Genomic DNA, 72089 nt, shown 5'->3' with positions numbered 1-72089 from the left:
GGCGTCGTCTACTGTTTGCACATTTCGGACCGTAGCTAGGAGGGGTACTTTCCACAAGTGATCGTTAAGTTCTTGCCAATCAGTATGGGGGAAGTCAAGCCGAGTGGATAGACAGGGAGACGAGGACTGCGGGTTTTGCGTTGCTGAGAGCTTAGGGACAGCGAAATCGAAAACAACAGGACAGTGGTCCATGGTGGTCAGACACGGGTGGGAGAGTGGTGAGATGCGAGAGTTTAAACGGAACATTGGTTACAACTAAGTCAAGTAGAGAAGACGTATTGCCGCCAGGAGAATAGCGGATTGCCAGCTGATCTACAACTTGGGATATGCCAAGATTATCAAGGGTGTCAGACATATATAAACCAGCAGGTGTGTCGGGATCGGACGTCAGCCATCTGGATAGACGAGCATTGAAATCACCCACAATTAATATGGAACCCCCGGAATATAAAAGCGTGGTAATTCTCTACTTTAGGCCTATTTTTATATTTGTGTCAACTGTTGCTATGATAATGAACTTTAGGATTGAAGGTAGTTGAAGACTGATGAAGAATGGCGGTCTTCCATGGTGCCCTCACCAAAAAAACACTGACGAGTCGATTGTCTCTACAACGTGACTAGGATGCAAGCAAGGGTCATCCAATGGGGCTCGTGTGCAGAAAACAACTACATGTACATGTACAGCTGGAAGAGACTTCTGGGGTTGCTCTTTGCCACGATGATAGTTCTGATAAAATGTCCCGCATAGCTCCGGTGTGCATGTGGTTTTTTCAGCGCTTCATTTCAAGAACACAATGGTATCAAAGCTGACGCTCCGATACGCAATTGTCCATTTCGATACATGGCACTTTATTTATTTATTTCTGCACCTCGTGGCATGTCAAGACAGCCAATTGAATTGAGGAGAGGGTGAGACCAACCACGGAAGAAGATAAAAAAGAAAATGAAGAGCACGTACACAAAGTGAGAAGGGATTAGCAACTTACAAAGCAATGGGATGCTCAGCGAGCTATGCAGCGGAAGTGGGGACTGTGACTTTGTTTACTGGGAGATACTGAAGTGCTGTCTGACGAGGGTACGGAATTTGGGCATATCTGGAACTTGTCTAACACTGGGAGGCAGTTGGAGCCAGGTGGAGTAGGAGGAAAATAAAGGGGAATTTACGAATAGGGTAGGCCTAGCTAGGGGGAGACGAACGCAGCTTCGGGTGGTGCCACCTGAATTGAACCAACTAAGGGACTGTAAATGAGCAGGGTGCTGGTCAATAAAAATTGAATGTGCCAGGGTGCGCTTGGAAGCATCAAGGTAATGTTGCAGAGTGGTAGTGGATGCAGCGGCATACAAGTCTAGGTTTGAGATCAGCACGAAATATGATGCGCAGTATACGGCGATGGAGAACTTCTAATTTACCTATGTGGGTTTTGTTAATGGTGGACCAGGCAGGGAAGCCGTACGTGAAGAGGGGAAGAATGTATGATTTATAAAAATTAATCCGGCAATTTTGGGACAAATGGGACAAGTGACTTGACATTATGCCGACAGATCGGCATACTTTGGACGACACATGATCAGCATGGTGAGACCAGGAGAGGGCGGAATCTATGACAATGCCAAGGTGTTTATGGTGGGGCGCTACAGAGATAGGGTGACCGGGATCATCGGGAAAGTGGAAGATGGGCACTGGATCTGTGGGAGGGAGAAAAAGGAGGAGATGGGTTTTGGTCACATTTGGCTTAAGGTACCAAGTGCTCATCCAGTGAACAATGTCGTTGATACAGGTCTGAACTTTGGGGTACAGGGTGGCGTGAGATGGGGAGGAAACAAGGACAGTGGTATCATCTGCAAACAAAGAAATATTGGGAATTGAATAGGGGAGGTCATTAACGTATGTGAGGAAGAGCAGGGGACCTAAAATGGAGCCCTGGGGCACTCCGGATGTCACAGACTCGGGGTCAGATAAGGTTCCATTTACTGTGACGCACTGATTTCGGTCCAAGAGGTAGCTAGTTATCCAGGCGAGTAGGGAGCCGGAGACACCATGGGCACGAAGTTTGGCGATCAGGCCCTTGTGCCACACGGTGTCGAAGGCCTTGGAGAGGTCGAAGAAACAGATGCAGGAGACCTGCCGCTGGTCTTTTAGGGAGCAGAGGTCTTGGATTATGCGGGACAATTGCAGGGATGTGTTGTCCTTACGACGGAAGCCAGATTGTTCGGGGTGAAGAAGAGGGGAGATATGGTCGTACAAGCGGTCGTACACTATTCTCTCTAGCAGTTTGGAGACGCAGGACAGGAGGGAGATTGGTCGGTAATTAGACGGGTTGTTCTTGTCGCCTTTATTTTTGTACACTGGAATGACAGTGGCTGACTTCTATCGTGACGGGAATGTGCCGGAGGAGAGGGAAAGGTTAAAAAGAATGGAGAGTGGGCAGGCAATTGAGTAGCTCAGTTTCCTGAGGATCTCATTGGTGATCCTATCAGCTCCGGGGGATTTGTTCAGAGACAGTCTTGCAATATACTTGCGAACAGTCGATGAGGTGATGATCAGGGAGTGCAATGTAGTTGCTGGTGGAGGTAGGGAGGAAATAGTGGGAATAGGAGCGTCGGGGTCAACCTGTGAGCCAGCACTGACGAAGTGGTGGTTCAATAAGTTACCACTGGATTCCGGAGAGGTGCTTGTTCGACCATTGGGGCCCATCATCTTCGAAGGTATGACCCGGGCGCTGGTAGGATTTCGCAGTTGACGAACCCTCGCCTCCCTAGGCGAGGGTTTGTGGGAGATATCGTGGCACGGAGGTTGCGGATGTAGCAGCGATGGCAGGATCTAGAAAGGCATTTTACATAGTTACGTTGGTGTTTGTATTTGTTGAAATTTGTAGGGGATGGATATTTCCGGTAGATGCTGTAGAGATCGCTCTTGACTTTAATAGCTGCTTTCAGTGATGGAGTCATCCAGGGGCAGGGTTTGTGGCGTGATTTCCGACGAGGAGGTGAGGATCTTCCTATATATAGGTCCAAGGCACCTTCAAGGATGTCGGAGACAGCCGTGTCGATGCAGTGGGAGGCAAGGACCTGAGACCAGCGTACATCTGCGAGAAAAACATTCATGTCATTCCACATGTTATCCGTGGCACTCAGGACATTGTATTTTGTGTAGATGGTGGGCTACGACAGGTGCTGGCTGCTGTGGGAGAAGACTTTGAGGAGGAGAACTCAGCCAGCAGGACGGCATGGTCTGATGCGCTAAGAGGAGCCAGGTGTTGAGTGTGGTTGAGTTGGTTAGGGATGTTGCTCGCGATAAGGTCTAGACAGCCGCCAAGTCCATTCGAGCGGAGGTGGGTGGGAAAGGTTACCGATTGGGTCAAATTATAGCATGAGAAGAGGTTGTCAAGACTCAGACCCTGTGCATCCGTTTGGTCAGTTGAGCACCAGCCGGAATACCTACAGTTGAAGTCGCCTGATATCACAAGGGCTTCGGGCTTCCTTTGAGTTGATTGCAGGGCTATTTGGAGGCGGTCGAGAAAAATCGAGAAGTCATCCGTCGACGGGGAAGGAGCACGGTAGATACAGGCTACCGTTACTCAAGCTTATATTCAGCGAGTGTAAGCCGAAGTGCTAGCGCTTCCAAGCCCGGTTGCTGAAAATCCGGTAGCTGATCAATGGAAGTACACAGACCTTCACGAACTAAGATTAGAACTCCTCCGTACCCCCTCCCCTGTGTGGGTCACGGTTCTGTCTATTTTCTAAAACAGGTCGGTCTCAACGGAAGCATTCATAGTGTGGCTTACTTTGCGATGGGAGGAAGGAGTTGAACGAGGAGCGAAGGCGAGATACAACAGTGTCCCACCCGACCTATCCCCATTTTTCTCGCCATCTCTTATGGTAGGTGTTTCAGTGCTGCCCACACTGCAGCTCGCTCTTTACGCCGACTTGACTTGACACTTGACGGACGCACCACTGCCATCCAGAGGACACGATGCTGAGTCCATCGCCATCGAACCTTCGACTCGGCAAACCTGCAGGAAAGCACCACGCCTTGCTCAACATACATAATTATGTCATTGATTTGTGGAATTCACCCCTCATCAGTTGAGCTTGAGTAGGCTAAGGAAGATTGTGTCTGAAGCGCACCACTTACCTGTACATGTACATAGTGCTCTCCAGGCAAAACCACCACCAGGGATACAAGCTTACAGAGATGCTCCGTTTCCAGTCACGCGATAAACACGTCATCAGGAACACCAGATGCAATGTAGCTTCACTCAGTATAGTCGGAGTCGAGTGAGCTGCAACTCCCGGTGCCCAAAGGCGGGCTCACGCCCCTACATGGCTACTTCCCCTTGCCTAACCCCCAAGACGAACTATAGTGAGTCAGTCAGGTTTCAAGTCAAGTCGGAAAAGCGCGACCTCCAGCATGGAGAGCAAACACCTTTCCTAGTGATCATCGTTCGGAAAGTTGTTATTGTACATAACTAGTCCATCATAATAATTACATGATACTGATAGCGGAGCTCAGTAGGATGTTGACGTTTCGGTTTGTCACAATTCGTCTTTGCTTAGCTTCCCCTTTCTATGTTTATTATTACAAGTTTGGTGATCTGTTGCTTTGCGTCGTTGAGTTGTAGTAATGCCAAACATGTATCGCAAGGTATTCTTGGAGATTGTGAGAGTGAGTGCGGGCGTGTGTTTCGACTCGTAAGTCTTCTGTGTATAATCATTTGGTACCTCGTCCTAAATGTTGCCAAGTGTATTCTGATTCATGTTTCTCCGTTTCGTGTCATGGATGTCATGGTTATCAGTTACAGGTGAACGTTTTGGAGGCTGTTTTCCAACGCATTCATAAGCCTGACCTTTGTGTTCAAAAGGAGAGTATTATCTTTTTGAAATTGTTCCACCAGTAGAATGTGTTAGTCTGGCCTTGTCGGGCCAGAATTTTGTCACTAGTGTTGGTTCATACTTGAATGTTGTCCCCTTGGAGTGTTTGATTGTTATCTTTCACGCACATGGTATCTGGCAAGAATATCTTGTGATAATACTGATGCCTTTTGGCATTGTTTAGATGTTATGTATCACTATGGATCCTTTATAATAGTCTGCGTTGCAATTTGTTTTAGTACAACGATGCTTCCTGATGAGCATTGTGCGAAAGCTAGTTCGATGCATTTTACATATTTTTTATCGTTCCTATTATTGTTCTTCACATCACATTGCCATCATAGTTATTTCTTTGTCCATCACCACTTTCTCTAGAATTTGCTCGTGACATCCCAAATCAATCGCTGATCTCGCTCACCAGCCCTCTGAGTCCTCAGATACACACACACACACACACGCACACACACACACACACACACACACACACGCACGCACGCACACACACACACACACCATGTACCATCTCCCGTCGCAAGAGAAGCAAGCAAATCTGCAAATGCACTGGATGTGCATCCACCGATTTTTTTGTTCACTACACACACACGTATACACACACTCAAGTACACGCCGATACTAGATCATGTTTGCGGCCGGGCTGCGCGAGTGCACATTTGCCATAGGTGACGCCCGGCTAATTGAACAAGCCGGTGTCATCAAGAACTACTTCAAACGAGATGGCAATAGCTTGATATTTAGAGTGCCATTGCTGCCGTTTGTTATTTTGGCGATACTCCGTACTCACTCGGAAGCAATGACATAATAATAGTCTTGTTGTTGAATTATATCCCTTGAATGATGAATTATCTGTGTTGTTTTCAGCAGGGAGCCTACACATAAGAGCTCACATGAGAGAGCAAGAGTCCCAAGCTGGATCTTGAGCTTATTATTTACTACTAGTACTTCGATTGAAGTACATCATCTTCACGGTATGTGTGTAGATCTCCCTGGTTTGTAGTGTAGACCCTCTTTAAAACTTGACTTTGACCGTTCGCGTGCCAACAATCAATACACCGTCGACGTCTGCGTGATGCTAGTCATGTGCATGTGCTCAGTACCTTTTCAAAGTACTTCTTGTCAGGTCTTGAAGTTTTGAAGGCCTTCTCTAACTTTCTAAGTACAATACGAGTGCTCTACAAGACTACTTCATGATTGTATTTTGCTACATAATACCACTGGCTTAGTACCTATTATAATAGCAGCCGGGCAGTGATCCAGTCATAGGAAACACTCGAGATATAGAGCGTTGTGGGACTGCAAAAGCTAGAGTCCGTACGTGCTCGCAGGAGTTCTAATCCGTACTGAAAACATGTACTGTGGTGAAGATGAAGTGATTTGGAGAATCCACCATTATTATCAGGGAGTACAATCATGTACAATTGTACTACTCCCTGATCAGTATGACACCATAGTCACTAGTTTGAGGGAAAGATGCAAACGGGAACAGTCCGAAGAAAACATTGACTGTCACCACCAGGACTCGGACCAGGGACCTTCGCTTGAGGCCAGCGATGCTCTAACCAATGAGCTATGGCGTGGCTGTCATCTCAGCAGACACTGTTCAACATTTTCTTCAGACTTCGTAACTCACACTTCCTGTGAATCCACACAGCACAGGCGGGTTACAATGCCATACATGTAGTTATAAATCAAAGCTAGAGGTCTTATCTGTGGAGATCGGATATAGTGACCTTGCATATAACCACAGATTGAGTTTAGCGACACAATTCTGTTACCCAAGTCGTTTAGTACGTCCTTTGTGAAGATTGGGCTTAGTGACAGATCGAATCTACATGTAGTGACATTTTGTTCTCTCCCGAAGGAGTGTCGTTATATCCAATCTCCACTGTATCTGTGTTCTTCCTAGACCATGTTGACAGACTAGTACTGTATAGGCTGTGCTCCTACACAGGCTACCGGTCAAAGCCGCGACAACCTTGCTTTTTGTGATTTTGCACCGCCACACCCGGGCCCCAGTTCCGCTGCTGATTGCTCGCGTTTTGGGAAGTGAAGCTGCAGCGCGGTATAATAATAATTATGTGTGTGTGTGTGTGTGTGTGTGTGTGTGTGTGTGTGTGTGTGTGTGTGTGTGTGTGGTGTGTGTGTGTGTGTGTGTGTGTGCGTGCGTGTGCGTGCGTGCGTGTGTGTCATCTAGATCTACACCGCGCTGCGGAGCAGCCAATAAGACTTGAGAGGCGCGGCCAGTTCATCTGGCGCACCCAACGCGTCAACGACGAAGTATGGCGGAACTGCAGCGGTCATTTCGCAGCTTGAGCCTATCGGCTGAGTTGATCTGTTACGGGCTCAGCTCTACTACCTGGCCAGCAAATACATGAGAACAGTAGCCGAAGTAGAACACAATCAGGGCCAGTCGTCTACTGCATGGCTCGAACACTGTAGGAAGTAGATACAGGGGTAGTTCAAGTCCAGTACGAGCCGTAGTGTTTGCTGCAAAGCTAGCTAACCACTAGACCAATCCGTCTAACGCCATTTGTCCATAAACCCTGGTTGCTCCTGCTGTTCCTTCACACGATGGCTCTGCAGTATCCGCGAGAACGTACTGGAAAGGTTGAGGCGTTGGTTGCTGCTGTCCCGGTTAAACCACCTGGGCCGAGCGACTGGCGCAGACAGTCCGGCTACGCAATCCACATGAGAGCTCCGTCTAGTACAAATTGTAGACAGCACTATGCGCGACCTTCCAGCAAATTATTATGTTTAGAAAACGAAAGGAATCCGTGCGCACTGTAGCCCGGATCAGAGACATGGCCTGCAGTAGACATGATCTATAGTGCAACGGCATAGGACAATGTTATTATTATTATTATTCTTTATTTCCACGATGGCCCATGGCCAATAAGGAAGATATGTTGTGCGTGTGCATGTGTGTGTGAGTGAGTGTGTGTGCGTGAGTGTGTGCGTGAGTGTGTGTGTGTGCGTAAGTGTGTGTGTGGTGTTGGAGGTAATCGAACATGTATGTTACCGGCTGGCATGGTATAATAACCTTTTCTTCATATTTACAATGTCAATGGCTATTTAGTATTTAGTAAGTGATGCAAAGGAATATTCTAGAATACCGACACCAGAAAGAATATTCGAACACAACCAGTAGCATTCGAGTACTCTATTACTCGAATATTTGGCTGCGTTGCTGTATTGTGCAGCTCCGACCATGATCTCCTCTGCAGTGTAGCGGTTGAGAGGGAGGACATTATGTTCTGAGAACTGTGAAGTTTATTCTTAGGTCAAATTTGCTCTTTCACCAGTGGATGGGCACGTTCTCTGTTGACGATATGACTGTTAGCTTTGATTGATTGAAGTGACTGAACCACTTCAGAAGAATATTATAGAATATTCGTTCGTTCGCCAAAGCAATATTCGAGGGAATATTCGTTCGAAGAAAACACCAGTATGTTAATTGTGTTGCATCACTACTATTTACCTCAACTGGTTCTTCACTTTCTGTACCACATTTTGTGGATTGAACAATAAAGATTAAGTACTACACGTATATTGTTACGGTCATTCATAATAATAATAATAAAATAATAATAATTAGTAGCAGTACAGTCACTATCGCCTATAAGGTTGGCGGCTATAGTGATATACCGGATATAGTGATATACCGGATATAGTGATCAACTTCTCAAATTCATTTTCACTTGCCATAACTAAGTATACACAGTTACCGCGTATAGTAATAATCGTCTATAGTAATTATATCGCCTAGGCTATAGTGATCAAATTCTTATTTCAAAAGACCTTTGTTACATTATTTTTTGCATCGGTTATAGTGATTGATGTAAAATCAAGCGATGTTAGAGGAGAACAGGGTGTTACTTCTTCGTGAAGAACTTGTCCAGTGAGTGTTGTTTGGTGAGTTTTGCTCGTACAAGTTTCCAAAATATGCCTCCATCGTGAGGAAATGCTGATTTTGTGTGTCAGGAGCTACAGCCAGCTACATGTACATGACATTGTCCATGTATGTAGTGCGTATGTGCACGGCGCGCTGAGTCGTTTGACACCCCACTCGCATACATTGCATGCAGTATCGGTCATAGTAATAATTATATCGCTTATAGTGATAAAATGCTCAAAATCAAACACCAACGCTATAGGCGATACTGACTGTACTGGTATTGGTAGACCGCAGTCATTGCAGCTGGTCGCCAACACCAGATTGTGCTATGCGACCATGGCGGAGGAGACTTCTCAGTCGTGTCAGAGGCCATGGTCATGGTGAGGTAAATCCAAGCGGTAGCACTGCAGTGCCTTGGTATCCGTCAGTGTTACTGGCAGCATTGATCTACTACTACTAGTACTAGTAGTAGTGCATGATTGACTGTACTAGTATCTTAAAAAATGATGTATCTAAGACTAAGGATTAGCCAAGAGTGCAGCGTGCTGTTGAGGGGTTCTCTTGTGCTTATACAATGTACATGTAGTTTGTACATTGTACTTTTTGTAGGCTATATAGCACATGCGTGTGTGGCAGGGTCTACGCAAACACCGCATTTGAGGAATCCTCAGACAGCGGCATAATAATTATACAGTAGGTGCGTGCATGCACAGACACAGACCACGTACATGTCATTGTATTCACTTATGATCCTGAGTCGAACGCCGGGAAAGGGTTTAAAAATTTTTTTTGAATGGGTTGACTTTGAGTTTGAGTTGTGAGTGACGAGCGCCAGTTCGTGTCCTCTTCATGGTCACACACGTAATGCCGACCATTTCAGTGATCATAATGGCGTTATGACGCAAAGGTGGTACCATGCACAATACAACTAATGTACTCTGCAGCAGCTATCCTAGCAAAAATGAAAGTAAATAACACGTTAGAAGTCTCCAACATAATCATGGTGTGCCCCACTTGAACGGTCGCTGTTCGCGCCGCATAAACTCCGTGGGGGTCGGCGGTAAGGCACAGGGAGAAGATTGCCTTTCGAAACACAACGTGCACTTGTCACTCATAGAGATCTTTTAGAACCCTTTGAGAGCCGATTGGAAGTTTCAAAGATTCATACGTGTGTGAGCTCCAGTACGGTGTACTGAGCCTGCACTGTGCACATTTTCACTGAAGACCATAATAATACCTATGGCGCTGTTATGTGTCTCTGGCTGCTGGCACTACCGACTACTGAGTACTACACCCTCATCAGTCTACCTGCATGATCGTACAGTCCAAGTCATTGCTGCTGCCTGCTGGTGAGACTGAGAGTGAGAGACTGAGACGAGCTTGACAGGCACGAGAAGACGTCTAGCCTCTAGTACTAGTCTAGGGCTACATAGTTAGTACTAACGTAGACTGGGCATGGGCTGGGATCATGGGGATGGGCCACATCCACCCCCTTGACCTTGTGCACCGCTTCAGCATGATGTGTGCGTGTGTGCGTTCGTGTGTGTGTGTGTGTGTGTGTGTGTGTGTGTGTGTGTGTGTGTGTGTGTACACGGTGTGTGTTCGCGTTTGTGCCAGGAGTTGTAGTACTAGTAGTAGATCTACGTGTAGAAGCTTGGGCGCTAGCTACATAGACCTACAGTACAAGCCTACAGGCTACAAAAAGTACAACTACAAGGACTATGTAGGCCCTTGCACTCGCGCGTGCATTGCGTCCCGTGTAGACTCCAGCCAGATGAAGCATTGTAGAACTCTAGTGCAGTGTAGTGCAGTGTAGATCTGTCCTACGTGTACTTTTGTACTGTCTGTACTCTGTAGGCCGTGTACTGTGTAGCTAGCGAAACGTCATTACATTGCAGACCACCAGCCAGCATATTATTGTCCTCGGCCAGGGTGGTGCCTGGTGGTGGTGGTGGTGATAACGATATTAGGGCACGAACTCGACCTTCGCCATCCAGTGGGAGATACGACGGCAGCCGTGCAGTTTTGTAGTTTCCTCTCCTTGCGAAGACCTTACACCTTACCGGTTGTCATTTTCTAACTGAATACTGGCAGAACAAAACTGTGTCTTTGATGTAACCACTTTCCGTTTTGGTGATTCCTTTACTGTCCTATTTGACCTCTTCACCGCTGCGTTGCTGTTAACTTTCATCGCAAGTCAACTACTGAGCCTGTCGAGGTGAGTGAATTTTTTCTAGTGGAAGTGTGGCTTCTTTGTCGTTTGATCCTTCAGGCTTTGGGTGCTTCACTTTTCCGCAAGCTGACATAGCTGTCGTCCCAGCAAACGTGATGCCTGTTTGCGCTTGCAGTGCCAGGTTGTAGTAATAAGCGTTCAGTGCGAGCGCACATGCTTTGGGTGATCTGCTATCTGGGTTTATCGGCGTGTAGGACACGGGCTGGCAAGCCATTCGAGTGCCAGTTCACTGGCCTTCTCATGGCTTCACGAAGTATCTCAAGCCACTAGTAGTACTAGCGTTGGGTGTGATGACGATGAATATAATAATAATATTATGGCCACTCAATCTCAGCGGCTCTGTACCTGTGTACTGTAGCATGCCTTTCGAGAGACTGGGTATATTGTCTTCACTCGACCAGCACGTCCTTATCCGTTATCGTCCAGCAAGCGGCGTCCTGCGATTTGAAAGTGGTCGAAACTCGCGAGTGAAAGCGTTAGAAACAGTGGTGTCTATTTGTGTGCATTACGCTCGTATACAAGTGAAGCGGTGGACGTCGGGGTCAGCAGAGGTAATCCTTACCTTGATTTTGAAGCGACTGTCAGGTCGAAGCAGGACACACCAATCAGCCAAAGAAGACTAGGCGTGTGCCAATAAATAACATCCAGTCCTGTCAAGTTATCAGCTACTAGTAGTAGTACTGACGTATTTTTCTAGCGTCTCTTTCTGAGTCAACTGGTTACGGTGACGGGCTTTGATCATGTTGATGAATACGAGGGAAACGCGTGGGGAATCCGGCTTTGCTCGGCCTCCTCGTAGGAGAGAAGCGGCTGTTTTGAACGCCGAGCCCCGATCCAGTCTGCGGACGTGGCGGCGCGCAGAAGTTCCCTCGAATGGCTGCTTTAGAATGTTGAGCCGGTGTAGGCTGAGTGCTACTGTCGTGGACATGGAAATCCGGTCGCACATCTAGCGGCCCCCAGGGCGCTGAGGGCGCGGGGGCTGTCAATGGACTGTATTTCCATGCCCACGACAGTCGACAGTAGTGCCCCCCCCCCGACCTTTGTGGCGAGGTGTGAACTGAGTCTGTGTTTGATAGCCAGGACCAGGGAGTAGTGAAATAACTACTCACTGGCTAGGACACCGTGCTGACCATAGTGACATGCTATGTGTGTGCAACTCAGCAGCTGTGCTGCGCAAGGCCCCTAGTATTAAATTTTTTAATTTTCAACGGGAACTAGGCCCAATGGTATAAAGGCAAATGGACCATCCGCATTAATTTTATAAATGAAAGAAAAGGAATTCGTTGAGTCTGCAGAATATTCCGAAAGAAAAAATGGATGCTCTGAGCTGTATATGTAGAAGCTTACAGACACTTGAGAGGAATCCAAAGCGTTTCTGCTGTAATTCTGAGTTTCACGATTTTAACCGATCATCAGACAGCAACTATGTAGAAGTTTATGTGCCCGCAGTACCCTCAGGAATCTTTGTGCAGGTCTTGTTCCACCACCGCCAGGAAGCCAGAAAAAGCGCTGTGCTTCGACTAGGTTTGACCTTGTTCCCATTCTGCCTGCATTAGAGTAACAGTGTGAGGTACGAAGAGACTGTCCCAGTTCCTGGCCTGATGGTTAAGGGTGATGGTGGATGACTTCCTGCCAGAGACCTGTTTGATTGACACGATGATGAATTCGAATGATTCGCTTGTTGCCGACGTTCCGGGACCTGTCGTGGCAAGGCTGAGTCCGAGTGTGGTGTGAGATTACCTGGAAGTTGCTGGATCATACCAATCCTGTTCACTTTGAGATCGGGAGGACATGGATGGAACTTGTTGGGACAATTTGGCTTGACATGGATTGTGGTGTTTCCAACAAAACCTCGGGATCACTTGGATCGCCAAAGAGAGAAGAAGATAGTTGAAAATGTAAAAGAGTTGGCAGCGTAAGTACGCCTACGGGAAGAGATGGTTTGAACTGGGCCATGTGGGGTGGCAGCATATGCGTCTGCACTCGCGTGCAGCTGGACAGAATGCGTACCTGTACTGCAACCCCAGTGGCCAGCGGCATGGTGATGATGTACTACTGGCACGACGGGTTCAAAAGCAACTTGCCGCACATGGCACAGTTCATTGGGCACGACGGGTTTAAAAGCAAAGGCGCACATGGCACAGTTCATTGGGAATGACGGGTTCAAAAGCAACTTGCCGCACATGGCACAGTTCATTGGGCATGCCACACTGTGACTACACATGTACTAAGGCTGTGTTTACATGAGAAATTTCAACCCGGGTCGAGTTCAGCCCGGGTTGAAAGTCTGTACGATAGACAAAATAGGCGAGCGTTTACATGAAGACAGTTGACCCGGGTCAAATACTGATATGCCGCCAAAAGTCCACTTTTAGAGTCCTGTATGGTCAAGTGAATCCGTTTGCGCGAAATTTGCATGTGCAGTGCTGTTCAACCTGGCGCGAGATACGCCTCATGTAAACACAGCCTAACTTGGTCAGTGGCGCAGTGTGATTGTAAAGGACAGAGCTGCAGGTGCTGGGGGAAAAGGAGTCGCAGGCAGAGAAAACTGCTCTTGCCGCGGTGCCATTCGGGGGTGATTCCCTGGAGAACATGCAAGTCAAACCAGAAACTGGGAGGCCTACTGGGACACCATAATGCTTACAAGAGTTTGCAATGAGAGGAAGAAAGGGCCCGTGATCCACTTTAAAAGAGAAATTGTGTGGTGAAACTTTGCCACGTGGGAGGGAGGTGGGGTTGATCTAAAGAAAGCCATTTTTTCAGCTTCAGGCCCTGGGTAGCAGCAGGATTTGAATAGGTGCCCACGGATGAGCTGGCCATTAGGGAAGGTGACGGGTATAGGATGACAAGCTAGTACCCTGGCGCTACTGGGGGAAAGGTTGACATCTTACTGCACACACTACCTTGAGCGATAGGTCTTGGCTGATCAAAAGCAAGAGTGGCAATTCGAAACTCATGCGATCAACTGGAGTGGTGGCTCAATAAATACACATCCATGTATATGGAGAACAATGCACGCGCAAAAAACGAACAGCAGTGTATAGGGCTCCACCTAATCTGTAAGGGGAGTCATGCTCGGCAGGAATGGTGTGCCAGGGCATGCACCACCCGGTCGTTATCCTGATACTGTGGTCTGATGTGGGTGATCAGGCAACTGCTCCTCGTGATGCCTGAAGCTAGAGATACTTCAGATGTCAACATCTCTCAGCAGGATGAGAAGATCAAGATTCCGTGGGATTTCACCACCCAGGACGATCGCTTTATTGGGCACTGATGGCCTGATACTCTTCTAATTGATCGACCTGCCAAGAAGGCCCTGATCATTGACATTGTTGTACCTGGTGATCCGCAATTTGCTGAAAAGGAAGTTGAGAAATGTGACAAGCATCAACTTCTTGCTAGCGCGGTTTCGGCTATGGCAAGTTGACACTCCGATTGTTCCTGTGGTAGTTGGTTGTACTGTTTCCAAACAGTTGCCTTGACACCATTGGTTCTTACCAGTTACTGCTCTGTGGCAGAATTACAAAAGAAATCCCTCCTTGGATCCTGTGTAAAGCCCTTCATTTGTACTGCTTGTCGGTGTGTGGTAGAGTTGTTTCGGTCCTGTTTTCCTACGAACTCTCTCGTGTTTCTTACGATCGGTGTTTAAAGAAGTGTCGTGTGCTTCTCTCTGTTGTTTACCTACCATAATTTAGCATCCATATGATGCATGGTCCCACCTTTGGTTACTGGATGCTAGCCCGGTTGGTGCCAATGTCCAGGGTTCTGCCGGGTGCTGATGGAATAATAAAAATAAAATAAAAATAATCACCAGCTTGGACAAGTCAACATAGGCTTCTCGTTACAGTGCTTTGGTATGTTTCTGCTGTGTAGCCCGTACTGCACTGTACACAACCACTATATCAAGCTGTCTCTATCGATCTGTCACAATGTTTTCACCTACAGGTGCCTGCAACAACATGCGCCCTGTGGAAGACCCCAGCACCAGTAGAACTGGTAGTAATAGTGATCTCCTGGAGCCGGTCTTCACGAGGGGGCCTTCACGGGAATCCGTCGGACTGACAACGTCGCCGATAACGCAACTCCCACCGATCCTGCCTGAGATTGATCATCACCCTATAGCTGGCTTCCCCGATACAAGTCCGGCGTCACATGGCTGGCTGGGAATTCAACATATGCAACCATCCCCTCCTTCCAGCGCCAATGCACAATCACACATCTCAGCTGGGTAAGTGCAAAGGCCGTTAGTTGGCTATTTGGCCTTGGAGAGAGAGAGAGACAGAGAGAGAGAGAGACAGAGAGAGAGAGACAGAGAGACAGAGAGAGAGACAGAGATAGACAGAGAGGGAGGGAGAGAGAGAGAGAGAGAGAGAGAGAGAGAGAGAGAGAGAGAGATAAATAGATAGATAGATAGATAGATAGATAGACAGAGACAGAGATAGATAGATAGATAGAGAGAGAGAGAGAGAGAGAGAGAGAGAGAGAGAGAGAGAGAGAGAGAGAGAGAGAGAGAGAGAGAGAGAGGGAGAGAAATAGATAGATAGATAGAGAGAGGGGGGAGACAAAGGGAGAGAGAGAGACAGACAGACAGACAGACAGACAGGCAGGCAGACAGACAGAAAGTCAGACAGACGGACAGACAGAGAGGGAGAGAGAGTGAGAGAGAGGTAAAGTGTGAGTGAGAGAGAGACAGAGAGAGAGTGTGAGAGAGACAGAGAGAGAGACAGAGACAGAGAGAAAGAAAGAAAGAAAGAAAGAGAGAGAGATAGAGATAGATAGATAGATAGAGAGAGAGAGAGAGAGAGAGAGAGAGAGAGAGAGAGAGAGAGAGAGAGAGAGAGAGAGAGAGAGAGAGAGGGAGGAGGGAGGGAGGGAGGGAGAGAGAGAGAGAAAGTGAGTGAGAGACAAAGAGGGAGTGAGACAGAGACAGAGAGGGAGTGAGACAGAGACATACAGAGAGACAGACAGAGAGACAGAGAGACAGAAAGAGATAGAGACAGAGTGAAAGAAAGAAAGAGAGACAGGGAGAAAGAGAAAGAGAGAGAGAGATAGAGAGAGAGAGAGTTAGAGAGAGAGAGAGAGAGAGAGAGAGAGAGAGAGAGAGAGAGAGAGAGAGATAGAGATAGAGAGAGAGAGATAATGCAGTGGTCAATCTAGAGTGACACCTAGTGTGACGTGTGCTACTCTTCCTTGTTTGTAAACATTCTCCTTCATGTTCACTTGACTGGTTGACAGGAATGAGCATTACATCATAGCATTACATCATAGCATGCGTTTGTTTGCAACTTTGCATGCCAGTGACGCTTACCTGCATGGCTAGCTGGTATGAGTGACATGCAGTTTTCTAGTTTCAATGTGAGGAAGAGTAGTGCTCTTTGTAGTTATGCAGATGCTTTGTCGGTTGTCGGGTTTCCTCTTTTCTCTTTATTGTTATGATACCAGTCCATTGAAAAAATATTAACTTCCAGATTTGGCCATAAACGGGTCAAACTACTTCGAAGTATCAGTTTTTTTATAGCAAAGAAAAAGTACCAGGAAGACTACACGTTACTCTAGAATGTCCACTTACACCCACTACCAGCTACTTGAATAGATCATGTGATAACGTTGCACAACACTGACCTACTGACTTTTGCATGATTCTTGTTTGCTTAGCTTCCCCTCAAATTGATCTTCGAATCTTTAGAGCCACACAAGTTTTGTGGTATTTTGCTTTGCGTCCTTGTATCGCGGTTTGACCGTATTGTCCGAGTGCCTTGCTAGTATTGTCATCGACATACATTTCCATGTACACCCCCCAACATCCTTCACAGCTGAGACTTTCAGTCTGAAAATTGTGCTTTGTCTTGGCTGCTTGCACCTTCCCTTCCTATGTTATTCCTAAAACGTAGAACCTCCCAAGTTGGAAGGCTGTTGGAGGGCGCATCCAGGACATGCTAGAGCTGATTGGAAGTTAGTTGTAGAACGTCAGAATCGTCGATCAGTGTTGTGCCGTGTCAGCGGATGAGCTGATTGTCAAATAACTGCTCAGGGTGTTAGTGGACATTTTAGCGTAACTTGTACTTACCTGGTCCTTTTCTTTGCTATAAATTAATCCATGGCTCTCCATCCGAGTTAACCGCTCAGTTTTTGAGAATATTTTTGCAATCCCTATGCAATGATTTTCCATAAAAAGTAAAAAGGACCAAGGAACTACAAGTTACACTATAATGTCCACTAACACCACCAGTTACTAAAAAATCAGCTCATGCGATTACATTGCACAACACTGACCGACGGTACTGACGTTCTACAACTAACTGGCTAACAGCTCTAGCACATCTTGGATGTGCACTCCAACAGCCTTCCAACTTGGAAGGTTCTAAGTTATAGAAATAACATAATAGGGGAAGGTCCTTGGCTCTCCATCCGAGTTCATTCAATGATTTTCCAATAATATTTCTGAAGTCTATTTTCTCCAAAAAGCAATCAAAAGTCGATTTCTAATCGAGAGGTTAGGCGTTTAGTCCCTGACGATTCTGGTCACACCCGCCTTTCTTCTCTTTCTCAGTCTCCTCCTGATTTTTCTTTTATCCTCCTGGGAGTACGTGGTGTGATGTGTGGGTGGAAAAAAGGATGAAAGAGACCAAACAGTAGGGATTCACTGGCCACCAAAACCACTTCAAATACATTTAGCTGCACGGTGTAGACCAGGCTGAATAGTGGCGGTCAATTCTTTAGCCTTGGTAGCTGTTGAATACGGGTGAAATCCGATAACAAGTTGCTATGGCTTCTGCTGTAGCATTGCTATTATCACTTCCGACGATGGGCGTCAAAGGCCAAGGTCAAAGGTTTGCTGTCGTCCTGCCGACTCAGTTATAATAAAAGTGAAAAATAGTGGGTATCAACAATGAATACAAGTGCTATAGGCGAACAAATACTGATCGTGAGAAGCTTATGTATGCTTTGGATACATTCTTCAAGATTGGTTGCTTTTGTTGGAGGTTTTTTCTCTCACCAAAGGGCTAGTTCCCCATGAAGCGCTGCAGCTGAAATATCGTTATGCCCTTTAAATTATGTTGGTTTACTGACTTGTGTATTTTGCCATGTACAGCAATGCAGCCAGGCCAAACGTATTTTCGTTTGAGAGCCAACCCACCAGTCGGTTGAGTGGAGCAGCGGCAAGCACCTTCACTCACAACGGTTTAGTTCCACAGGGACAAGCACACAGCGCACTGTCAGCATTCTCCAACCCCAAAAATCCGCCGTTTCTTCAGGCTAACCAACAGCTGGCCGAGCGCTTTGCCAACAGCATTCTGGGTGATGCAGGAGTCCGCATTGTGAATCCAGGATCAGCTCAGGGTAGTTTTGGGTATCTACCTCATAGCTATGAGCCATCACGATCACAGGCCCTACGACTACCACAACAACACCAAGAACAACTGCAACAACAACAACTACTGCAACAACAACAACTACTACAACAAATACTACTGCAACAACAACAACAACAACAACAACCACAACAGCAACAACAACCACAACAACAACAACACCAGCCATCACATATCCCGAACTTTCCAGAAATGCCACAAAGTCACCACGACCTCAGCAAGCCACTCCCACAGAGTGCCTTACTTGGGCAGCAGCCGTCAATGACAGAACCTGCAAAGCCCGCCAAAGCCAAACCAGTGTGCCCGGAATGCAACAAGAGCTTCGCAAAGCCCTCGTCGCTCAAGACACACATGGCGGTGCACACTGGGGAGATGCCGTTTCGTTGCGAAGAGTGTGGACAGGCCTTCAAACAGCGCACTAATCTAACTGCGCACACGCGCACGCACACAAAGGAGAAACCGTACCAGTGCAAAAGGTGCAGCAAACGCTTCTCGCAGTCCTCGTCTCTCAAAAACCACACGCGGACACACACCGGGGAGAAGCCTTATCAATGCAACAAGTGCAACTTGAGGTTTACTGACACGTCGACACTGACCAAGCACAAGAGAATACACACAGGCGAAAAGCCATACAAGTGCAAAAAGCCGGGCTGTGAACAGGCATTCTCACAGTCCGGCAATCGCAACCGCCACATGGATACCCACAAGCCGCCTAAGGAGAATGTTGAGAAGCCAGCCAAACCTGACAATGGATCCAACTGAACAGGCACTGCACTATTGCACCAGCATCTCCAGTTCAACAACGACAATGTCGGCAGGAGAACCAAATCAGGAGATAACAGCGCCAGGAATTGAGGTTTAGGTGAGATTATTCCCAAAGAATGCAAAATATAGTAGCATAGTAGCATCTGGCGCTAGCCAGGGTGCACAGCGCTGTATTCGGTATGTGTGTGTGTGTGTGTGTGTGTGTGTGTGTGTGTGTGTGTGTGTGTGTGTGTGTGTGTGTGTGTGTGTGCCTAAACTGCAATAGCTTTTGATGTCATCCTAACACAACACCCCCCCCCCCCCACTATCAACAACCTAACTTCTTTGATTTTTTAAAGGCAAAACCCCATACAAGTACAATGTCATGTACTGGTATAAATATAGATAATAATATTATAATGCTGTCTGATGAGTGTTTTCACACGACTCTCCGAGTAACAGTGGAAAGAGATTTGTTTGCTTCATTGCTGTGTAATGTTTGTACATGTTAAATTATACTGATTATGGATTATAACTGTCACCCGCTATCAACACTCTCTCTGGTTTGTGTACATATGTATGAAATCATGTATATGCTGATTATAGTCAGTACCATCCCTAGGTTGTCCTGCTGATTGTGCAACACCCGTGAAAGTCGAAACCAAAAACCGGATCACCTTCTTATTATGTACGTAGCCATGCATTCCTCCTGTGGCTGTTCTAAGACTTAATTAAAGCACACTGCATGTATGTATATGCATGCATAGTCGGCTTGCGATACAATGTATGTGTACATACATGTACATGCACACTACAGAGCTTCTTCTTCCAAACCATTTGTCGTCAAATGGGCATATCTGATTTAAATTGCAATACGAGTAATTATTCTCATATCCCTCCGGAATGGGACTCACGATGGCAGAATTGACCGTGAGCATGTGGACATGTGTGTGTATGTGTGTGTGTGTATGTGTGTGTGTGTTCAGGCGCGTGCCCCGAATGGGTTCCTGGGTGCCCTGCACCCCCCCTTTTTTCGCTCAAAATCCAGGATTTTGCTTCATTTTTTGAAAAAATTCCCCGCGGGAAGCCCCCGAACCCCCCCCCCCCCTGAAAGGCACCGGCGCACGCGCCTGGTGTGTGTGAGTGTGTGTGTGTGTCCCATATGGTGCAGTGGTATGTGCAGTCGATTTCCAATCGAGAGGTTGCGGGTTCAATTCCCGACGATTATGGTCGCACACGTCTTTCTTCTCTTTCTCATTCTCCTAGCTCTTCTTTCATTCTCCTGGGTGGTTACCAACATGCAGTGTATGCCGGACTGTGTGGTGTGGCGTGTGCGTGTAAAAAAAGAATAACAAATGGAAAGAAAGAAGAAAAGGATGAAAATGGGGATTCACTGGCCAGAAAAAGCCACTTCAATCAGCTGTGTGGTGGATGCCAGGCTAAAATTAGTAGAAATAGGTTTTTCATTTGACCCGACGAGACCACACGACACTTGCAGACCACAGCACCAACAGTTCACCAGCCACACTCCACGAAAGCAAGTAGTATTACTCCTGACTCCTGGCAACAAAGAATTAATTCTAAAATTAGTGGCGGTCAATTCATCAGCCTTGCAAGCTGTAGAATGGTGTAATCCCAGCACTAGTTGCTATGTCTATCATAGCTGTTCGCTATCATCGCTTCTGCGATGGGCATGCAGGTTTGAGGTCTGAGGTGTGTGTGTGTGTGTGCGAGAGTCACGAATGCAGCTGGGCTCAATAGGTGTAAGGCTGAAGTCGAGGCTATAGGTATTATTGAGTAAAGGACCATTCTGGAAAATTCAGCATAATTGTATTTCTCTTGCTTGGCTGTTCAATACGAATCATTAGCCCTCTACTGTCTGCTATCTCAACCCTACAGCCTCCCATTATAATGGAACTCCCTTCAATTTAGACTACGTCTTTGGGAAATCCTCAAATATATATAATAATCATAAATAAGTCCCGCCGGAGAGTGGTAATAAGGCAGGTGTAGGGTGTACCTATTCGGAAGGGCTGACTGGTAGCATGTGCACAGAAAGTAAAGAGAGGTACGTTTGTAGGGATATCGCTCTAGGCGGGCATAAAAACTCGCCCTAATAGCTTACACCTGTCCCGCTTCACCATTGAGTCTGTTATTTACAACGTAGAGCTTGTGGGTGACTGGGTCGTAAAGAAGCTACTTCAATTTTATGTCGGAGATTGGGGAGGAACCACATTCATCCGGTGGCAAGTATGTATGTATGTATGTATGTATGTATGTATGTATGTATGTATGTATGTATGTATGTATGTATGTATGTATGTATGTATGTATGTATGTATGTATGTATGTATAACTCATAATCACAAGGTGATCGTAGAGGCATTAATCAGCGAGAGAATTGTGAATGATGTCTCTGAATCCACCTCTATCGTGTGCTGCATGAGAGAGAGCATGCAAGGGAAGACCCGTCCAACTTTTAATGTTAGAAATCCATGATGTTGCGGGTGGCAAGTAGCAAAGCTCAAAAGAGACACAAGCGGAAAGGTTGGTATTGCATTCCTGCCCTGTACGCAAACTGGCCTCCAGGGGACCAACCGCAGTCAGTTTCTGGAACGTACTACCAGAGGTGAAAGAAGATGATTAATTTTGAAAGGGGCCATGGTTGGGAGAACTTCCAAATTCAAAGGGTAAACTGGGAAAGTTAAGCCAAATATTATGCCGGCATAATCCGCCAAGGGCTACACACAGCGTATATTGCGTATACCATACAGCAAAAAGCGGTACGCCGGAGTCGAGATACAACATTGCAACGAATACAGTGTCAATAAGCGAGAAGGCCTTTCCCAGTTCCCACTTGAGAACTGGTGGTTTTGCAACTTATGAAAGCGCGGATAGCCCATATTATGTTGTAGTCTTTTGGACGCTGAGTCAACTGGTTTTGGTCCGAAAAGGCTGCAATGCAGCGTTTGGCCCTTATTCCCATTCGAACACGATTGAGCAAGCAGTCACGTGCTCCTGCGTACACCACTCACCTGGTCACCGTGCCTCAGGTTACAACTTACAGTCTGTTTGGGCGCGTTCTTGTCGCTCGAGTTGAACCTTTGAATCTTTGAGTTGAAACCTGGCGTGACCAGCAAGGTCCCGGGTTCGAGTTAGGCACCGGCGGGTTATGCCGGCATAATTATTGGCATAATTTGGTGGTTGAAAATTTGGAGCATAATTTGGCATCCTTTCGGAGGTAGGAGCATAACTACATCATTATTGTACCACAGTTCTAGTATGTAGGCTACACAATTGTGTACAATCATGCATGCACCTGATCAGTCCTAGTCCTGGTGGTCTGCATGATAAAGGGTTTGGAGGTCATGCAGATAATGTTTTCAATGAAAAGCAGGGTAGAAATCATGGCCATACATTATTGTATGCTCGAGCTCGTCTTCTTCAAAGTTCTTTCTCACACGGATACAGTTCATGTGGCAGAAGATACCGGAGTGAATCAGCCTTTATCAGGTATCCTGGGGCAGACGAAATAATGACGGGTAGTCCGCAAAACTCCACGTACACGTAATTAAGGGGGAAGTTAAGGCTAAAATCAAAATTTCATCAGTTGTAGTCTTCGGGGTGCTGAGTCGAATGGTCTTGGTCCGAGAAAGCTGAGACGCTCCCTTCCTACTTGAATCCCAATCGAACTCGTGCACTTCCACCGAAACTGGGTGACTGCGCCCTACTATAGACCTAGCACTGATCTCAAGCTCCTCCTCCACCACGTCCACTGCAAGACCAGGCAGGGATGAACTGATTTACAAAGACTGCAATGTTATTCCATGTGATATTTCCGATCACCAACTTGTTCGTGTGACCTACACTATCCATGCTACCACCAGCACGCTCAAGACAAACAGACAGGTACAAGTACGAAAGCCACCGCTGCGCGCGTTGAAGATCAAGCAATTCCAAGAGACAGCTGCTAAGCATATGTATACTCTCCACCAGCAGATCACACGCAGTTCATCACAGATGTCTCTAGATAGTTATACTGAACACTGGCAGGATGCAGTCAGTGATGCCTTGAATGAGTACTGCCCACTAAAGACCGTTAACGCCAAGAAGAGCTATACTCCATCGCCTTGGATAGACGATGAGCTCCGGCAGACTTTATTCAAGCGTAAACGAGCACATCGTGCAATGATAAAACGTCCAGATCGCCCAGACCTGCTGCAACAATTCCGAACTCTACGAAGACAATGCAAACTTTTGACTAGGAAGAAACGGTCTACATACTTCCAGCAACAACTAATCAATCATCGAAACCACCCAAGAGAGCAATGGAGTGTCATGAACAATCTACTGGGTAGAATTAAAATCAACCAGGAACCTGCTGCCGAAGTAGCCGACATCACAAAGACATTTACAGACGTTGTCAACGATACATCACTTTCTGGCAGTACACTACGCACTCCCAATGGCCCTTTATCGGAATACTCACTGACACAGTTCACACCAGTCACTGTTCCACAAGTCCAACTCCATATCCAGAGAATGAACAGTCGTAAAGCAACAGGACCTGATAACATCCCCGCCCAGGCTTACAAGCTCATCAACGATGAGATCGCCCCATCTTTGGCCAAACTATTTACCATGTCTCTTACATCTGGCGATTTTCCATCGACTTACAAACTAGCAAATGTGCGGCCTATCTACAAGCGTGGAGATAAGTCAGTCCCATCCAACTATAGACCAATATCACTCCTGTCCCACATGTCTAAGCTACTGGAACATATTGTACACGACCAACTAATGTACTATATCTATAATGCACCACCACCACTGGTACCCCTACCTGCTGAGCAATTTGCCTACCGCAGAGGCCACTCCTGCGAGGACTTGCTCACTCCCGTGATCAACGACTGGATGCTCTCCTTGGACAAAGGTGATTATGTCGTAGCTGCCTTTCTAGACATGTCTAAGGCATTCGACACAGTTAGTCATGCAGTTCTACTGAGTGAACTTCTGGAGATCGGTGTCGGTGGTACTGCCTTGCAGTGGTTCTGTAGCTACCTTACCCACAGGAAGCAACGTGTAGTCACCAAGACACAACACGGCCTAGAATATAGCTGCAACAGGGGGGTTCCGCAAGGCTCCGTCTTGGGGCCCTCTCTCTTCAATCTATCAGTCAGAAAGCTCCCCTCTGTACCCCGGCACTGCAAGGCTCGACAGTACGCGGACGATGTCTCCCTTTACAAAGCTGGCAAGAACGTTGAACAGTTGGGCAAGGAGCTGACGGAAGACATTGTCAAAGTGAAAGAGTTCTTGGCGGGCAGAGGCTTACTGCTGAATCCTTCCAAGACGCAGTTTGTCGTGTTCAGGTCAAAGTGCAAGCCCCTTGACCCCAGCGTCGCTCTACAGCTGGGTGAGGTCACAATCAACCCTAGTGCACACATTCGATACCTTGGCGTTGTACTCGACGAACATCTCTCCTTCGGAGAGCACGTTAGCCAACTAGAGCGGAAAGTTGGAAGTAAGTTAGCCATGTTCAGAAAGGTCCGAGATCACATGACGGTAACTGCGAAGCGTGCATTTTACATTTGTTCCATTCAGACAGTACTCGAGTATGGGAGTAACTCATTTGCTCATTGCTTGTCAGTAACTCTTCATGACCGTCTAGTCCGTCTTAGTAATAGAGCTCTACGCATTGTGTTCAGTATGCCTCGCTTTTCTGACGTATCCCTTGTTAATGCACGCCATCACATTCTCCCTTTGTCTGTGCGCTATCAGTTCAAACTCTATATCTTAGTGTTTCGTGTCCTGAATCAGTTAACTACTACTCTCCTTACTGATTGCTTTTGCCTTCGTTCTACTTCTACTCGTACCAATTCCTGCACTCGCTCTCAGGTATCTTCGTCTGTCACTCTACCAAAAGCTAAAACTCGTTTCGGTCTCTTTTCAGTTTCTTTCATCGGTTCCGACCGTTGGAATGCACTCCCCGCTGCAGTCCGCTTATGCTCTTCACTGCACCTATTCCGTCATTCAGTACTTTCATTTCTAGGGTACCCTGTAAGAAGGCCTTAGGCCTGTGGGGATTGCCCTATCAAAAATTTGATAATAATAATAAATAAATAATAATAGATGGGGATTTGTATGCATAATGTCACTAAAAGCGCCATTTCGTTCTTATAAAAGCACGGATGACCGAGATTGGCCCATATGTTGTAGTCTTTTGGACGCTGAGTCGACTGGTTTTGGTCCGAAAAGGCTGCGATGCAGCGTTCCTCCCTTATTCCCAATCGAACATGGTTGAACAAGCGGTCACGTGCTTCTGGGTGCCCAAATCACACCTGGTCACCACGCCAGCAGGCGACAACTTTCACACCATGGTTCAACTCGAGTTCAACTCGAGTGACAGGACTGCACCCAAAAAAGATCAAACAGGCTAGTAAGTAATAAAATTATTAGTTGTACCCTGCAGGCACGGGGGTCGGTGACCAGGTGACTGGTGTACGCAGGAGCACGTGACCGCTTGTTCAACCATGTTCGATTGGGAATAAAGGAGGAACGCTGCATCGCAGCCTTTTCGGACCAAAACCAGTCGACTCAGCGTCCAAAAGACTACAACATATGGGCCAATCTCGGTCATCCGTGCTTTTATAAGAGCGACATGGCGCTTTTAGTGACATTTTGCCTACAAATCCCTATCTACATGTAGTAGGGCGCAGTCACCCAGTTTCGGTGGAAGTGCGCGAGTTCGATTGGGATTCAAGAAGGAAGGGAGCGTCTCAGCTTCCTCGGACCACGACCATTCGACTCAGCACCCCGAAGACTACACAACTGGTGAAATTTTGATTTTAGCCTTTTAAAAAGGGGAAGTGCATCGATTTTTCGAGTAGGGTCCAGAAGAAAGACAATTTGATATCGGTTCGAATGGCATATCTCTCGCTTCCATACGATAAGCCAAACTTGCCAAATCGCCAAATAATTGTATGCTCACGTTGCCATAGCGACCAGCGCAGTGATGACGTACGAAAAGCTTTGCTCCTCCACAGAGAAGGTCGATCACTGCAGAAATTGGTCATTTTCAATCACGGTCTTATTGTATTCACAATGTGAAAGAAGGACTGTGTTCAATGCAACGAACTATGCAGTATTCCGCCGTGACCGACCGCAAACTCCCTCTAACCCTGACCCCTTCAGAGGCTATGGGGGTGTTGCCATCCTGGTGCTCACTACCGCCTTCAGCAAAGTGAGAGAGATTCACTCATTTCGCCAACAGAACTTTGAAGCAATTGCTGTTGAAGCTACTCCCATAGGTTCATCCCAACCACTGTCGTTTGCCTGCTTGTATAGACCCCCTAACCAGCACGCTGCTGACCTGCAATATTTTGTAGACACTCTGCGGACTGCTCTCATTAAGCTACCTGCTCCATCATCTGCCATTGTAACTGGTGATTTTAATGCCCATTAGGCCTTGGCGGATAATGCTCGAAAAGGTGGCAGATTCTGCTTTTTTTGCACCGAAATTGGCAGAACCATACAAACCTTATGGCGGGCAATTCCTCGAATTCTGCTCCATTTCTTTATCCACATACCAAACATGCATGAAACTTACCAGAAAAAGTACCGAATTCTGCCAATTTTTCTGCCGGCATTATCCGCCAAGCCCTAATGCCCATTGCCAGAGCTGGTGTGCCTCCGACTCAACATCTGCTGCAGGCTCTGCCTTGTGTAACCTTTTCGCTCCATAGCACTGTCTCAACTTGTTACGTTCCCCACCCATCTTACATCCAATGGGCCCCGTGGCTGCCTGGACCTGGTCGCCACAAACATTCCCGAGAGGTTCACATCCATTGAATCCCTGAGCCCCCTGGGTGCCTCCGATCACTTAATCGTCCTCGGCAGGCTCTCCATAGCTAAAGACATAGCACAGTCTGGAGAGTCCACATCTGACACTGCACCGCCTCGCTTCAGCCATCACTTGCTCACTCAATCGCAATGGGAAGGCGTCAATGCTGAAATTGCCGCAACTCACTGGAGTGACCTTTTATGCGGCCTTGATATTGATACAGCCGTTTCTAACTTCTCGTCTCTCCTCGAATCGTCTCTCTCAGTCTGCTCTTCTCACCGCGGTCACCAGTCAACCACCAGAAACCGAAGCCGCCCTTCACGCCAGGATCCACCATGGATGACACCAGTGCTCAGGGCAGGCATTAAGAGAAAGCATAACCTCTACAGCATCTATAAAAAATACCCTACCCCGTCCTATGCAACGCAGTACAAAGGTCAGCGGAATATAGCAAAAACGTTATCACGTGTAGCCCATAAAGAATACATCCAGTCCATTACTACTTCTCTCACCGACAGCCAGCGTCCATCACTTCACTCATTTATAAGAACTCTTCGTAAATCAGCATCGTCATTGGGCTCTAGTCCAACAGCAATCACACGGTCTGACCAAAGTTCCGCCACTGCGCCTCTTGATATTGCGGATGCTCTGAATGAGCAGTTTACCAGCTTCTGCGTTAAGGATAGACCTGAATGGTTAGTTCCTCCTATCCACCAAATACCTGTAGAGTCAACGTTTACATCGCTGACGATTTCATCCCGTACTGTAACCAGATACATACGCAGTCTCCCCAATAAGAAGTCTCCTGGTTACGATGGTATACCAAACGAAATCCTGAAACACCTCCAAGACAGCCTAGCATATCCGTTATCGCTGCTCTTTAACATCTCTCTGTCGTCTGGAATCTTTCCCTCCGCATGGAAATACGCATTAGTTGTTCCAATTTATAAGCGCAAAGGCTGCCGGTCGGATGCAACGAACTACAGACCCATCTCCCTACTGTGCTGTATTTCAAAGCTGTTTGAGCGCATTGTGTACGATCAGCTATATCGACACTTGTCCCCGTACTTGCATACCATGCAGTCTAGTTTCCGGCGAGGGGACTCCACAGCTCTGCACCTAGTCCACCTAATCCAAAACATCATGCAGTCCCGACATTTGAAAGAACATACTGGCATGTGCTTCTTTGACCTGGCGAAAGCCTTTGACACTGTTTGGCATAGAGGCCTGATTGCCAAGTTGGGTGCCTATGGCATTGGTGGCAACCTGCTTTGTTTCTTTGAAAGCTACCTAACTGACAGGTTACGGGCTGTACGCGTCGGCAACACCCTCTCGTCTCCCCAGGCAATTAATTCTGGTGTGCCACAGGGGTCAATCCTGGGGCCACTATTCTTTTTAGTCTACGTCAATGATCTACCGATGTCTGTCCCTAATGTTTCACTGTTCGCCGATGACACCACAGTTTCCGCTTCAAGCAGTTGCTAGTTAATGACCTCCAGAAAAAGATAAACTCCACCATTTCTTGGATATCATTCTTGATAGCATTTCGGAAGTTTGTCGCGAGACGTAGTTTGCCGTCTCGGATCAGGTCTGAAAACGCTACAACGTTCAAGGCGGCATCTGACAAACTGAGTGTGCCATGGATGTTCAATCCTCCAGCTGCACCATGGCATGGAGGCTTCTATGAGCGAATGGTTGGTACAGTGAAGAGTGCCTTGAAAAAGGTAATGGGAGCAGCGTTTCTGAAGGTCCAGGAGCTTGAGACCCTCTTGTGTGAGGTTGAAGCAGTGGTGAATAGTCGTCCGCTAACTTATGTGTCTGATAGCCTCTCTCTCTCTCTCTCTCTCTCTCTCTCTCTCTCTCTCTCTCTCTCTCTCTCTCTCTCTCTCTCTCTCTCTCTCTCTCTCTCTCTCTCTCTCTCTTCTCTCTCTCTCTCTCTCTCTCTCTCTCTCTCTCTCTCTCTCTCTCTCTCTCTCTCTCTCTCTCTCTCTCTCTCTCTCTCTCTCTCTCTCTCTCTCTCTCTCTCTCTCTCTCTCTCTCTCTCTCTCTCTCTCTCTCTCTCTCTCTCTCTCTCTCTCTCTCTCTCTCTCTCTCTCTCTCTCTCTCACTCACTCCTTTCTTCCCGGTTGCCGTGCTTGTGACTTTTTTTCCCCTGCCGCCGTACTCCTATTAGTTATCTAACTATCTTCTTCTCTGTTCTGTTTGTCCGCTTATTTTATATATTTTTCTTTTCTCTTATTATCAGTGGGACCATTGTAATTAGGTTTAGGCCTGTTTTGGAACTCCACTCTAAATAAAGCCAAACAACAACAACAACAACAACAACAACAAGAAGCAGCTACAGTCTCTGCACAAGGAAAGGAGAAAGGCAATACTGCACAGCAAGGAAGAAGTCAACGGTGAGACTGCGTAGAACACAGAGATAGGTTGGAGTGTTGTCTGGTCTAGCGTCTGCACCGGTTCGAAGCAGTAAGCCTGGGACCGTGTCATGTGTCATAGCCCACGTCGACGAGCTTGGAGCAGAAGTGTTGTTGTTGTTGTTGTTGTTGTTGTTGTTGCTGTAGAAGTGTATTAACGTCGCATCACAAACAGGCGATTTCGCCTCCTTTGATACATGTGGACGACAGAAGGAATGAGAGAGAGGGGGGGGGGAGCAGAAGTACGGAGAGAGTGGTGAGTAGTGATATTCCACCTTGGCCACCACCGCAGCAGCAGATGATGCGTTGTCATAGCACCGGGTCGCCTTGACTTGGGAGTTGTTGTATGACGGTGAGAAGCCCTTTGGTGGGGAGAATGTTGCAAAACCAGCAGTTCTCAAGTGGGAAATGCCTTCTCCCTTATTGACATTATATTCGTTGCAATGTTGTATCTCGACTCCGCCGTACGTCTGATGTTTGCTGCATGGTATACGCAAGATGCGCGGTGTGCGGTTTGCTATATACGCTGTCATGTCATGTTATATATGTGTATGCTTTTCTGATTTTATTTATTTATTTATTTCACCTTCCCGTGGCCAGGGAATATATAGGCCAATATGGAGGGAGGGGGGCGATAGCCAGCCATGGCAGTAAACAAAAACAAAGCAAACATAAATAAGTAAATAATACAAATTACTGGAGGCAGTAACCTACACAGGGCGAGGCAAAGAGAAACAAAATTTGGATTAAGAATTAGCAGTTATTAGAACACGAGCTTCATGTTGGCCTTGAAATCATTTAGGGAATAAGATGATTTTTCTGATAGAGGCAGGGCCAGCCAGAGAGAATAGGCAGCGAAAAACGAAGCGGATCTGTTATAAGCTGATGTTCGGGCATTAGGCAAAGTGCAGGGATTGCGTGTAGGACGCGTGGGAAGAAACCAGGTATATTTACGCAAGTGTGGCGGGGCTTTGTCAAGACGAATAGAATGAACAACAATACACAGTTTTCGATCAGCTTGACTAGAGATGGGGCAGGTGTTAAACATATCATACAGCTCGGCAGAAGGAAAGTATGTGATGGTTTGCGGAAAAGGACTTTCAGTATCCTCTTATTGTGGACTTCCAGGGTACTCATTAACGATTTACTTAGTAGGGATGACCATGCGATTGAGCAATAGAGAAAAATGGGGAGAATATAGCAATGATAAAAAAGGCGAATGCATTCATGCGGTAGGTGGGAGCAGTGAGACGCGAGGTAGCCAACAGCTTTACTGACTTTGCTACAGATATAGTCGACATGTCTACTAAACGATAAGTCTGAGTCAATGACCGAACAAATATGTTTGTGTTGCTTTACCACTGTGAGGTCTGTGAGGGATCCGGGAAGAGTGAATGCAGGGGTTGGCTCTGAGTTCGGCAGGAATAATATCTCAGTCTTGGCGACATTAGGTCTTAGCTGATGGACTTCGTTGATAACGCGCTGGACACTGTTTCGCAGCCTGTCTAGACTCTCATTGAACCGGAGCAGTGCAGTATCGTCAGCAAAATGGATATACGCTGTCTTTTGCATGCTATAAATAGCTGGTGATCTTAGTGTTAGTTATTATATTCGATCGGAGTTAAATATACCGTTAAAAGTCAATAGTTGTCTTCGTGCTGTGTGGTCGTTCGTTCCTGACAATTTAGAGAATCAGAGGGTTCATAACAACAAGAACGAAATGGTGCTTTTAGTGATATTTGCATACAAATCCCCATCAAGTAGGGCGAAGTCACCCAGTTTCGGTGGAAGTGGCGAGTTCGATTGGGAAAAAGGAGGAAGGGAGCGTCTCAGCTTCCTCGGACCAAGACAATTCGACTCAGCAACCCGAAGGCTACAACTGGTGAACACTTGATTATAAGGTATACTTTCCTGTTCAATATGATGGTAGGTAAACAACAGAGAGAACTTCGCACAACCAAAGGTTTGGAGGAAAAGAGCACCGAAAGAACTCCACTACCCACCTCAGCTAGCCAGAAGCCGCATGATTACAGATCAGGCCCTTGCGCAAGGAGAGCATTCTCAGTTTGCAATTCTGCCACAGAGCAGTGATTGGTGACACGGATGGTGTCTAGGTTTCCTGACAGGTGTTCCTGTGTGCTCTGAGCCGGTAAGCAGATCTACGGTATTAAATAATAATCACTCGAACAGGCGGCGAGGTGACACAAGTTTTAGGATGGCAATATACAGAATCAGATGAAGTGTCATGTTACGAAGGTTTTATTGAGGTGTCACGAACAAATACTAGAGAGAGAAAGTGGTGATGGACCAAGAAATAGCTGTGATGGAAATGTAATGCGAACAACAATGATAGGAACGATAAAAAATATGTAAAATGCATCGAACTAGCTTTCGCACAACGCTCATCAGGAAGCATTGTTGTACTAATTAACAAATTGCAACACAGACTACTATAAAGGATCAATACTCCAATAGTGATAAAATCCAATACACCACACCACCACATTGCGCTCTTGTAATAGTGATAAATAACACTTAAACAATGCCAAAAAAGTATCACAAGGGATTCTTGCAAGATACCATGTGCGTGAAAGGTAACAATCAAACAGGTAAAGCAGGTAAAAACAAAAACAAAACAAAAAACGCATTATTCAGCGCCGAATGTCATGATAATCAGACAATAAGCGAGTGGCGATACAAATTAAAGCAATGACCTCCCAGGGTTAGTGTTTATCTTCGGAGCCAAACCTCTGATCTCCACAGCCTCCCTCAATTTCCTGCTAGCTCTGTCGCCTTCTCGAGCGAGGACTGATACTGCTGTGAAGGCGCTATCTCGCAGTCTCAATCTCCTCCGCAAATGCTTGGGAGCTTGCACATCATTGTGCACGTGATGAAGGCAATTTGCGTTGGAATAATTATTGTAAAATGAGTTTGACTTTTGCAGTGTTAATGGAAGAGAGCGTGTTTATGAAACTGCAGGAAGCCCCCCCCCCACTTTTACTTAGAAAAGAAAAAGGACCAAGAAAATACTGTTTGAAGTTACGCTATTGTCCACTAACACCACCAGTTACTAATCAATCAGCTCATGCGATAACATTGCACTACACTGACCGACGGTACTAACGTCCTACGACAACTGCCCATCAGGTCTATTTTATTGTTGATTTTGGAATTGAAATGGAAACGCGGGACTACTTTAGTCTGAGTTTGACTCGTGCCCGGACTCGTGGGTCAGTTTTCTTTGATCGCGGCTATAGATCATAATAATAAATCCGTTGATCCCCGAGCTGCAGAGAGTGCTCAATGTGAGAGACAGAGCTTACTACATAGCAGACTCAGCGGAGGACGTTCAGGTTGGTTGTAACTCTGAGTTTCATGCCGTTAGGCAATCATCAGACAGCTGTTGTCTGATGATTGCCTAACGGCATGAAACTCAGAGTTACAACCGACCTGAACGTCCTCCACTGAGTCTGCTCTGATCATAATAATATTATAATTATTATAGAATGCCCAACCAAATCTGCTCTACAAATCCGAAATGATGCAGCCCTCTTCTGAAAGATAGAGTAGCCCTCCACCTCCCAGTAAACACCCGTGGCAATTACAATTGCAAATATGTTGTTCCGCTAACTCGGCGAACATCTGGCGACGGCCGACCATTGGTTTCCGCCGTGAAGCTTTGGAACACCCTGCTACAGGAACTCACGTCCACTCGTCGTCCAACCCCGTTTAAAAGATTGCTGAAAGTGTTTTTCTACGGTTAATATGGCCGAATAGCACCTCCCTCTGGCATAGGTCCTCATCTTCCTATTTCTCTCTGATTGTTAATTCGTTCGAACCTGACTTGTAATTACCGGTCCATATACTTCCTATTGACTGTTTTCTCAAGTGCAGCTTTATCGAGCCACACTTTTTATTCTATCGCCATCATAATTTTGGGCATCAATGCCCGTTTGGTTTGTGATGTAAAATAGAACTTCAAACAAACAAACAATGACTTACGTGGAGTAGATGTTTTCTTTAGAAATCATGGAGAGCCATGGATCATCATGGACGACAGAGACAGACGAAGAGGAGTTTTCTCGTTGTGCCTCAGGCTGTAGCGATAGCGTCTCCAAAAGATGGAGCGATAAGGAAGTAGACACTGATCCATTGATAAAGTTGGATCAGGATGAAGGAGCGGCTATGATTATGAACATGCCATGGAGCGCGTTCCAAAGAACTCCATTTGCCGAGTCCAGCCCAGGCCAGCAGGCTCGAAAAAGAATGGAATTACTGTGATTACTTATGGACTCATTAGATCTACCAAGTCCATAATCGCTTATCAGCTCTTAGTCTTAGCAGCGCACGCCCGCGGCGCAGCCCGACTTTCCTGGTGTGGCACGTACAGTACGAAAAACGCACTGTATGAAGATTTTGCGAGCATAATGCGAGAATACATGAAGGCACTATTCCATGATTTCGCGAGCAAAATCCGCCCGAACCTTATTACCGCGCCTTTGCCTGCTGAGTAATAATAATTCTGTACTTCTTGTATCTTTTCTGTTTCGTAGAAAATGACTTATGCTGCAAATACATGTATGCTGATAGCAATCTGCAACATAAGTAATCTATACCTCTATTTCCATTTTTCCGAAGCGGAATTCAAGCACTATCAGTGCTATTTTGAAGCTGAGAGTCGAGAGAAATACCTCAACTCTTCAGGTAGAAAACTGCACAGATTGGCAGATAGCCATGCATGTGAGTGCTGACTTAGCCTAAAACAGGAGATGCGTTCAGTGTGAATTATGGCAAGAAGCAAGCGAACGACACCTCAAAGAGTATGATTATCATGATGGCTACCCCCCCCCCCCTCCGGTACATTCACACACGCTATGCACACGCCAATCTCTATACTACTTTCAATCACAGCCTCTCAATATTAGCCCAGATTACCACTTCTCACCCACCTTCAGCTGATGGTCAGATTAATACAGCACACCATCACCCTGACACACATATCCTATCGAGAATGACTTGCCACATTTGCAACGTCTATCGTCCACGCACACCAACACCTATGGTTGAACTACACACCTACACCCATAACAATTTCCCCTTTCTCACCTGTATATATCCGCAGCACTAACATTGCATAACTCCAGAACCACTAACAGAGAGACATTCCCACCTGAACCTCAACATCGTATCTCATTACCATCAACTCCCTATTAACTCGTACCACCACCCAGATTCATGCATATTCACTGCAACCGTTGTTCAGAACCTCTCAATTTTGTTTCTGTTTCACCTTGTGAGTTTTAGTCTTTGCCATGGACAATAGCAACGCAAGCAGGATGAGCCAGTTTACCTTTGATCAACTCAGTCACAGTGGTGTAGCGTCAAACCCCTACGCTCACGACGCTTTAGTTCCACAAGACCAATCACGCGGCGCATCGACACCATTCTCCTACCTACAAAATTTGGCGGCAGCAAATCTTCAGCTTCAAGATCACCAGCACTATGACAACCTCTTTGATGGAGTACTTTTTCCCTCCTGGCCAGAAGTCTTTACGGGCATGGGTTCCAATGTGAACACACGACTCGTACATCATGATGCGTTTGTACCTTTGGGTGATAGTACGTTTACGGCAGCACCAGCGCCAGCAATAGCGTTACTGCCAAAACGACAGCATCTCCATCCGCCGAATAATCCTGGCTTACTTGATTTGCTACCAAGTCCACACGACCTCAGCCAGTCACTTCCACAGAGTAACGTATTCGGAAAGCAGCCGTCAATGAAAGAACCTGAAAACCCAGCGACAACATTCTTCTTCCACCAAGGTCAGACGGAACCGATCCTTCCGCATAACCTAATGCCGGATAACCAGCATACTTCCAACAGCTTCAGTGATGCAGCACTCTTTCCGTTCCCGCCACAAGTTTCTAAAGGCGTCAGCTCATTTGGAAATATAGGATTCCCTCATGATTTGTTTGCGCCTACTGGTGACACAAATGCGATGGTCGTGTCAAGGCAAGGACGACAATATATTCCAAGTTTACCGGAAATGCCACCAAGTCGTCGTCACGACCTCAGTGAGCCACTTCCACAGAGCACCTTACTTGGGCAGCAGCCGTCAATGAAAGAACCTGATTACTCAGCGACACCATTCTCCTTAAACTCAGGTCAGGCGGAACCACTCATTCAGCCTAACCTACTCAACAGCTTGAGTGATACAGCAATCTTTCCCTACCTGCCAAAAGTCTCTACCGCTATGCGCTCCGATGTAAATACAGGATTAAATCATGATGTGTTTGCAACATCGCGTGGTAGTGATGTGTTGCTATCACCATCACTAGCGAGAGGCCTACAACAGCAACAACAACATCACAAGCCACCACATATTCCCAGGCTGCAGGTAATGCCACAGCATCACCAGGACCTCAGCGTGCCACTACCACCGAGTAAGTTACTTGGACAGCAGCCGTCGACTTATGAACTTGAAAAAATTGCCAAACCCAAAATAGTCTGCCCGCAATGCAAAAGGAGTTTCTCTTGTCCGTCGCAGCTCAAAATACACTTGACAGTGCACACCGGCGAGAAGCCATATCCTTGCACAGAGTGTGGACGAGCCTTCACGCGGAAGCATAGTCTAAGTGTGCACGTCCGAAAACACACCGGGGAGAAGCCACATCATTGCGACAGATGCAACTCACGTTTTTCTCAGCTATCGACACTAACCAGACACAAGAGAACGCATACAGGTGATAAACCGTACAAGTGCACTATCCTGGGCTGTGAACAGGCATTCTCACAGTCCTCCAACCGCAACTGCCATGTGCCTAGCCACAAGGCCAATATGGAGAAGCAAACCAAACCTGCCAGTGGATGCAACTAAAGAGTGACTGCCCAATTGCCCTCCCATCACCAGGGAAAAACAACAAAGTCGGCAGGATCTAGGAGCAGCAAATAAGAAGATACCAGCGACAGAAGTTTCAGTTTACGGGAGATTATTTCCAATTATGGGCAGGGGCATGCTTTTCACACTGGGGCGCACTGTGCCGAATATGAGCAATAGAAGAATCTGATCACATGTGTGCGTGTGTACGTGTGCCTTCAGTACTACTATTTGGGTATGTACGTTTCGTACCCTCAACTCCCAAAATATGGTGCCACACCCAGACCGCCATACATACACGTGTACTCGTACTTGCTTAAAAATGCATTTGCCGGTGCAGACATCCCTCCACCCTCCGCGATCAAAAACCATCACTTCTTTGATTTATATGATACAAAATAGCATAAAGTTTTGGCTTGTTTTGATACAATGTCAGCTGGTTCGTTTGTGGGTTTTCTCTTTTGCTGTGGTTCCTTTTGCTACATGTGACTGTTGTCCATGTGGAGCGTGGTGTTCGTTTGTTCCGTGTCCTGATTTTTTAGAATGTCATCAAGGGGGCAGGTGATGTAGAACGATGTGTTGTTTTTCTGCATGATGACATTCCCCAAACTGTCTATTGCCTCGCATAGATGCGTTATATGAGCATTCGTGATTTTTGAGTTTTCAGTTTTGTCTTTTTCAGTCTTTTTGTTCCTTCCAGTGGAGTTGTTGTCCCTGGTTTCCCGTCATGTCCTTCGTTCAAATACGTTAATGCAAACAACCGATTGCTTGTCTCCTGTGTCCTGCGCCCCTGGGTACGAATGGCCGTGATACCGTTACAATATGTATCGGTACTCTACGAAGTACTGCATGTCGAAATAGCAATGGGGATGCGGCAGTGCGAATATCAGACGGATTTTATCTGACTTCAGCCAAATAAGAAAGATAAAACAGACCGTAGCGTGAATGAAAAACGCAGGGTAGAACTAAGCTATTGGGGGAGTGAATGCAATCCCGACATTGTAAGGTATTAGGTACTGAAGAGCGGAGTACAAAGAGGTCGCAAAAAAGGACACCATCGACATTGGTAGCGGTTCCAAATCTCCCGATCAGCCAGAAGATCTCCCGATTTTTGATGTTTTTGAAACCTCTCCCGATCTCCCGCCTAACAACAAAAACCTCCGTTTTCTTTGCTACCAATTTTTCGTCAGCTTCATAAACCTCAAACAAAGACACCAGCATAGGGTGAATATCAAGAAAAAACACGCACACATGCACTAGAGGCAGCTCTGGTGCTGCCATCAAATTACTATCACCCGGAGGCGTAAACACATCTTGATGTACGAGTTCTGTATTTACAATCGAGTCAATGCCGGTAGAGACTTGTGGCAAGGACGGAAAGGGTGGTGTGTCATGCAGGCTGCTAGTATCCCGGGTGATCCCGCACCAAGTAGTTAGGCTGAAGGATTGGTGCTAGGCCCCAGCGGACATTGCTAACATTATATCTGGCATATTTAGCACATTCTGGAAACTAGCATTACGCTAGCATAATCCCGTACGTTTTGGAGAAAACTAACTAAGGCCACGCCGTTTTTTTCTATGTTTCGCGTCACCTTATTCGATGAAATCAATGAGGGAGGGCGAAAAAAATAAAAATACAGCCATCCAAAAAAAACAGTGTACGTGCATTGCATGCATTTGTGTACAGTGAAGCGACGCGGCACTGTTCATGTACATTGTACTTGAATACATGAGTGTATCCCCTATGCCATGCTTGTGGTCCAAACACAGGCGGCATGATGATTGTGTGACTTGCGGCCCAGCTTATTACACACATGTACATGTACATGTGTGTGAGCCGAGTACAATCATGCGATAAATAGAACAAATAATTGATGCCAACATAATAGTTACGTATAACAATCATGTTCGGGGTTTTTTCTTCCAGCTACCACGCCTTTGCCTGCTGAGTAATAATAATTCTGTGGATCTTGTATATTCAGAATTCAAGCATTATCAGTGCTTTTTTGGAGCAGAATGCGAGTATATTGAAAAGCAGAATCCATCAAATTCTCCAGCATTATCTGCCGGGACCTAATTGGTGCATTCAGTCGTACTTCGGAGGTAGGAGAATGGTGTCCGTGCACAGTGTGATTGGTCTTCGGTTGAACCCAGGGAGTCGTAAAATACCGGGAGGCCACACGAGATGCACAACCGCGTCGGATGATTGACTCAGCTCGGGCACGAGTGCTGAGGGAAAAATATAGAATCCCCATGAGGTCAAAGCGGCGCAGGTCATGCGTTCGCTGTTTGGTCCCAAAAATCAAAAAAATACCCAAGGAATCGTCCGAGTGTCAGCAGTTTATTTGGTGATTCTAAGTTTGTGCCTTGACGGGGTAAAGGATGATGGAGCTTGACAGAGATGCCTGCCAAAGTGATGAGTCCACCGTGGAAGATGTAGATGACGCCACGTATCCACTTGGTGACCTGAGTTGCGGAGATGTTCAGCTGTGGACTACTGGTGAGATTCTCTCGTCTGCATTTTTTGGTCTCGTCTTGGCCTTGTGAACACGAATGTATAATCTGTAGCATACTAAGCGCCCCAAACTCACCCGAAAAATGGGAGTCTGCCCACAGTGCATTGTGTGTTCACTATGACATGTGACAGTGTTGAAACTGTGACAGGATATTATTTTATTCATGTCCTGAAAATTACGTGTGTACCTAGTATGTAAATTGTTGACATTATATGTAAACCTCCGCCCTCAACCCTTGCTTTGCCTATGTGCAGATCCATGTAAGAGTGGCAGTGCCACCATGGTGTACAGGCCTATGGAAGGTGAAATAATCCATGGAATTTGCGAACTGCTGACAATGAGACAGGCGGGTGTTACTGAGGCGATGGAGTCATTCCTGCATGTTATCAGGACACAGTTACACAAGGCATCAGGTTTTGGAAATCTGCTACGCCAGGAAGTGTGCCAGCTGAAGGCATGCAATGGTGCTGGCATTTCGCAAGCATGGCAACAAGTGCTCTCCAGCATCTCAACAGCTTTTCCCAAAGTGAAGCTCTGTATAAGACACAATATGACACAGCTAAAAACAACTGAAGCAGTGACATGTGAATGTTGCACGAGCATGCGTGTGTGTGTGTGTATGTGTGTGTGTGTGTGTGTGTGTGTGTGTGTGTATATGTGTGCGGCTGTGCCAAAGCCTACAGTCCATTCATAAAAAAATGGGTCCTGGCTCTGGCGAGCTCCCGTATTTGGCGATTTTTCGTGATTTCATCGTACACAGTGCAGTGCTGCGAACTTTGAAATTTGAAAAAGGGTCCAAAAAGGGTGCCTGAACTGGGGTTCGAACCGCAGAATGCACTGTTGCAGGCGGGGTCAAACGGCCTGGATTTTGATGGTTTTTCCCAATTCAGTGCTTTTGGGGCAAAACCTGGCCGAAATCCTATTCTTGCTATGGCTTGCTTTTTGGACAAAAAAACTTCAGAAACATAATTGGAAGAGGATTCCATATGGGATTGCAGAAAAAAATTCTAAAAAAACTCAACGTTTGACCCATTTATGGCCAAAAGCTAGAAGTTCATTTTTTTCTGAATGGACTGTAGAGTGTTCATTTGCGGCTGTGGCAGGGACTTCCGTCGGCCCAATGATCTCACTCGCCACAGGAAATACTGCAACTCCTGATGCTATTGTTAGGTTCACGATTTCACATATGCACGCACTCGCACACTCGTACGCACTCGCACCCTCGAACTCACCTTTACAGGCGCGCACTCACTTTTACTCTCGTCTCACCTTTTCGGGCGCGCACTCACTTTCACTCTCGTACTCACCTTTACAGGCGCGCACTCACTTTCACTCTCGTACTCACCTTTACAGGCGCGAACTCACCTTTCCGGGCGCGCACTCACTTTCACTCTCGTACTCACCTTTTCGGGCGCGCACTCACTTCCACTCTCGTACTCACCTTTTCAGGCGCGGACTTACCTTTACTCTCGTACTCACCTTTACAGGCGCGAACTCACCTTTTAGGCCGTCATCACACTACGTTTTCCGACTCCCGTTCACGTCTACGTCTACGTTCAAAATCCAAAACGGGTGGTCGTGTCATCACACAGGCGCATTTCTCGCCGCGTATACTTGGTCACGTTTTGCGGAAGAGTGCAAAAGTAGTAGGAAGAGCCCATGTATGGAGTCTCCTTGTTGCAACAAAACAAGTGCAAATGAGGATATTTTGGAAAATACCTCCAGCTCTTTTCTTTGAGTTAGTGCAAAAGTAGTAGCAAGAGCCCATATAGGGAGTCTCCTTGTTGCAAGAAAACAAGTGCAAATAAGGATATTTTTCTTGTAGAAAATACCTCCAGGTCTTTTCTTTGAGTTTGAGCATCGCCCAGCACAAGTGTTCTGATTTATTACCTTGTGTTTTGATGCAGTATGCCACTTCTTTGAATTCAGAATGGGTGTTGACAGGAGGAAGTGGATGTTGGCAAAGTTGAAATTCAAAATTCGTACCCCTGCATTCAGGGCAAGCTCCCTCGCTGAAGCCTTTTGGCCAAGAGAAAGTGAATCTGTGGCCTGGGAAATTCCTAAGTTAATTTCAGTTCGCCGCCGCCGTCGCCGTTCTCGTGCCAGAAACCTTCTTTGGGAGCTCCTGCATCCCAAAATAGTGGACAACGTAACTGCCAACCGACGATTCTGGTCCACCAATGTCGGATGCCCAGGATTCTTTGAGAAAAGGGTGAAGGGACGATGGCTGGAAGTCATGCAAGCGTTGCAGAAGGCAGGGAAGCAGGATGACGCAGAGGACTACTTGGATAGGCAGTATGTTAAAACATTCCGTGTCAGCAAACCTCTGTTTGATGCAATTTACACCGACACACATGCTCTCTGGGAGAAGTCGGATACTGCATTCCGTTGCGCCGTGAGCTCGGAGAAGAGGCTTGCCATGTTATTGTATTGGCTGGCTCACGCTACCACGCAGGACGAGCTTGCGAATCTCTTTGGCGTGGGACAGTCGACTGTGCATGGGATTCTGCACGACGGTGTAGACACGTTGGCTGTCCACCTTGGCAAGAAGTCAATTGTTTTTCCGAAAGGAGAAGATCTGAAGCGGGTCATTAGCGGCTTCAAGCGCATCTGCAAGCTACCAATGTGCGCTGGCGCCATTGACGGCACGTTTATGAAAATAATAAAGCCATCAGTATGGGGGGACTCATACTGGTGCTACAAGTCGTATCCCGCAATTATTATTCTTGCTGTCGTGGATGCCGATGGCATATTCACGTATGTGGATGTTGGCCGAGCAGGCTCGCTCGGCGATGCGTATACCTTCAATAACAGCAGTTTGAAAAGGAAGTTACAGACTCGATCGTGGTTGCAATCCACAACGAAACTGATTTCTGGCCACCGTATCAAGCCCTATTTACTGGCAGACTCTGCATTTGGAGCTTCGGAACACGTTGTCAAGGCGTATAAGCACCCACCCCAGCCTGGACAGCAAGCCACCTTCAACTCTGCTGTCAACAAAGGTCGCAAGGTGGTCGAGCAAGCATTTGGTAGACTTAAGGGTCGTTTTGCTGTCCTAACAAGAAGCTTTGTGAGGGACCCAGAGTTTGCTGCCCGCGTAGCTTTGCTGTGCAGTGCTTTGCACAATATGTGCACTCGTGGCAATGTTGAGTTCTTCGATTCTTGGTTGCCAGATCGTGCTGAGTACACGGGAGATGGTGAACAGGCAGCGGACGCCAACAATGGAGCAGGAGGAAGTGCTGAAGTTGTTCGGAAGGCGCTGACAACGTACATCCACATGCTGCGCTAGGTGTTAGATCGGCAACTCTAAATATTCAAGACCTCTTCTGCTTTCTGCTTTCCCTTTTTTCTTCTTCTTTTTTACCAGGCGTGGGCCATCCCCTGGACTATCAAAATGGGTGCCTTATTATTTTTCTTTTTTTTCTTTTTCTGTTTATTCTTTTTACCAGGCGTGGGCCATCCCCTGGACTATCAAAATGGGTGCCTTATTATTTTTCTTTTTTTTCTTTTTCTGTTTATTCTTTTTACCAGGCGTGGGCCATCCCCTGGACTATCAAAATGGGTGCCTTATTATTTTTCTTCTTCTGTTTATTCTTTTTACCAGGCGTGGGCCATCCCCTGGACTATCAAAATGGGTGCCTTATTATTTTTCTTTTTTTCTTTTTCTGTTTATTCTTTTTACCAGGCGTGGGCCATCCCCTGGACTATCAAAATGGGTGCCTTATTATTTTCTGTTTTTTACCTTGTTTTTTACACTTCTTTGTGCGAGTTTCGTATCAGAAAAAAATCCTGCAACAAAAGTAAGAACTTAGTAGCTTTCACAGTAAATAGTCCTCGCCGTTACATCTTATGTTGCACAGACCAACCATTGAATACAATTGAGCACTGACCTAGTTTGCATCTTTTATATCAATGGTATTTTTCCTAGTTGTCATCTACACACCCTCACCATTTCTGGCATAAGAACGGACATTCATACTTCATGATGGTGGGAAGTATTGATTTTCTTGCTTTGTGACAGTCGAGAACGTAAATTTCCTCATCTTGCCTACATTCACGGAAATAAATATTGCACAATTAATATGCGTTTGAAGAATACCAAAACAGCAGACTGCATTTTAGGGAAACGGAACAAAGAAACAAACAATGAAATATGAAATATAATACAAAAGCACAATGGACTTAGAGGTCAGGCCGGATCCTTAGAATTAAAAAACAAACAAAACAAAAACTAGTTGTTTTGATCACTGTGAAACAAATTGTATTGAAATTCCATTTCCTGGCGTCGTAAGCGAGATTCTCTCTCCATCCTCTCGGTCTCCCTCTCGTTCCTTTCTCGCTCCATTCTTAGCTCATGGCGTTCACGCCGTCGCTCCCTCTCCTCTTCCCAGTCTTGCCTTCGTTGTTCAAGATCATGTTGCCACTGGCGCTGCTCACGAACCCGCCGCTCTTCAAACTCCAGTTCTCGCAGCCTGGTGTTCTGCTCGATTTCTGTCAGTCGAACTTGTACATCTGTTACAGATGACACATAATCCGTCTGAGCCCTCCTTCTCCTGGCTCCTCTGCCCACGTCCCCTTCCTTCTGGGCCAGCGCTTCCACCTGTGGAGCCACAACAGGAGTTGGTGCACGACTGGTATCAGTTATCGGGTTTGGCGCCGGGTGCCGCAACGCTTCAGGTACAGGTAAGTCTAGTTGAGTCAAGTCAGCTTGGCCAAAGTCGGCTTGCGTCTCACTAACTTCTGGATATGCTTCATCTAAATATGAGGCATATTCATCGTCCACTTCAGTGGTATCGGTTGACCTGCTGGTGGTCGCGCGTGGTGCTGTCAGCAAAGGTGCAGAGTCGTCTAGGTGGTCCGACATGGACCGACCTAGGCGCGCAGACCTTGATGACTGTGCACTGCCTGGTACTGGCGAGGAAACACCTGCTGACGATGTGCTGCTTGCCACTGATGACCGGGCCACCCTTGATGCACTTGGCCCGGGCAATGTTCGCGGAGGCATAGATGTACTTGACGCGGTCAAGGTTTGGGGAGGCATAGATGCACTTGGTGCGGGCAATGTTCGCGGAGGCATTGATGGACTTGACGCGGTCAAGGGTCGGGGAGGCATAGATGCACCTGATGCCGCCGTGTACTGCGTCTGGGTGCCGAGAACAATGGTATCATCATCGGAGGATACAGTGTCCAAGGACATCCCTCCAGCTCCTAGGTTGGGGTTTGTAAGGAATAGCTGGTTCCAAACCGCAAAATTGGCCCACTTTCCCACGGCAGCCTGGATACAAACATGAAAAAGAAGAAGTAGAAAAGAGAAATATGTTACCCAATGCGTTATAATACATTTACACAGAATGCGTGCCCCAAATGAAAGCATTCTATCACCCCTTGCAGAGAATGCATCACCCAAATGGCTACCCATGCCCATTTCAGGTTCTGGTTGTACCACATATGCACTCATTTCAGGTGCACATTTGGCAACATATGCACTCGGTCCCCCTTTTGGCTTCCCTTGTCCTTTCCCGGTCCCGCCTGGGTATTCTAACGGTTGAACCCAGGGCACTCTTCTGGTCCACATTTGGCTACGCATGGACTTTTTCGGCCCTGTGAAGCCTCAAACTTCAAGAAATTAGAGACAAGTAGGGTTCTCTCTTTCTTCCTCTCCTCTATCTAGAAGGAAAACTACAGTGCTTTGTGGTCGAGTGTGCAAACACATACCAAGCACAAGATCACACACACCGAAATAACTGAAACAAGGGATTTTTACATAATGCATTTCCAATGAAACACCCGCCGTGGCCCGTGGGAACAAGACACAACAACTAATGATAACAAGGAGGGGCAAACTCTATTACAATATCAACATCATTCCTCCTGCTGGTGAAAAAGCAATATTGATTGGCGAGAGAAACATCGTGAAATTACCTCAAGATCTCCGGGATCTACTACAGCGTTTCCAGATTGCTGGAGAATCCGGACCTTGGCGTAGGCTTGCTTGGCCTTTTTCTTCATATTGTCCAGCTTGTTCTTGCACTGGTCAACAGTGACTTCCGGCAACCCTCTCTGCACAGAAAATGCCGTCATCTTGGCTGCTGCCTGGCGATGTTTGTCCAATAGAGTTAGCATCTGCCCTTGTGCAGCTGACAACACATCATGCCACACTTGGATGAAATGGGCTTCTTGTTCATCAGAGAACACTCGGAGAGGCATGGCGGAATCGTTGGAGAAATAATTTGAAAATGCAAACGCACGTACAAGGTTGCTTTGAAAAAGACAGGGAAAGCTACGCCCGTTCATCCGTTTTAGTACAAAAACCAGGTATACCCCCCCTCTCCTACCACGTCTACGTTTCCCGTTTCCTCTCCTCCCGTTTTCAGTCCGTATATGGATCATCATGGCAACCGACCAAAACCTCCTTACGTGGACGTAGACGCAGCGCTTTGTACCATGGTGTGATGACAGCCTTAGGGCGCGCACTCACATTCACTCGACGTACTCACCTTCACAGCCTCGTACTCACCCTGGTTGCTTTTCCTAATCTTTTCTTTCTTTGGCCTGGGTAGCTGGACTCGCGCTTTAGCTACCCAGGCCCTAGATAAGCTCTTGCTGGAGCATTTGCTCTCCCCCTTCTAGCCCTGTCTAGCCTTGTCGTGCTCGCCTTGCTTGGTCTTTCTTACCTTATCCTATCCCGAACCTTTGAGATTCCTTGTCGTGTCGACTTGCTCCGATCGTTTAAGTGTGACTGTACCAGTCCTAACACTATCATTGCACGGAGCAATGGGCATCCAAAGGTCCAAAGGTGTATGTGTGTTGTGCATTGGTGGTCGATTCACATGGCTTTGCCAGTTGTGTGGATTATACAGTTATCTGATGCAAGTCCTGATCTCTCTCATTCAGATCTTGTTCGCTATCGTTGCTATAAGAGAAAATCTGTGGGTGCACATCCAGTGCATTTGCAGACTAGCGTTCTTCTCTTGCGACGGGCGTATGCATGGTGTGTGTGTGCGTGCGTGTGTGTGTATGCTTCTGTGATAAGTGGATCAAGCAGTATACAGGGTATTTACGGGTATTCGCCTTGAGTGCATTTGCCGATAGTGTGACTTTCGTCGCAGAGAACTTTGCTAAGTCGGTCAGGCGACTCGGCCTTACGTTTCCTGAAGGCAATGTGTTCAGAACACAGTTACTTCAAGTATGAACAGCTATGAACAGTTAAGAAATGACAAATATTGTGTGTAGTTCATGGACCATAATGTGAAACACTTTGAATGCAGAAGAATGAGGATAGTGGCATCAAATGCTGCATAGATTCTGTTTGATATGCTACATTTTTTCCCTTCCATGAAAAGGTGAGTGCATCATCGATCTTCATCTCGAAACTTCACACAAACCGAGAATGGAACTTGGACAACATGAAGGGGCCATGGGCATGGTGTGTTTAGTGTAGAACTATTCCGAAAACAGGGTGTCATTCGCACTTACTCAATTCAAATTTGAGTACATTTCGTGACTAACTTACCTTGACATTCCCTCGTCTCCAAAGCAGTGAACTTCCCAAAAAAAATTAAAAGCCTCGGCTCAACCTAAGGTAATTCGTAGTTCGTATCAGAAACAACCAGCTTTCGCTCTGGAGATCCAGAATAGGTCTCGAAGCATAGCAAAAACAATTGAGAAAAAGAAGATGACGACGACGTTTCAATCACGCATCAAATTTCGCGGGTCGAGTGCAGCAATCCTCGGATCGTGAAATGTGTGGCGTGTCGCCTCCCGGTATATTACGACTCCCTGGTTGAACCAATCTATTATGAGTGTAGGTACCTGCCGCTTCATTACTCTGACTGAGTTGATCCAAGGCAAACTATGATAGCTCATCCTGAGTGCATGGCTATTGTCCATGGCCAAGAATTGGTACACAAGTCGAAACATAAAGAAATATTCGAAATTCTGACCAGCAATTGTAGTGAATACGCAGGATTCTCGGTGATGTATAGAGTTTTTTTTTAAATGGTTTAAAAGTAGATGATGGTGATGAGATTCAGTGGCAAGATGCAGGTGAGAATATTTCTCAGGTAGTGGTGCTGAAGTTGTGGGTGGTAAGTGTTGAGGATCGATGCAGGTGAGAAAACGTAAATGGTCAGATTGCAGACTGGCAATAGGTGTTGGTGTGCGTGGAAGGTAGAATTGGCAAAAGTGACAAGTCATGGTCAATAGGGTAAGAGTCTCAGGTTGATGCCGTGCTGTTTCCACATGCAAGAGCTGCATTGTAAATGCAGGACTCGCACATCATGATGTGTTTGCGCCTTTGAGTTACAGTAATGTGATATCAGCACCAGAGCCAGCAATGGTCTTACACCGAGGAAGACAACATATCCAGTCGCCACATATTTCCAGGTTACTTGCCATACCACCAAGACAACAAGTACAAGTGGCGAGTACAAAGTTGCGAAAGTTCGTGCGAAGTTACTCGATCACTTCATGATGTAGAACAAAGGTTTGCACGCATTATATTATCATTTCCTTTACTGGCCTAACTTGCTTTTAATACGTCATTACCCACTCTACTCAGTATCATTACCTTCATTGGCTTTTCATACTTTATTCTCCTTTTTAGTCGATATAATGAAATTAGGCAAATTTGCCTGTTTGTTCCTCGACTCTAAATAAACAAACAAACAAACAAAACAAAAACATTTTCGTTTTTCAGAACCTCTCTAATCTAACTTAACGTTATGTCGAGAGTAATACCTCAACTCTTCAGGTAGAAAACTGCACAGATTGGCAGATAACCATGCATGTGAGTGCTGACTTAGCCTAACACAGGAGATGTGTTCAGTGTGATTTATGGCAAGAAGCAAGCGAACGACACCTCAAAGAGTATGATTATTATCATGGCTACCCCCCCCCTCTCTCTCTCTCCAAATGAAAAAACTACACAATGCTGCAAAAGTGCATGCACAACCACATTGCACACGTGAATCTCTATTCTACTTTCAATCACAGCCTCTCCATTTTAGCCCAGATTACCACTTCTCACCCGCCTTCAGCTGATGGCAGACTACTGCAGCACACCATCACCCTGACACACATATCCTTTCGTGCATGACTTGCCACATTTGCAACGTCTATCTTCCACGCACACGAACACCTAGGCTATCGTTAAACTACACACCTACACCCCTAACAATTATCCTTTCTCACCTGTATCTATCCGCAACACTCACCATGCTAAAATCCAGCACCACTAACTGAGAGACATTTCCACCTTCACCTCAACGTCGTTTCTCATCACCATCAACTTCCTATTAACTCGTACCACCACCCAGATTCCTGCATATTCACTGGCACCGTTGTTCAGAACCTCTCCAATTTGTTTCTGTTTCAACTTGTGAATTTTAGTCTTTGCCATGGACAATAGCAAAGAAGGCAGGATGAGTCATTTTACCTTTGATCAACTCAGTCAGAGTGGTGTAGCGTCAAACCCCTACGCTCACGACGCTTTGGTTCCACAAGACCAATCACGCAGCGCATCGACACCATTCTCCTACCTACAAAGTTTGGAGGCACCAAATCTTCAGCTTAAGGATCACGAGCCCTATGACAACTTGTTTGATGGATTAATTTTGCCCTCCTTGCCAGAAGTCTTTACGGGCATGGGCTCCAATGTGAACACACGACTCGTACATCATGATGCGTTTGCGCCTTTGGGTGATAGTAAGTTGATGGCAGCACCAGCGCCAGCAATGGCCTTACAGCCAAGACGACAGCATCTCCAGCCGCCAAATATTCCCGGCTTGCTTGACTTGCTACCAAGTCCACACGACCTCAGCCAGTCACTACCACAGAGTAACGTATTCGGAAAGCAGCCATCAATGAAAGAACCTGAAACCCCAGCGACAAAATTCTCCTTCCACCAAGGTCAGGCGGCACCGATCCTTCCGCATAGCCTAATGCAGGATAACCAGCATAATTCCAACAGTTTCAGTGATGCAACACTCTTTCCGTTCCCGCCAGAAGTTTCTATAGGCGTCAGCTCATTTGGAAATATAGGATTCCCTCATGATGTGTTTGCGCCTACTGGTGACAAGAATGCGATGGCAGTGCCAGGCCAAGGACGACAATATATTCCAAGTTTACCGGAAATGCCACCAAGTCGTCGTCACGACCTCAGTGAGCCACTTCCACAGAGCACCTTACTCGGGCAACAGCCGTCAATGAAAGAACCTGATAACTCAGCGGCACGATTCGCCTTAAACCCAAGTCCGGCGGAACCACTCCTTCAGCCTAACCTACTCAACGACTTGGGTGATGCAGCAATCTTTCCCTACCTGCCAAAAGTCTCTACCGCCATGCGCTCCGATGTAAATACAGGATTACATCAAGATGTGTTTGCGCCATCGCGTGGTAGCAGAGTGTTCCTATCACCATCACTAGCAAGGGGCCTGCAACAACAACGACAACAACAGCAAGATCACAAGCTGCCAGATATTCCCAGGTTACAAGTAATGCCACCATATCAACACGACTTCAGCGAGCCACTACCACAGAGTAACTTACTTGGACAGCAGCCGTCGAGTAAAGAACCTGCAAAATCTGCCAACGCCAAACTAGTTTGCTCGGAATGCAAAAAGAGTTTCTCGCGTCCGTCGGACTTCAAAAGACACATATCGGTGCACACTGGCGAGAGGCCATATCCTTGCATAGAGTGTGGAAAAACCTTCAAGAGGAAGTATAATCTAAATGTGCACAAAAGAACACACACAGGTGAGAGACCATATGAGTGCATAGAGTGTGGAAAAACCTTCCAGTGTAAGTGTCATCTAACTGTGCACAAGAGAACACACACAGGTTACAAACCATATATGTGCACAATCCCGGGCTGTGAACAGGCATTCTCACAGTCCGGCGATCGCAACCGCCATGTGCGTACCCACAAGGCAAATATCAAGAAGCAAACCAAACCTGCCAGTGGATGCAACTAAACAGACACTGCTCCACTGGACCAGCATCTCCAGTTCAAACACGACAATGTCGGAAGGAGCACCAAATCAGAAGATAACAGCGCCAGGAAATGATGTTATAGGGGTGTACGTTTTTGGAAACATGATTTCTGTGCTGGCGTGCACTGTGTGGAATTTGAGCAATAGAATGATCTGACAAGTGTGTGTGTACATGTAGTATCCTGGCCTAAACTGCATTTGCTGCTGCAGTCATCCTAACACCCTCCGCTATCAACACCCTCCGCTATCAACACCCTCACGTCTTTGATTGATATATTATTGCAAAACAGCATATGTACAGGGTATTATATTGTTGTAGAACGATGTGTTGGTTTTCTGAATGATGAAATTACCCGCGTCTCTTGTCTCGCGTATAGTTTTAGTCGCATTTTTGGTGTGTAGAGTTTTGCTACAATGTCACCTTGTTGGTTTATGGCTTTTCTCTTTTGCTGTCTTTCCTGTTGCTGTTGTGTATGTGGAACGTTTTGGTCGTTTATTCAATGTATCCGTTTTGGATTTGTGAATTCAAATAAAGTAAACAAACAAAGAAACAGGGGAAGAGTCTGTTTGTTTTCTTTCTCTGGAAGACTGTATGCACTAAGAATATCAAACATAAGACACTGCTAAAACTGAGAAGAAACTTAGAATTAGATTCAACCACTGTTCACCATGAACTCTTTTCAAAACAAGGAGAAAGCAAACAACAACAAAACCAAAGCTGCTAGAGCACTGCACGCGGAAAAACTCTGCACGTGAGATGCCGTGCAGCGGGAAAAAGGCCATACATCTGAAGCATACGTCTCGTGCACAGGAGCACAAGCCCGGGAAAAACAGGGTTGATGATCACATGATTTCACGCATGAGTGATACCATACATGACCTACAGAACTAGAGAATGATTGTAGTGAAAACAGACACATAAATCATACATTTCTCCCCTCTTTGCTCGAATAAGGCAGAACTATGGTTGACGGATAAGAGCAAGCTAACGTAAACAGAAGAGATCACACTACATGTATAGCATGGATTGAACGCTGCACCAAACTTGAGTGGAACGGCCAACGCCGGAGAATTGGACTGTCACCTAAGAACAATTTTGAATTTTAAGATGATGAGAAAAACAGCAGATAATGATCTCCAAGTCGGGTGCATGACCATATCAATGTTCCTTAAGAACATGTCACTTTGCTGTACAATACTGTTCGTTGCTGCTAGCAGTTCACACGGAGCGAAACTGTTCACTACTGCTAACAGTTCACTGCTCACTCTCGAGTGGAATCAGGACATTGATAGCACGTCGGTACACCCGCTTGCGGATCTTGACATCCACTACGCGTACACAACCGTCCTCAGCCGGGTATACAGCAACCACTCGACCGAGTGGCCAGGTACTTCTAGGGGTGTGTGCGTCAACACAGATGACGACATCGCCCACCTTGATGTTGCGTTTCTTCTGCTGCCACTTCTGCCGGACGTTCAACGTTGGAACCACCTCCTTCACCAACCTTCGCCAGACGTCTTGAGTTAGGCGCTGTACAACTCTCCACCTGTCATGTGGATCAGGCTGTCCGTCAGGCTCCAGATGATCGATGGCGTGGTGGATATCGCGATGACCCACGAGGAAGTGCAGTGGCGTTAGCGGCTCTAGATCCTCGGCATCGTCACTGATACTCGTAAGAGGTCGGGCGCTCAGCATAGCCTCCGCATGAACGAATGCGGTCGCAAGCTCTTCATCACTGCACACTCCATTTTCGAGAACGGCGTACACTGCACGCTTCGCCAGCTTGATCATAGACTCGAACACACCTCCGTGATGTGGCGCGCTTGGTGGATTAAATCTCCAGTTGATCTTGTTTGACGCCATGTCTGTCGCAACATCTTCAGAGTGCTCCAGCTCTTCCACGGCGTCTCGCAGCTCTGCTTCAGTAGCGACAAAATTGGTGCCGTTGTCAGAGACGACATCCTTCGGTGTGCCTCGCCTCTTACAGAATCGGGAGAAACACATCAAGAACCCCTGCGCCGTCATGTCGTAAGCCATTTCCAAATGACACGCACGTGTCTCCAGACACGTAAATAGGCAGAGATAACGCTTGGCACGGCTTCGTCCACGGCCTTGCCTTGTCGAGAACGGCCCGGCGTAGTCCACGCCAACGCCAGAGAACACTCGTTCAGTGATAGCGACACGCTGCTCAGGAAGCTGTCCCATGAGTTGGGATGCTGGCCTGTTCCACCGTCGTCTGCAGCCGTTGCAACCGTGTCGATGCGACTTCACTGCCTGCTTCCCGCGGACGATCCAATAGCGTTGTCGGAGATTTGCGAGTAGATAGTTGACTCCGAATTCGTGATGACACTTCTCATCCTCCGATGCTATGACGAGTGAGGTGATCTGGTGCTTAGGTGGGAGAATCACGGGCCGGCGTGTGCATGCCGTAACCTTCGTGCTAGCATTATCGAGCCGTCCGCCGACTATCAGCACTGCAGGATGCTGACTTGTATCCAGTTCTGGATTCAGTGGCAGCAGCGGATCGCCATTCTCAAGTGGTTGGCCACGCTCAAGACGGCTGATGGTGCGCCCATAGGACTCGCGTTGAGAAACGGAGAGCCAGTACCTCGCTGAAAGTACCATCTCCTCAGCCGACAGCTCCGGTACTGGAACACAACTGCCGCTGCAGTCGCAACTCCCCTCTGTGCTGCTGGCTGGGAGAGGTTGCAGCAATCCATCTGATGTGGCAGGTGCACTGGTTTTGGTTGATCCAGCTGCCTGCTTGCAGTTGCGGAGGAAACGAAGGCACCAGCACGTCACGCGAAGAAGTCTCTTCCATGACGAGTACCTGGCTGGTGACAAGCGAGACTGTGCAGGCTCCGCTGCTGTTGTGACAAACGCAGATGCCAGGGCTCGCTTCGTCTCTCCACCGACGTATGATGGCACAGTGATCTCTCGAATTGGCCACTGATCGGGAGGCGACGACAGGAACTCCGGTCCGGACCACCAGACTTCATTGTCAGCTAGCTTCTCCGCTGTCAATCCACGACTTGGCAGGTCTGCGGGGTTGAGTCGGCCCGGGATATGACGCCATTGAGCTCCAGAGGTAGCGGCGTGAATCTCGGAGATTTTGTTCCCGATGTCGGTCTGAAACTTCCGGCTGTGAGATCTGACCCAATACAGCACGTTCATACTGTCCGTCCAGAATACATGGTCTCGGACTGGCAGGTTGAGTGCTTTCTCCACCTCGAGGCTCAGCTTCGTGCCGAGGACCGCTGCCTTCAGCTCCAACTTTGGGATGGAGAGCTTGCGGATTGGAGATGGTCTCGCCTTCGCCAGGGCTAGCGTCGTCTTCACCGTTCCGTCTGGATACTGGCACCGTATGTACGTAGCAGCAGCGTACGCTCCATCAGATGCGTCGGTGAACGTGTGCACTTGGATCTCAGCAATGGAGGGGTCGAGAGTGGCCACCTTGAAACACCGGTCGACTTGGACTGCTGAGAGTGAGGGTAGCTCCGAGAACCATTGCGTCCAAGCCTTGGCATCATGCTCGTCCAGTTGATCGTCCCAGCCATACCCTTTGATGCATAGCTGCTGGAACATCATCCGCGAGCGAATCGTGAACGGGCAGATCTGTCCTCGCGGGTCGAATACTGTGGACATCTCCTTCAGGACTGTCCTCTTGGTCATCTGCTCAGCTGCGCAGCCGGAGAAGACGAAGAGGAACTTGTCGGACTCAGCATTCCAGGTGACACCTAGAGTCTTCGTGGATGGCAGCGTGCTGTGACTGTGATCACCCACCTCGGCAACAGCTCCTGGCGCACGATCCTCCTCTGGAACATCGGCCATTACTGCTGCAGAATTGGACAGCCACTTGCGGATGTTGAATCCACCATCATGGAGTAGTGACTTCACCTCGAGGCGCACACGCTTGGCTGTGTCATCATCAGCACACGAATGGAGTAGGTCATCTACGTAAGTGTCATCGTGGACCGCGGCCGATACGTCAGCTGAGTAGAGATGGCCAAACTTGTTGGAGGTCTCCTCGAGAGCTCTACCCGCCAGGTACGGTGACGCTTTTACACCAAAGACGATGCGGTTGAACTGGTACACCTTCGGCTCGTGCTGCGGGTCGTGCCGCCACAAGAAGCGGTGGTACTTGCGGTCTTGTTGACGTAGCTGGATCTGCAGAAACATCTCTGATATATCGCCGACCAGGGCCACCGGCTCCAGGCAGAAGCGAAGCAGGACGTGAACAATATTGTTCTGTGTCTTTCTGCCAGCATACATCTCCTCGTTCATAGACGTACCTCCCCAGTTGACGGACGCATCGAAGACGACTCTCACCTTGGTGGTCACGCGATCATTTCTCACGACTGGGAAGTGGGGAAGATACCATTGATCACTTCCGTCCTCTGCCGCTGTGGTGGGCTCAACTTCTTCGATGTAGTGCTTCGTCATGTAGGTTGACAGCACGTTCCGGTATGCCTCGTACACAGCCGGTCGTTTGGCGAGCGAGCGCTCCAACGACTGAAGCCGCTGCTCAGCCTGCTTTGCGTTGGACTCGAGGCTCGGAATCCCGCTCGTCGCACTCCACGGGATGCCCATCTCAAAACGCGATCCATCGTGTTGAATCGACTCGGTCACTAGCTGTTCTGCCCGTTGCTCATCAGGTGTTGAGTATGTCTCACCCATGCCGACCTTCTCCAACTCCCAGAAGCTGTTGACAAGTTCATCTAGTCTCAGGTCCTGCGTAGACCCGACGAGAGATGCACCAACACATGTCATCTCGGGCTGGTCATAGGAGTTGTCAGTTGCGCCGTAACACACCCACCCGAGTGGTGTCAACCGAGCTAGCGGGTCACCAGGCTTGCCATGCCGTTCCTCCAGGGACGTGTGAAGCTGTGCCGCATTGAGTCCAATGAGGATGTCCACCTGAGCATGCTGCTGGTGCCTTGGGAACCTGATGTCGCTCAGGTGCGTCCAGTTCTGTTTCTGCGCGTTCCAGTCGACAGGCTTGATGGCACCAGTCACTGTTGGAAGGACGAAGGCAGAGAATGCAGACTCTTCGTCGCCTCCCTGTCGGGTGATAGTAACCGCTACTCTCTCACGGTCACCTCGGATGGTCTTGCCACCTAGTACGGTAGTCGTCAGTGTTTCGACATCTCCGCTGTAACTCAGCTGCTTGGCCAGGTCTTCTCTGATGAAGCTGACGGATGATGCCGAATCTAGCAGTGCGGTAGCCTCGACGACGTGAGGACCATTCTTCACTGTCACCGGCACTGTCATGAACGATACGTGCTGAGACTGGGAGAGACTGTCACTCGCGAAGCAGCTGGCTCCGACATTGACGGCAGCAGACGAATGTGCACCCGCTTTGTCACCTTCGGCGGTTTGTGCCTTAACTACCGGCGCCTGTTCGCTGGGCTTTCTCTCCGAGTGTAACATTCTGTGGTGCTTCCGCCCACACATGTCGCAGGGCTTGTTGCGACACTCTGCCGATCGATGCTTAGCCGGTCTCAGGCAACAGATGCAGATGTTGAGGGGCTTCACGAAGCTCCAGCGTTCAGCAACTGACATCTTCGCGAACTCATGGCAGTCTGCAAGTTGATGCTGCTTACCGCACTTGATGCAGCTCTTCGGAGTACCGGCTGACTTCCGCTCGCTGCTCTCGGCGGCTGTTGTCAGGGTGTAGTGTTGACGGCGCTCTGACAATTTGGTCCTCTGACTGCCACAAGCGGATTGTCTTTCTGCAGCAGCCTGGCGCTTGTCCGAACTGCTGCTGGATGACACTGCTTGGCTCTTGTAGCTGTTGCGCTGGCGCTCGTCCACCTTCCGCATCATGTGCACGACGTGAAGCAGCCAGTCCGCGAATGATTGTACATCGCATTTCTGGTCATCATACTTCTCAAAGTACTTGAGCAGCATTGACGACGGGACTTTCTCCGTTGCAGCGAGATAGAGCTCTCGGCCAGGGGTTATACCACATGACCTCATGTTCACCAGGACACTCCGCAGCTTCAATGCGAACTTCTTTATCTTCTCAGTGTCCTTCATGGTAGTGATCTTCGGCCACGTAATGATTTCCTGCTCGTGCCGCTCGATCTGACGATCCTCACCACCATACCAGGCCTCGATCTCCTGCATGGCTGCCTGATAGGCCCCCGGCCCGTCCATGACGTCTTCTATCAGCTCCTCAGCACAGCCACCCGCGAGAGCCTCCCTCAGGCGTGCCATCTTGTAGTATTCTGTGACATTCGGATCTGCGCCGACCAGTCCCATGAATTTCTGCCGCCATCTCACGTAATTGTCTTCATTGCCATCAAACATGGGCAGCTTCAGTGCCTTGAGGTGGCCACTCGGGCGGTAGGCCGGCGTCACTGTCGGGGCACCCTGATGCTGTCCGATTTGGTGGGCTGGTACTGCTTGTGCTTGGCTACTCGGGTACTGGGGTGCTGCTGTTGAAACCATGTACTGTGGTACAGGCATAGGCTGATATGGATACGCCGGTGTGCTGGTGTATGTCAGGCCGGGTCTGACCTCACGCGAGATTGTCGGCTGACTACTGGTAGCTGCTCCGTGCACCGTCACGCTGGGCTTCGGCACAAACGGAGGGGCGGCTGCTGTAAGTGCTGTCATTGGTGCGAACGCCTGGCTCACGAAGCCAGAGCGTTGAGTTGGAGCTGCACTGGATGCGGCTACGGCGCGCTGTGCGCTGAGACCGTCCACACCATGCGGCCTAGTTGCTGATGCTCCACTGGTGGTGCTACTGCCTACTGCACTGATAGTAGCAGGTGGTGACGGAACAGCAGCATCCACTGCTGGCACTGGTCTGCTGCTCACTGGGTGTGCTGGTGTCCTTACTGCCCTTGACAGGGTAGTTGTTGGCTGTAGTCTGCCTGGATTCCTGACAACAAACTGCTGTGTGGATCTGCTGACATGTTGTTGCTGCTGCTGCTGGTCCCCTGCCAGTTCTGAGTTCGACTTCCTGTTCCTTAGTTCTCTAACATACCACAGAGGCAGCCTTCTGCTGTAGTCGGAGCTGCAACTATCCACCTCTGTTTCGTCGTCATCAGCATCTGAACTTGCTGAACCAGTAACACTGGGTGGCACTATTGGCGATTGCCCAAGCACCATCTCCACCGGGTTTGCCTCAACATCACCCGACGCATACGCTGCGTCTGTAACTGTGGCTGTCGGTTCGACCAGTCCATCAGCTGACTGTGGTGTAGACCCACGTCCTGTGCCGACCACTGGTCGGTCCAAATCGGAAGGTGAGTAGACACTTCTATCTTCGCTGCTGTTCTCACTGTAAGCAGATGCGGAAGAGCGGCGACGAAACTCAGACTTCGCCCTTTCCACCGTGCTTGCCTTCTTCATTAGATCGAGTTGGATGGCGATCGACTCTTGTCGCAACTTCGCCACTTCTGCTTCCTTGTCCAACTCCGCCTGTAGTCTCTCGACTTCCTTGGCTATTCTTCTTTCGGATGCACTAGTCCTTACACCTCTCTCATCATGTCTTCGCTGTGTTAGGTTTCCGACGTCTGCGTCGGAGGAAATAAATCGCTTGGGCAGCTTGCCCTTCGTTGATCTTGAACTGACTCGCTGTCCAGGTATGGCACTCTGCTCGTCCATCCTGAAGATCCGGCTCGAAGGACCAGTATGTTTGTTTTCTTTCTCTGGAAGACTGTATGCACTAAGAATATCAAACATAAGACACTGCTAAAACTGAGAAGAAACTTAGAATTGGATTCAACCACTGTTCACCATGAACTCTTTTCAAAACAAGGAGAAAGCAAACAACAACAAAACCAAAGCTGCTAGAGCACTGCACGCGGAAAAACTCTGCACGTGAGATGCCGTGCAGCGGGAAAAAGGCCATACATCTGAAGCATACGTCTCGTGCACAGGAGCACAAGCCCGGGAAAAACAGGGTTGATGATCACATGATTTCACGCATGAGTGATACCAAACATGACCAGTGACCTACAGAACTAGAGAATGATTGTAGTGAAAACAGGCACATAAATCATACAGAGTCACTCAGTGTGTTGCTCCCTACATGGGAGCTCGCGGTTTTCCTGCCGACTTGAATTCTCACTACAAACAAACAACATCAGAATATTTGTGGAATGTCAATAATGTCATCAAGGGGGGGGGGGGGGGAGGGGCAGGAGTTGTAGAACAATGTACTTCCTCTCTGTATGATGATATTCCCCAAACTGTCTCTTGTTTCGCGTGCATGCGTGATATGAGCATACGTAATTAGTGAGTCTTCAGTCTTGCCTTTTCAGTCTTCTTGTTCTCCCGTGGAAGTTGTTAAGAGTCGCGTTTGCAGTAAAACGACAACTGTCGCTGGAGAGGACTTGGGAGTGTTGTGTGCAACCCACCACCTCGACCAGCATATACACCATCCAACACCCGGTGAAAACACGTTAGACTTAGTTCTCTCCGACTTCACTACCACAGTATCAACCAACGTGACTGCTACCCTCAGCAGGTCCGGCCATGCCATTTTGATATGCAACTTCAAAGCGGTTTCCGCACGCCGCGATCCAACAACCTCTCACAAGGTGTGGAAATACGACAGTGCTGACTGGAACAGACTTAGGGCATTTTACTGCGGTCACGACTGGCAGTCGATAATGTCAGACGATCCCACTCTGCTTCGCGAGCGATTGTATTTGTATTTGTATTTATATCATAATCTTATGGCACATCATGATGACGGCCAGTAAAACTGAGACGATGGTGAAAGTCAACCACAGCAGTAAAACAGATAAAAGAATACAAATGAAAATTGCTGTACATTTCCTCTGAAACATTACATTGACCGATCCTCCTGCGTATACATTCACAAAATCAAACTTATCACTGCCCCTCAGCATGTGCAGCATTCCTTAAACTGGTTTAATGAATCCTCAACAAGCCGGAACTCGCTTCGTTTCCCGATTGCAAGAAACAATTCTATGAGCAAATCGCCTGTATTCCTAGCATACCAATTATGGGATTCTCTTCCTCAGCAATTAAAGTCCAGCAACACCCTCAATGCGTTTTTAAGCTTGATAAATATACACGTACGTCGATCTTCATTTACTAATCATTGATTTCAATTCTCTTTGTGTATTACTTCAAGCTCCAAAGTAAATCACATTATGCTACCTGTACAATTCATTAGGGTTTTGGATTGATTTACTTTTATTTCATTTTTATTTTCATTTAACTTGCCATATTTTGCGTGTGCATTTTTGCCTTCTTGTTCTTTTATTCCATGGCAGGTAGCCCTCATTCATAATATTGGTTGACACCATGTCATCCATGAATTGAGAATAATAATAATAATAATAATAATACTTCCTCCGTATACAAAAACTTCGTGACTTTTTTCAACTGTATTTTTGAGCAAGAACCTGCTCAACGAACCGCGCCAAAGGCTATCATCGACAACGCACATTCATGTTGAGGTAGGTTTGGTTGATCTCGAACAGATTCTCCACGGTAGCCATGCGTGTGAGGACGTTGCCGACAGGAACTCATGAGTCAAATAACAAAAAAACTAACACTTACTTGCTCGAAACTGACACCGTGACGAAGTGGAGCTCGCGCCTGGAGCACGGAGTCACGACTCACGCGGCACTCGCTGCAAAAAAAAAAAAAAAAAAAAAAACTGGCCAGGCTCGTACTTGCGGTGCGCGGCCCCATACGCAGCGTGAGAACATAAATCGGTTCCGCTCGCACGGAAACGGGAAAGATGAACATTTCAGTCGTCGTGCAACCAGCGCTGACTCCGGGTCGGAATGTCGTCGACCTGGCTTTCTTCGCCTCTCTCCACTCCAGTCAGACGTCTCCGTTGTGGCCTAGGAGGGGAATCGCAGGGACCTCGTCGAAGCCGTTGTAGAATGCTGGGAGGATTCTCCTGCTGAGAAAATGCGAAGCGTGTGGATGTGCTTGAGCGACTCGTTTCACGGCATAATGGAGGTCGCGGGTTGGAACGACTGAATAGTCGACACCGATTCGTACACAGCTAGCCAAAGTCCCGCGTCGGATCATCATTGCAGCTGAAAAGAATCTGAACGAAATGCGAGCGAAGCAGCGACTTTTGGCGATGCGGAGTCAGCGTCGTCAGGTGATTATGACAGGAGCGACAATGACTCTGAATAAACTCAATCTGCATTCGTCTGAGTTGCTTTTGTCCTTGTATATAGCTTGTAAACAGGTTAGACAATGCCACGAGTGTTATTCCAAGTCAAACGGAACAATTCCAGAGCTATGCGCAGCCTTCAAAAAAAGTCACGAAGTTTTTGTATACGGAGGAAGTAAAAATAAAAGGCAAAAGAAGAAGGAATTTTTTTACGTGTTATGACTAACTGTCCTCCAATGTAACCAGATCTTATACAGTCAGCGAGTGCGACAAAATGGCACAAAACTGACAAGGAGTACTGAGACATTCGGCGACCTGTTCTTCTTTTCACAATAATTCAATTGGCTCACCATCCGAGTTAAAGGGGAAGTTAAGGCAAAAATTAAAATTTCACCAGTTGTAGTCTTCGGGGTGCTGAGTCGAATGGTCTTGGTCCGAGAAAGCTGAGACGCTCCCTTCCTACTTGAATCCCAATCGAACTCGCGCACTTCCACCGAAACTGGGTGACTGCGCCCTACTAGATGGGGATTTGTATGCAAAATGTCACTAAAAGCGCCATTTCGTTCTTATAAAAGCACGGATGACCACGATTGGCCCATATGTTGTAGTCTTTTGGACGCTGAGTCGACTGGTTTTGGTCCGAAAAGGCTGCGATGCAGCGTTCCTCCTTTATTCCCAATCGAACATGGTTGAACAAGCGGTCACGTGCTCCTGGTTGCCCAAATCACCTGGTCACCACGCCAGCAGGCGACAACTTTCACACCAAGGTTCAACTCGAGTGACAGGATTGCACCCAAAAAAGGTCAAACAGGCTAGTAAGTTGTACCCTGCAGGCACGGTGACCAGGTGACTGGTGTACGCAGGAGCACGTGACCGCTTCTTCAACCATGTTCGATTGGGAATAAAGGAGGAACGCTGCATCGCAGCCTTTTCGGACCAAAACCAGTCGACTCAGCGTCCAAAAGACTACAACATATGGGCCAATCTCGGTCATCCGTGCTTTTATAAGAACGAAATGGCGCTTTTAGTGACATTTTGCATACAAATCCCCATCTAGTAGGGCGCAGTCACCCAGTTTCGGTGGAAGTGCGCGAGTTCGATTGGGAATAAAGTAGAAAGGGAGTGTCTCAGCTTCCTCGGACCAAGACCATTCGACTCAGCGCCCCGAAGACTACAACTGGTGAAATTTTAATTTTTGCCTTAACTTCCCCTTTAAACATTGCACACCTGATGAGCCGTCATGACCTATACGGCGAAACGTACGTCGTGTGGAACTACTTGTTATTGTACATAACTAGTCCATCATACATGATAGTGGAGTTTTGTAGGGTGTTGACGGTTCGGTTCGTCAAAATTCGTCTTCGCTTAGCTTCCCCTTTCTACGTTCATTACATAAACTTGAGCCAACCAAGTTGGGTGGTCTGTTGCTTTGCGTCGTCGAGTTGTAGTAAGGTCGGTATGTCTTACTAGTTTCGTCATCATCCAGTAACTTTCGGCATTCTTTGTTGCCGTGATGCGTAGCTCGTGCTCTTCTTCGTTGCTCTTTCCTTCCCCTCTCGGACCTTTCCAAACCTGAGCCTTCCAATTTGGAAGGTTGTTGGTTTGCGCCTTGGAGACGTGTTGGAGCTAGGTGTCAGGTCGCCGAATGTCTCAGTACTCATTGTCAGTTTGTGCCATTTTGTCGCACTCGCTGACTGTATAAGATATGGTTACGTTGGTGGACAGTTAGTCATAACTCGTAACATTTTTGTCCTTCTTCTTTGCACAATAATTTAATTGGCTCACCATCCGAGTTAAATAAAAGGCAAAGAAGGCAAAGGAGGAGACAAACCAGCAGGATGTTATGCAAATACATGAAACCTATAATTGAGCAGCGAGTTTAGCAACAAAAGTATCCATCGACGTGCTAGTCTTGGCCTGCGTTGGTAATGTTGCCCAAAATACATAGCCAGGAAAGATCGGGGATCTAGTGAATACGCTGGAGCCAGCGCGTGGAAGAATGAATGAGTTCCGGGTATTCCGTGTTTCGGTGAACCAATTATAAGCCTGCATTTGCAAGGGTATTTTATTTAGTAATATTTTATGTATGAGAACACAGAGGTGGTACTTATGTCGAGTGGAAAGGGGACTGATCTTGGCATTGACTTCGGCCATTCTGCAAGGCATGGACCAGTATATCCCCACCAAAGTCTCCACCACTCGTTTCTCTGACCCTCACTGGTGGACTCCAGAGGGCATCATTACTGAAGAGGCAAAGGAGAAGCAGTGGAAGAAGTGAAGGCGGAACCCGCACCAGGATGACCTCAAGGCTCTTGCATTGCTCCTGTCAACCGAACTGTCTACACATAGCAGATCGCTCATATGTCTAGCGTCAATCGCCTGCGCCACACACTCAGGTGCCAGTCACTTAGTGACCAACATGAAAAAGGTCACTGGCGTTACACGCAACTCCGCTAGTGTTCATCTGCTAGTCGACAGCCATGGCAAGGAGTATCACGCCGCAGCAGTGAAGGCTGAGTGCCTGGCAAAGCATTACTCCTCGAAATGCAGCCTGGGCGAACAAGAACTGACTGTCAATGACCATCCTGCGGTGACCACCCCGACCTACGAGCCATTAGAGTACGTACATTTCCGAGAAGTTGCAGTCCAGCGGCATCGTGCAAGGCTAGTCCCATCCAAAGGCATCTGGACCAAACTGTATTCCATCTCGGGTGTTGAAAGAGTGCTGTAAGGAACTTTTTTTTTTTTTTTTACTGAACACCACAGTACCATCAGATGCTGCACAGCGGCGGCGGAGGCATATTGGATGGAAGTGGGGGCGGGGCAAAAGTAACTCCTCCGACCAAAGGTCTCGGAATCATCATTACTCCTGTGCGCTGATACATAGGAGAAAAGAAACATGTGCATCCAAGAGGGAAGCACCGGCTTTGCAAACGATAATGGGGAGAATTTGAGATTGAGATAGGACAAAACAATAGTAAAAGCAGTGCACCGTAGGAAGAAGGAGAGAACTGATAATCGGATTTTAAGGCTGAGCGAAGGGGATCAAAGAGGGGTAGAAGGGAGCTGGAGTGCGGTCAGTATAATTAGGCTGGTGTGTTGGCAGAGATCATAGCCTGTCTGTGGCCCACTCCCACTTGCTGCCTTAAAGTGGTCGTTGACGTTTTTTCTTGAATGTGTGCATACCTCTGCGAGAAGGGGGAGACTGCAGAAGGGTAGGTGGGAGCTGATTCCACGTTGCGATGAGGGAGTGGGGAAATGAGCCGAGCGTGTTGTTTCGTGACTGGGGAGGAAGAATACTGGTGAGTTGCGATGGATGATGTGTTGCAGATCTGGTTGTCTCACGAGTAGACATGCGGAATTGCGGTGCGGCTGCTGATGGTGGCAGAATGGCTTTCACCATTTCCGGACCCTCCACAAAGTGCAGCTTGTACAGAAAGCAGAGCCCTGCTACGGTACGGCGAATGTCGAGGCTCGGGAGGTATGATCCATCTCCAATTATGTGCAGGGCACGGCGCTGGATGACAGTGAGGCGGGCCAAGGTGGTGGGGGCTGCGCTCATCCACACCAGCATGCCATACTCTAACACAGGGCGGACAAAGCCACGGTACTCGATTGCCCAGTGCTTTGGGTCTAGCACAGTCGATGCCTTACGGAGGAAGCCGAGCCGCTGGGCTCCGCGTACTGCAAGCTGTCGGATATGGCTGCGGAATGCCAGCTGCATGTCGAAGGTGACGCCAAGAAGCTTGAGCTCCTCTACTTCTGGCACGACTGCTCCTTGGAAGCGTATTGCGTTCGGGGGGGGGGGGGGGGGGGATGGCGAGCGGTGGTGGCTGATGGTCAATGCCTGCGACTTTGTGGGCTCGAACTCGATACTCCACCTGCTTTCCCATGCTGCCAGTGAGTCTACTGCCTGCTGGAGGATTGCTGTCTCTTCTGGCAGTCTGAGTCGGGTGGTGATGCACTTGTAAAGAGTTGTGTCGTCGGCGTATACAGCCAGCTTCGCGCCATCAGGCAGGTGGTCTTCTGCGTCGTTGACGAACAGAAGGAAGAGGGTGGGGCCGAGGATGCTGCCCTGCGGCACGCCAGATTGGATTCGGTGGGTCGGTGAAGACTGGCCACCTATGACGACACGGATGTGGCGGTCTGTCAGGTAACTCCGGAGCCAGGCAAGGAGGGGGCCACTTATGCCGCACCGCTCAGCCTTGTGGAGGACGCCGTTTTGCGAGACCTTGTCGAAGGCCCAGCAATATCTACTGAAAGTACCCTGACGAGGCCTCAACTGACAGCTGCAAGGCTCCACTCATGCTGAAGAGGTGCTGAACAAACGCTTAGGTCCGTTGGTGCGACACTGACTCGCGCTGCACTCTGGTGTTCACGAGGTTTTGTCACGCTGGAACCGGAGCGTCTCTGTAAGTATGTATCCCTGCTGATGTTTGTGCTTGGAGGGCAATATAATTGGTGCTCTTCAGGCACAATCTTCCTCAGCCTACTCAAGCTCAACTGATGAGGGGTGAAGTGGGCAAATACCCTTAAGCCAGACTCCCTATACGAACTCCCCGACTACTCCCTTCATAGGCACGATCGGCAGCACTGTAGAGGCGGAGGAGTCGCCGTGTATGTTCACTCATCCATCCCACACAAACACAAAACAATCATCACGATGAACAACTTCAAAAAGCTTTGGCTTGAACTTGACCTACCGAATGTATTACTTAAAGTTGGATGCTCCTACGTTCCTCCAAACACAGATCCGTACACATTCTGCCAACAACTGGAGCCCTGTCTAGGTCTGTGCTATATGAACTCTCCGTTTCTATTGGTAGGAGGCATGAACGCAAAACACACCTCATGGCTTCCCACTGATAGAGCTGGCGACCTACTGGATACTGCAGGATTAAACCGGCCTACTAAGCCAGGAAAACCGTAGCCGCCGCGGTTAGCGGAGATTTTCTGTTGTTGGTGCTCTGGTGTGGAACGGTCTCCCTGGTGAGGTCCGCACAATTACCCGGCTACCTGAGTTTAAGCATGCATATGTACCATACGCCTGTAGGGAGTAGTAGTTCGAGTTGCTGCTGATAACTCTGCTCTCCCTCCCCTTGCAGTTCAGTAATCCTCACGTAGCATCACACATACATCGTATTCTCTCTCTCTCTCCCCCCCCGTTTACTCGCAGTTATTAGTATCCTATTCTCTTACTATGTGCTTCCACAGCCTTTACTAGGCTAAGCCTTCGCCGTCATTTTATTGGGTCGTCATCCCGTTTGAATGAGCGAAGTGAAATGAAAACCAACCAACCAAACCAGCACGTGTCTTTTCCGACCTGTATCCTGCCTCGACGTAGTCATCTCCACTGTGACGTACCAGAAGAAGACCTATCTGTCACATCATATACCCCAGCAACACGTCGAAACTTGGCGCTGGAACTGGGACCCTGATCGCGTCGTCGCACTGAAAGGAGCCCTGGGCTCAATGCAGCTTTTGCCACCAGCTGAGGAAATTCCGCAGTTATCAATGTCAGACCTCTGGTCGCATTGGCATTTTTTTTTTTTTTTTTTTACTAAGGCCACAGCTTCCAATCATGACATGCAAAGCAGCGTTGCAGCATCGCAGGCATGAATCGTGGACGTGTTGACGGGGTCTGATGTGCTCCACCGACCTAGGGTCTCGGCTTCACTGCACAGCAAACGCGTCACTCGCTTACCAACACAGCATTGTTTGTTTGTTTTCTTTATTTGAATTCGCTAAAACCAAACGGACGGAACTGTCCAGTGACAAGGGAGCGAATGATGAGCGTCATAATCACTATGCATCAAAACATCTCAGGACAAAATGAGACAGACTATATTAAGGAAGGGTCTGCACAACACTTGTACATAAAGGGGAGTACGAGACCAAAGGCGCGGCAGAAGTCGAAGCAAGAAAGCAATCATATCAAGAGATATTTTTGTCCACCAAAAACAGAGAGAGAGAGAGAGAGAGAGAGAGAGAGAGAGAGAGAGAGAGAGAGAGAGAGAGAGAGAGAGAGCATACTTGTACTGTACTAACTTCGCACCACGACGTAAACACCAGTCTCGCCCAGGTCGGCGACCATGGATGACTCACAGCTTCTTTGCAGCATTCAACTCAAGTATCAGCTCTACCGTCATGATCAGTATCTCAGAACTCAAACTTTCAAAGCGCTGAGAACTGGATCGCGTTCGTTACTCAACGCAATAGGACCACTACACAGCTGAGAGAAGCTTAATCCGCCTTTGTATCCGCTCCCGCGCAAGGCGACGTAACTGGTGTGCAGGAGCGAAACCTGTACAAGTTATTGACGTCACTGCGGTCGTCCCCGTTCAAGGACCCTCCGACTACTGTCGTGGACATGGAAATCCAGTCGCACGTCTAGCGGTCCCAGGGCGCTGGCCATGCAGCCTTGGATACGCGGTACACACATGCATTTATGCGCTACAGCGCGCTGGTACGCGGTAGCATCGGATCTTCAGTACACAGTACAGTTGAACATCGATTATCCGCACATCGACTATCCGACCATTCGATTATCCGTAACAGTTTTTTTGGGCGCACTTGCCGTCGAGTACGCACTGTGCATGTAGTGAGCCATTCAAAAAATACGAAAATTTTGAAAAGTAAAAAAGTAAAAAGGTCGTGCGGCTAGTAATAACCACTGAAGGTGTGTGAGTGACAGTTTTTTCTTATCCAGAACATTTGCCTTATCTGAACACCGCCTGACAGTTGTCTGCCCAGAGGTGGTCGGATAATCGATGTTCAACTGTACATGTATTTTAGCAAACGAAACATTGGCTAGATCAGATAGAGAAAAGGCGGAAGCGTTTTATAATCTTTTTTCTTTTCTGAAAGCCAGAAGTGCGTCACCGGACCAACAAAACTTAAGCCGTACCAGAGATAGGCGTGTCGCGCATCATCGGAAGCGAACTGAAGGAAATCATCACCACCCTGGAGGAGGTCAGAAAACTCCTTTCCGCACTTGATTTCCGGAAGTCGGCTGGGTACGATGGCATCCCGACGAAATTGATTGAGATCACTGGAGAGGAAATAATTATTGTGCTCCCTCGCAACGCTTTTCAATGAGTCCTTCTCGCGAGGCGAGCAGCCGCAGGACTGGGGCGACGCCACTATCAGTCCTCTACACAAGAAAACCTCTCGTGCAGAGATAACCAATTTCAGGCCAATCTCGCTCCTGAGCGTTGTCAGCAAGGTTCAGGAGAGGATTGTTCATCAACGCCCACATTGAGCCCCACCTACCGGCCGACTTATCTGGTTTTCGATCTAAGGATAGCACTGAAATACAGCTCTCCCGCCTAGTCCATGAGATTTCCGCCAGCCGAGATGCCCGTCACATTGTGTCAGCGCATGTCTTTGACTTATCAAAGGCCTTTGACGGAGTTTGGCATGCTGGCCTCCACGCTACCTGACTCGCCGCCGACAACGCGTCAAGGTTGGGTCCGCCTTTTCATAATGGAAATCCATTCCAGCTGGAGTACCCCAGGGCTCTGTCCTGGGGCACCTTCTTTTCCTGGTGTACACGATCGACCTCCCCCCAGCATGTACAAACTCACACTACAAATGCACCCAGTTTGCCGATGACACGGCACTCATCGCGACACATTACACGAGGGATTTATCAGCTGCATTCCTCCAACGTGCCGTGGACGCAGCCAGACGATGGTTGAAGGATTGACATCTCCTCGTCAACATCACGAAAATCTTCGTCCTTTCCTTTCAACCACACCATATCATCCACATCACGCTCCAATCGACTCTGCTGCAGCAGGTCCAATAACATAGGCACTTTGGCATTACACTCCAAGACGATATGCGATGGACCCAACACATCATATAAATTACCAACAAAGCCAAAAAACTACTACACCAACTCCACAAGACGCGCGACACAATGAACGCTTCCAGCCTATTATTAATATACACGACCTACATCCGACCCGTTCTCGAATATGGCAGCCTTGGTGTTTGTACTCAGTGCGCAGCATTTGGGTATGTGACACTTTGTGATGTCAAACCTGCATGGACACGATCCGTACATTCCTCCATTAAAAGCCCTGCGCTTAAACTGGAGACTGCGCTTGTTTATCTTCGAAGCCCTCTTGGAATGCGCTTATAATAGAGACTGGGCTTCTACAAGAGACTGCGCTTGTAATAGAGATATGCATGTTATTTCTCAATAAGGATTCTGCTATATCTGGTTTCTACAGCAGAAAGGATGGTTGGCAATGGGAAGCCAACTCTGAACTACATTAGCCGCCATCAACATGGACAGCTTCAAAATCGACACAGTATCTACTGAGACGTTTTCTTTCGCTACGCGGATAACACTGTAACTGCTGTGGAAATACCAGAGGAAACTGAATCCTTATTGTTTTAAAAAGGTAAACAGCAAACGCCCAACAAGCAACTTCGCACTTCAGTAATCATACGAAGATGGTGTCTTGTAGCTGTAGTTTCGTGTAGTGTACTACTCCCTGGTCATATCTACCAAAGTACTCAGAAAGAAAAGAGAAAACCAGAGCCGTTCACGATGCGTGAATCTCCAATAGCCAAATAGACAATTAACTACAAATTCGCAGTTTGCAAAGCCACATGCCACCTAACTTTATGTAAAGAGATTAACGCGGGCTCGCAGTTCATGCGATAACATTGCACGACACTGACGGACGGTACTGACGTTTCACAACTAACTGGCTGTCAGCTCTAGCGCAACTTGGATGCGCACTCCAACAGCCTGCCAACTTGGAAGGTTCTAAGGTATTATGATAACATAGGAGGGGAAGGTGGTGTTAGTGGATAATGGCGTAGCTCGTAGTTCCTTGGTCCCTTTTTCTTTTCTATGAATTTATCCTTGGCTCTGAATCTCGGTCCTTTCTAACACTGCCACAGTGCATGCATACCTCTCCATGCACCCGCTAATTTCTATTATAATGGACAGCTTCTCAGTTTTAGCCGAAGTCACAACTTCTCCTGACATCCTTACCCTATCTACCATGACTTGCTACATTTGTCACCTTTTTTCCTTCCACGCACACCAACCCTGATTTCCAGTCCGCGCTTATCTCCTTTTGATCAGTTTTCCAGGCCTCTTTGTAGTTATACATTGTACTGTTGAGCCACCGAAGTAAAATACATTCAATACAACAAAATACAGTACACTCTGATCATTTCTCTTTTCTCACCTGCATAGACCCGCAACACTTACCCTGCACAACTCCAGCACCACTAACTGTTTGATATTTCCACCTTCACAGTATCACCCTTTCTTAGCACCATCAACTCCCTATTAACTCAGGCCACTTCAAAGAATTCTGCATATTCACTGCAACTAGTGTTCAGAACCTCTTGATTTTGGTTATATTCCGACTTCGGTGCGTAGTCTTTGCCATGGACAATAGCATTGCAGACAGGAATAGCCATCCTTCCTTTAATCAACCCAGTCAGAATGATGTCGCAGCAAGCAGTTACACTCACAACGCTTCGGTTCAACATGACCAATCACACAGCTCAGAGACACTCCAAAGATCGGCGACTCAAAATGTCCAGCTTAACCAAATTCCGGATCATCAGCTGGATGCCAACAGCTTGAGTGAGGCAGCGAACGTTCCGTCCTTGTCAAAAGTCACCACCGGCATGGGCTCCGTTGTAAATACAGGACAAGATCACGATGTATTTGCACGTTTGGGTTGTAATAATGTGTTCATATCACCCGTCCTAGCAAGGGCTCTACAACGAGAACAACAACATGCCCAGCAGCCGCGCATCTCGAGCTCACTGGAAATGCCACCAAGTTAACACGCAGGTGACAAGCCATACAAGTGCACAATCCATGGCTGTGAACTGGCATTTTTAACGTCTTTGTATCTCAAAATCCACACCCGAACACACACCGGGGAGTATCACTCGAATCTTCATTGCACTTTCAATCACAGCCTCTCTAATTTAGCCCAGATTACCACTTCTCACCCACCTTCAGCTGGCGGCAGACTAATTCAGCACACCATTACCCTGACACACATATCCCATCGAGCATGACTTGCCATATTTGCAACGTCCATATTCCACGCGCACCAACACCTATGGTTAAACTACACACCTACACCCCTAACAATTTCTACTCCTCACCTGTATATATCAGGCAGTCCTGCACAACTCCAGCACCACTAACTGAGATATATTCCCACCTGCACCTCAACATCGTATCTCATTACCATCAACTTCCTATTAACTCGTACCACCACCCAGATTCATGCCTATTCACTGCAACCGTTGTTCAGAACCTCTACATTTTGTTCCTGTTTCAACTTGTGTATTTTAGGCTTTGCCATGGACAACAGCAAGTCAAGAGAGATGAGCCATTTTACCTTTGATCAACTCAGTCAGAGTGGTGTAGCATCAAACCCCTACGCTCACAACGCTTTGGTTCCACAAGACCAAACACGCACCGCACCGACACCATTCTCCTCCCTTCAAAGCTCGGCGGCACCAACTCTTCAGCTTAAGGATCACCAGCACTATGACAACTTGTGTGATGGAGTACTTTTTCCGTCCTTGCCACACGTGTCCACGGGCGAGAGCTCCAATGTAAATACAGGACTCGTACATCATGATGTGTTGGCGACTTTGGGTGATAGTAATGTGATATCAGCACCACCATATATTTCCAGCTTACTTGCAATACCACCAAGCCAACACGACCTCAGCAAGCCACGGCCACAGAGTAGCGTCCTTGGACAACAGCTATCAATGAAAGAACCCGAAAATCCAGCCTTGACATTCTCCTTCGACCAAAGTTCGGCGCCACCCAACCTTCCCCCTAGGCTAATGCCGAATGACCAACACAAATCCAACAGCGTGGGTGATGCAGCACTCTTTCCGTCCCCGCAGCAAGTCATTACCGACGTGGGTTCATATGCAAATATAGGATTCCCACATGATGTGTTTGCGCATTTGGATGACACGAATGCGATGGCAGTGCCAAGACAGGGACGACAACGTCTCCAGCCACATCATATTCCAAGTTTACCTGGAATGCCACAAAATCGTCATGAGCTCAGGGAGCCACTAGCACAAAGCACCTTACTTGGTCAGCTACCGTCAATGAAATACCCTGATAACTCAGCGACACCATTCCCCTTCCGACCACTCTTTGAGCCTAACCTACCCAACAGCTGGGGTGATGCAACAATTTCGGCGTCCTCGTCTCAAGTCTCTACCGGCACCGGATGCATTGCAAATACAGGATTACCTCATGATGTGTTTGCCTCTTCGAGTGGAAGTGATGTGTTGCTATCACCATTACTAGCAAGAGACCCGCAACCAGAACAACAACATCTCCATACGTCGCAACTCCCGAGCTTACCGGAAATGCTACCAAATCAACACGACCTCCACGAGCCACTACCACGGAGTAACTTACTTGGACAGCAGCTGTCGACTGAAGAACCTGCAAAATCAGCCAATGCCAAACTAGTCTGCCCGGAATGCAAAACGAGTTGCTCATATCCGTCGGAGCTCAAAAGACACATGACAGTGCACACCGGTGAAAAGCCATATCGATGCACGGAATGTGGAAACGCCTTCTCGCGGAAGAGTAGTCTAACTGTACACATCCGAAAACACGCTGGGGAGAAGCCATAATAATCATTGCGACAGATGCGAAAAACCTTTTTCTGACCCATCAGCAATCACCGTCCACAAGAGAACACACACAGGTGAGAGACCATATCAGTGTGCAATCCCGGGCTGTGAACAGGCATTCTCACAGTCCGGCAATCGCAACCTGCATGTGCTTCGCCACAAGGCGAATGTCAAGAAGCAAACCAAACCTGTCAGTGGATGCAACTAAACAGACACTGCTCTATTGGACGAGTATTTCCAGTTCAAACACGACAATGTCGGCAGGAGCACCAAATCAGAAGATAACAGCGCCAGGAAATGATGTTATAGGGGTGTACGTTTTTGGAAACATGATTTCTGTGTTGGCGTGCACTGTGTGGAATTTGAGTAATAGAATGATCTGACAAGTGTGTGTGTGTGTGTGCATGTAGTATCCTGGCCTAAACTGCATTTGCTGCTGCAGTCATCCTAACACCCTCCGCTATCAACACAGTCACGTCTTTGATTTATATATTGAAAAACAGCATATGTACAGG

At 47.6% G+C, this 72089-nt stretch overlaps 5 protein-coding genes across 5 annotated transcripts; 4 read left to right on the top strand and 1 right to left on the bottom strand.

Moving 5' to 3' along the window:
• Positions 1-10672: 10672 nt before the first annotated feature.
• Positions 10673-20060, top strand: LOC135830985 (zinc finger and SCAN domain-containing protein 31-like). The gene is made up of 3 exons (XM_065343228.1): positions 10673-11003; positions 14964-15246; positions 18112-20060. Exons 2-3 carry the CDS (start codon positions 14978-14980, stop codon positions 19151-19153), a joined length of 1311 nt encoding a protein of 436 aa, XP_065199300.1. The 5' UTR covers positions 10673-11003; positions 14964-14977; the 3' UTR covers positions 19154-20060.
• A 14592-nt stretch (positions 20061-34652) lies between these two features.
• On the top strand, positions 34653-37008 carry LOC135830981 (zinc finger protein 362-like). Its single transcript, XM_065343225.1, has one exon. The coding sequence runs from the start codon at positions 34705-34707 to the stop codon at positions 36268-36270; it is 1566 nt and encodes a 521-aa protein (XP_065199297.1). The 5' UTR covers positions 34653-34704; the 3' UTR covers positions 36271-37008.
• Positions 37009-41022: 4014 nt separating this feature from the next.
• On the top strand, positions 41023-42075 carry LOC135805424 (uncharacterized). Its single transcript, XM_065319457.1, has one exon. It carries the CDS (start codon positions 41023-41025, stop codon positions 42073-42075), a length of 1053 nt encoding a protein of 350 aa, XP_065175529.1.
• Positions 42076-48111: 6036 nt separating this feature from the next.
• LOC135830979 (zinc finger E-box-binding homeobox 2-like) lies at positions 48112-50014 on the top strand. The gene has a single exon (XM_065343223.1). It carries the CDS (start codon positions 48185-48187, stop codon positions 49757-49759), a length of 1575 nt encoding a protein of 524 aa, XP_065199295.1. The 5' UTR covers positions 48112-48184; the 3' UTR covers positions 49760-50014.
• Positions 50015-51032: 1018 nt separating this feature from the next.
• Positions 51033-57395, bottom strand: LOC135805413 (uncharacterized). Its single transcript, XM_065319448.1, has one exon. The coding sequence runs from the start codon at positions 57393-57395 to the stop codon at positions 51033-51035; it is 6363 nt and encodes a 2120-aa protein (XP_065175520.1).
• Positions 57396-72089: the final 14694 nt, after the last annotated feature.

This window comes from Sycon ciliatum, chromosome 1 (genome assembly GCF_964019385.1).
Source record: "Sycon ciliatum chromosome 1, ocSycCili1.1, whole genome shotgun sequence".
Lineage (NCBI taxonomy): Eukaryota > Metazoa > Porifera > Calcarea > Leucosolenida > Sycettidae > Sycon > Sycon ciliatum.
This window is presented reverse-complemented; position numbering and strand designations above follow the sequence as displayed.

What these genes read in the sequence shown, in the direction of transcription:
- LOC135830979 (XM_065343223.1), top strand. Translation starts at nt 48,185, where the DNA reads ATGGACAATAGCAAAGAAGGCAGGATGAGTCATTTTACCTTTGATCAA.
- LOC135805424 (XM_065319457.1), top strand. Translation starts at nt 41,023, where the DNA reads ATGCAAGCGTTGCAGAAGGCAGGGAAGCAGGATGACGCAGAGGACTAC.
- LOC135830981 (XM_065343225.1), top strand. Translation starts at nt 34,705, where the DNA reads ATGGACAATAGCAACGCAAGCAGGATGAGCCAGTTTACCTTTGATCAA.
- LOC135805413 (XM_065319448.1), bottom strand. Translation starts at nt 57,395, where the DNA reads ATGGACGAGCAGAGTGCCATACCTGGACAGCGAGTCAGTTCAAGATCA.
- LOC135830985 (XM_065343228.1), top strand. Translation starts at nt 14,978, where the DNA reads ATGCGCCCTGTGGAAGACCCCAGCACCAGTAGAACTGGTAGTAATAGT. An exon ending in CAATCACACATCTCAGCTGG is followed by an intron (nt 15,247 to 18,111) that starts GTAAGTGCAAAG and finishes TGCCATGTACAG; the next exon opens with CAATGCAGCCAGGCCAAACG.